This window comes from Magnolia sinica, chromosome 2, assembly GCF_029962835.1.
Source record: "Magnolia sinica isolate HGM2019 chromosome 2, MsV1, whole genome shotgun sequence".
NCBI classification, from domain to species: domain Eukaryota; kingdom Viridiplantae; phylum Streptophyta; class Magnoliopsida; order Magnoliales; family Magnoliaceae; genus Magnolia; species Magnolia sinica.
Window position 1 is genome coordinate 37,318,274 of NC_080574.1, and position 72,089 is coordinate 37,390,362.

Here is a 72,089-nt window from a genome sequence, read left to right on the forward strand (position 1 = left end):
GCGAGTTAGTTTCTGTGATCCTTGGAGGAAAGATCGGATAGGTTTTCTTTCATATTAGGTCGGTCAATGTCTGGAAACCGTGGTGTGGTCGTCCAAGCTTTAGTTAAGGTCGGCCGGTGGATTTCACAATGTAGAAGGACATGCCAGCCGAGCTATAAGAAGGTCGGCATCGTTCACCGACTAAATCGATCAAAAGTGCTTGTGATCTCCAATTCCTATAGCCTTTAACTTCTTCATGAGACTTGACAGCCTCTCAGAATTATCTCTTGGAGAGTCCATTGAAGGTCATGCCGACTTTAGTTACCAATCGACGATCGGCTCTTTCTCTACCATTAGCCCATTAGTCCACGCCAGGTCTCAGTTCGACCTGCCTCTATAGGTCAGTCTATTTTTCCCATAACAATTGTGATTTTGATTTTTTTTTTTTTTTTTAAAAAAAAATTGACAATGTTTGAGAAATTTTGAGATTTTAAAAAGAAACAATTTAAAAAAAAAAAAAACTGAGATTTCATAAAATATAGACATTTAAAAAATTTTGACTCTTTAAAAAAAAAAATTATAAGTTTGGAAAAATTAGATTGTGAAAATAATTGAGATTTTTAAAAGGAAATTGAGATTTTGTATTTTGAAAAAAAAAATGAGAAGTTCAAAAAATTAACATTTTAAAAATTGAGATTTTGAAAAAACAAGTGTCATTTTGAAAAAGAATGTGATTTTGAAAAAGAAAATTGAGAAGTTTTAAATAAAATAAAATAAAATAAATTTAAAAAAAAAGAAAGGAAACATGCACCTATGTCCAATTTGCTTGCATATGCTAGTGCACACAGATTCATGTGCTTGCTTATGAAGACTGATTTCTCGAAGAGTTATTAGATTGAGCTACCTTGATTGTTGTTTTGCATCATATTGTACTTTATCTTTCTTATACATTATTTTATCAATTGCTATATATCTTATTAACACCACGAAGAATCTAAAATGGAGGGAAGCAGCTGCAGCACGAGGTATTCTTTTCATTTATTCATACCATTTCAAATTAGTATAAATTTTTAATGGGGTAAAAAATTGGACCCTGTAAGGTGAGAAGAAATCAATTGTATTTCTGTATATCTCATACGAAGGAGAGAAACCTCTCTTATAGGCATAGTACAACCTATTGCTAGCTATATTTACAAGGAAAAATCTATAATAGGAGATTTACAACTGTACAATCTAATAAGGGAAAATCCTACAATAGGAGATTTACAACTGTACAATCTAATACTCCCCCTCAAGTTGGAGAGTGAGCATTAAAAACTCCCAACTTGGAGCTCAAATGATGGAAAGAATCTTTGCCCAACACTTTGGTGAATATGTGGAGGGCAACTTGATTGTCACAAAATAGCAAAGCGAGTCCGATGTCGATGACATTAAGATTGTGAAGAAGATAAAATAGCCAAGTGAGATCACAAGTTACAGTGACCATAGAGTGATATTCGGCTTCGGCTGACGAATGAGATACAGTAGATTGTTTCTTTAATTTCCAGGATAACGGAGAGTCACCAAGAAAGGTACAGTAGCCTGTTAAGGAACGGTGTGTCATAGGACAACTGGCCCAATCAAAGTCACAATACCTTTTCAAGGTGAAGGAGCTGGAAGAAGACATGAGCAAACCTTGTCCTGGTGTGCCTTTGAGATAGCGAAGGATGCGAAGGGCAGCATCCCAGTGGGGCCGACGTGGTTGACTCATGAACTGGCTAAGTGTCTAAACTAAGTACACAATATTGGGCCTGGTAATGGTGAGATAGATGAGGCCTGCAACTAGACGGCGGTATGGAGTTGGGTTAGAAAGAATATCGTCATTTTCATTGGAGAGCTTGGTGTTGACATCCAATAGTAAATTAGTGGGTCGAGAACCAAGTAAGCCAGCATCAGAGAGAATGCCAAGAGTATATTTTCATTGACTGATGTAAATGCCATGTTTAGAACGGGCCACCTCAATTCCCAAGAAGTATTTGAGTGGGCCTAGGTCTTTAATTTCAAAATGACGATGAAGGAATGTCTTTAAAGAGTTAATGGCAAAAGTATCATTGCCAATAACGATAATGTCGTCAACGCAAACTAGTAGAGCAATGAAGGAGTCACCATGAAGTTTGGTGAAAAGAGAATAGTCAGCTTTGGATTAAGTATAGCCTGCAGAGAGTAAGGCAGTGGAAAACTTGGCAAACCATTGGCGAGAAGCTTGTTCGAGGCTGTAGAGAGATTTGAGAAGACGACAGACCCGAGTCTCCCCTTGCCGGAAAAGCCTAGTGGAAGAGACATGTAAACTTCTTCATCCAAATCACCATGTAAGAAGGCATTGTTGACATCAAGTTGATATAACAGCCATTTACGGATGGCAGCAATCGCGAGTAAGCAGTGGATTGTGACCATCTTGGCAACAGGGGCGAATGTCTCGTTGTAATTAAGACCTTCTTACTGGGTGTATCCTTTAGCAACAAGACATGCTTTGTGCCGTTCAAGAGTGCCATCAGAACGGAATTTAATCTTGTAAACCCATTTACACCTAATCGGAGTTTTACCAGGAGGTAGAGGAGTGAGTGTCCATGTATTGTTTTGTTCAAGGGCCTTGATTTCTTTAGCCATTGCATCACGCCAACATTGATCTTTCACAGCCTGAGAGTAACTAGTAGGTTCGGCAAGAGAAGATATATTGGCGAGAAAATTTTGATGAGGTGGTGAGAAATGAGAATATGAAAGAAATCAAAAAATTAGGAAAGGAAGAACCTTACTTGAAGTGGACGATGCTGGAGAAAAAGGCATGGCAGTATTTAAACACTCAAAGTCACGCAACCAAACTGGTGGATGGCAGGGATGAGTAGTACGACGGATGGACATGGGGGAGGTAAGAGTAGGGGACGGAGGTGGGGATGGTGCAGGAGGGAGAATAGTAGGGGATTCGGTAGAAGGGGTATGTGCAGGGGTGTTAGGTTCATCACTTCTGCAGAAGGAAGGGGGAAAACATGCATGTCAGGAGTGAAAAGATTGGCAAAAGGAAAAATATCTTCATGAAATACAACATCCCTTGATATGAAGGTTTCACGAGAGGAAATATCAAAAACACAGTAACCTTTTTGTGCATACGGGTAGCCCACAAAGATGCACTTACGAGAACGAGGTTGGAATTTATCACGATGTTGAGATAAGGTAGAAGCGTAGCATAAGCAACTAAAAACATGAAGATGAGAGTAGTGCAGAGGTTGAAAAGGCCAAGCTATATGTCCTAGAGGGGGGGTGAATAGGACAGTTAATGAGATATGTAGCTGTACGAATACAATTGCCTCAAAAATCGAGAGGAAGATGTGCAATGAAATCGCAAGGCACGTGCAACCTCAAGGATATGTTGGTGTTTTCTTTTAACGATCTCATTCTGTTGTGGGGTGGCAATCCATGAATGTTGATGGATAATACCAAGTTCCTTAAGGAGTGATTGAAAGTTATGTGAAAAGAATTTCATACCATTGTCCGTACGAATTTGTTTAACCTTCTTATGAAATTGTGTGACAACCATAGCAAAAAAGGAGCGAAGAAGGGAATTGGTGGAAGATTTGTGATGCATGAGATAGGTCCAAGTTGCACGTGAAAAATCATCAAAAATTGTTAAAAAATAACGTGCACCAGAATGAGCAGGGACTGAATAGGGTCCCCAAATGTCAACATGGATTAAATCAAAAAGATCATTTATATTAATAGAACTTAAAGGAAATGGTAAACGAGTTTGTTTGGCTAAAAGACAAACATTACAATGAAATTTTTTAGAAAATAAAATACTAGAAAAAGTATTTGATAGATGGTGAAGACGAGCATGTGAGGGATGTCCTAGAAGTTGATGCCAAAGGGTTGAAGAGGCCAAAGAAGAACGTAAAGCAGTGAAGGCGGCTGGGGCTTGTGGCAAAAAGTGATAAAGGCCTCCTTGCTCTTTACCCAGTCCAATCATCGTCTTCGTAAGTAGGTCCTGAAATATGCAAAAGTTGGGATAAAATGTGACAGAGCAGTTTAAAAAGCGAGTTAATTGGCTAACAGATAAAAGTTGAAACGAAATGAAGGAACAAACAAAACATTTTTAAGAGAGATAAAAGGTGTGAGATGGACAGTGCCCATATGGGAAACTGGTGTAAGTTGGCCGATGGGTAAGGTGACTGAAGAGACTTTGGGAGAGAGGGAAGTGGTGGGAAATAGAGAGGATGAACGAGACATATGAGTGGTTGCCCCGATGTCAATGATCCATGAAGAAGGAGGAGAAGAAATGGTAGAGGAAGAGGAGATACCTGCAAGGTTAGCCGTAGTCTAGATTCAAGATTTGGTGGTACTGATCTGGAGTAAAAGTGGGGGGAAACACGGCATGGTTGGAAGAGCCTGGATTGTTAGGAGCGGATGTTTTGGGGGGTCTTGTTGGAGTAGTGCCATGGAGACAATGACCTGGAGGATAACCATGGAGTGCATGACATCTATCTTTTGTATGACCAACCCATCCGCAATGGGCATAAATGAGGGGAGATCGGCGCCGACCACGCGTGTCCTTAGAAGAGCTTTGTCCAGAGTTGCGAGAGAGGCCCATGGATGGAGCAACTAGTGCTGTTGCATTATTAGATGACTGGATGGGAGTGCAGATCTCATGTTGTTTTTCCTCTTGAAAAGGGAGGGAGTATGCCTTGTTGACAGTAGAGAGAGGATTCATTAAAAGTAACTGACCCTAGATTGTTGAATATCTTTCATTGAGTCCCATGAGAAACTACATAAGACGCTCTTGATTTTGATGAGGAATGATATCCTTAGCAGCGCCACAAGTGCACACGAGGAGAGTAGTAAAAAAAGATAGTTCATCCCAATATGTCTTCAATCCAAAAAAATAGACTACAAGGGAAGTTTGTCCTTGTGTGTGGGAGTAGATGGATCGTTGCAGTTGAAAGAGGCGGGGGCCATTGCTTTGAGAAAATCGGTCTCGCAGATTTGTCCACATGTCATTAGCATATTCCGTGTAGACAAACGAATTGGACAATTCCTTTGTAAGGGCATTGAGGATCTAAGGGAAGACTATATTGTTGCAACGAGTCCAGGATGCAAAGTCAGGAGAGGAGGTGGATGGTTGTGGATAAGATCCATCAATAAAACAGAGGTTGTTCTTGGCACTTAACGCAACAATCATGGCACGACTCCAAGTGGCATAATTGTCACCATTGAGTTGTTGGGAGACAAGTGTAATACCTGGTTGATCAGAATGGTGAAGGTGCAGTGGATTGGAAGAATCATGAATTGCCTGAACATTGGTGGAATTGGATTTGGGGTCAAGTGAAGTAGCCGATGAATGCAAGATCATGGGGTTCCTACCATCTGATCAGTTTAAAACTTCATACGTGGCCTGAGGACCATAAACAAACCGTACATGTCGAATCTCAGCTCCCGGATCCCTGTGGAAGTGGCTCAATAGACACTTTAGCCACTAAAGCCGTGATTTGGGGCCCACTTGCTATCTGGATGTGCCTCAACTTCGCCCTCCACGATTGAAAGGATATGAGAAAAAAGATGAACGGAACAGATCTTGCATATACATCCAAGTAGACCCCACCTTGAGTGGCATGCACATCCAGCGCATGCACACTCGCTGTGCACCGGAAGAACTGGACCGGTCAGCAGGCGCTGACTCGATCCATCTCCTCAACAGAGACAGCGGGCGGACGCTGTTCATCCGGTTTCACGTAGTGGGCCCCATCAATCGCGGTTTTCGATGATCAGAACCGTCCATATGCTCTGAAAGGTGACCAACACCGTTGCCTAGCTTTCCTTTTTGGCCCATGCACACGCACAAAGGCAGAGTACCTGATAAACGTCAGATGGACGGCGGAGTAAGCAAACTTGTGGACCACACCGATTCGCTCCAAAAGATACTTATTTCCGGATAGTTTTTCGTCCTGAACCTAGAGAACGGAATGGATTTCTCAAAATACATCACTGTGGGGTCCACCGACCATCACAGCGCTCAACGCGCAGGCTCTGTTTCGCAACAGAGCCTGCGGTGGATCGTTGTGGGCCACTCTCTGAGGTGATTGGGTCAATCGGGACCGTCTAGTGGATTCCAAAGAGGCTTGGGACCATCACCTAGGTGGAGTTTTTTTTGGAAGCAACATGTAACGGATTTCGATTGCCGAAACTCATGAAGGACGACGGAATACAGTGTCCAGTGGGCCATACAAGAACCTACAAAAATCACTCTCTCCTGACTGGATTTCCACGAGGATTCCAATGGACGGCGGGGATCTCGTTGACAGTCTCGATCGTGGGCCTCATCAAACATCAGCGCAAAGCAAGATGCGCAGTTACGCGAACGTCTGATCGTGTCCCAGCAGCCCACGAACGCAAAAGAGGCAAAGTCCCACCAGGAGTCTGCTGCGAATGGAGAGAAGCAGAGGCGGACAACTGCATAAGAGGGAGAGGCTTTGGGACGTGGAGGGGATCCGATCAAGTGGGAAGTTTGGGAGGAGCCGTGGAGGCCAAGAGAAACGTGAAGGAGACGTGGAAACAGGGAGGGCTGCTGCTGCTGTGCACGGCTGGGAGAGAAAAGCAGAAGGCTGTATGTGGAGTACACCGCTGGTTTCTCTGCTGCTGGAGACAGGGAGCAAGAGGATCGGTTCTTGAGCAGGAGCAAGGAAGAAAGAAAGAGGAGAAAACGTGAAGTTTTTTTTAGTTTTTTTTCCCTTTCGTTTCCTTTCATTTATTTCTTTCCTTCTTGTTCTCTTCTTTCTCGTTTTATTTCCTATTTGCTTTGAATTTAGCCCAATCATGAGTGGCTAAACCTCTTAGCTAGGGCTAAGAGGTGAAGCTTGTAGTGAGATGGGAGACTCTAATTGCTGGGTTAACTATTTAATCGTGAATTGAACTTGATTATGGTTTAATTATTAAGGGAATGTTTGTAGTTTTTAATGGTCTATTGTGACTGAAATTACAATGGGTCTGTGATAGCTTTGAGCATGTTCCTTTTCTCCTTTTCATGTTTATGGGAAGCCCTATTGTTCACCATCGTCTCATGGGCATGGTCGGATGACGGTACTCTGCCTAACTTTCATGGCATGTTGATTGATTGGTAATTAGATTAATTCTGTTGTTTGCTTTGTCTCCTGGGCAAGGTTTGGTGATGGAATCCATTCTAATTCATACACCTTTCATCTCTTGAAAAACCAGATCAAGTAAGTCCAGTTTGATTTCCATGATTCCTGATGCAGGAAAAAGATCTCCCTGATCTCTACGAGTGGATCCTCTGAATCTCTAGTTTTCCTTCCTTTGAATTACTTAAAGTCTTAGATAATTCTTCCACAATTATTCCTTAATTTCTATTTGGTTTAGATCACATCTTAGTCTAGTTCTAGTTCTACTTGGTTTCAGACAACGTACAGGTATCAGTCCCTGTGGATTCGACCTCGGTCTTACCGAGTTTATTACTACATCACAACCCTATACTTGGGGAGTGAACAAGTTTTTGGCGCCGTTGCCGGGGACTGATAGTTACGATTTTCTGAAATTAATTAGTTTTAGAATTAGGATAAGATTAGGATTTTATTAACTTTAGTTTTAGATTTTTATTTCTATTTGATTTTTAGAACTAACTTGTTTCCTGTTTTGTAGGATCCTGACATAAAATCTCTAAATTGGTAATTCTTTCCTAAATTCTCTACTTTTTCTTTTTATAGAATTAGGGTTTAGATTTTAGACACTTTCTAATTCTAGTATCCTCTGTTCTGTAGGAAATAGTTTAATTTTAGAATTTAGGTTATTTAGAAATTGACTTTCTATTTTGGTTCTATTAACTTTCTAATTCTAACACTTTTTGAATCTAATTCTGTTTCTTAATTTATTTTTAGGATTTTTGTTTAGAAACTAACCTTCTTATTTTTTTAGGCCTTTAAGATAGAAATCTCTATTTTGGTACACTCCTTCCCTACTCTCTATTTTTCAATTTTCTTGTAGTAATTTACTTTTTAGTTTAGGCTTTCCTAGTTTACTTTAGAAATTTCCGTTTTTCTTTAAAGAATACTTTCTTTTAGAAATTAATTTACTGTTATTTTTCTTTTAAAGTATCGTTTCTCTCCTTTATAGAATCTAACTTATTTTTGTTTTATTTTGCAGGTCCTTAACTTAGGGGCTTCAATTTGGTAATTCCTTTCCAATTCTCCCTCTCTTTCGTTTTAGATTTTCTTTTTTTTCCTTCTTCAGGATTAGGCTTTGAATTGAGGGCTGCGAGTGTTTCATGCCCAAGTGGGCCCGTGACGACACTCGACGTCTCTTGACTGAAGGAGGAGTGGTTGAGGGGTTGACTATCCATCGCAGAATTAGACACCGCTCGAAATCCCCTGAGTTAACTGAGGTTATGGCTGAAGACCAACCTCCTCTACTTCCACCCAGGGTGGAGGATAACCATGATGAGAATGAGGTGCAACAGGCACCCCGCCTCGTACTTTACGAGATTTTCTACAACCGGCGGGAGTGAGTACGCCTCATGCATGATTTTTCCCGAAAACACGGACAAATGGACATCAAGCCAGAGTTATCCAACTCCTTCCCAAATTCCATGGACTTGAATCGAAAGTCCATATTTACATTGAAAGAGTTCGATGAAATAATAGCTACATTATGTTTTCCTAATGTATCCGAGGATACAGAGTGAAACTCTTTCCTTTTTCCTTAAAAGAGAAAGCTAAGACGTGGTTACATTCATGCGTCCTAGATCCATTGGCACATGGAGCGACATGCAGAGGGAATTCATAAAAAATTCTTCCCACATCATAAAACGATTACCCTCGGAAAGCGATCATGAACTTTGCCCAAAGGAAGATGAAACATTCTTTCAATGTTGGGAAAGGTTCAAAGATTTGGTCGATTCATGCCCACAACACGGATTTGAAACGTGGCGCATTACAAATTTTTCTATGATGGGACATCTTCCATGCGCCAAATGGTCGAGACAATGTGTAATGGAGAGTTCATTAATAAAGATATCGCCGAGGTATGGGACTACCTCGAAAGTTTGGCTGAAAAAACACAATCTTGGGATTATTACCCAAAGTCGAACACCACGTCTAGGCCAACTAAATCAAAGGAGAAAGGTGGATTATATCTCTTGAAAGAAGAGGATGATCTCAAGTGTAAAGTGACTACGCTCATAAGGAAAGTTGAGGCCATGGAAGGAAAGAAGGATAAGGTCAATGAAATTGTTTGCGGCATCTGTGATTGCAACATTCACACAACTGAAAACTGTCCTACAATACCTGCCTTTCGAATGAACAAGCCAACGCCGTAAATAACTATCAAAGACCTTTTACTGGACCTAACTCCAACACATACAATCCTGGCTGGAAAAATCATCCAAACTTTAGTTGGAGGAATGGACAAACGGCGACTCCTCCAGGTTTCTTCAATCAAAATCCAAATCAAGTGAAACCTCAAGAGGAACCGGTTCAAAATCCCATACAAGAGCTGGCACAGGAGATTTTATGCCAAAGATAGATTCTCGTATGACGGTTATAGAAAAGGGGATGCTTCCTGCACAACCTCTCCCCAATCCTAAACCGCAATACGAGAATAATGATCTCAGCTCTTCAAATCAGATGGGACATGCTAAATCAATCAACACTCATATGAGTGGGAAGATCATTGATAAAACTCTTACGGTAAGGCCCGAAAAGCCTAAAGAACCAGAAAACGACAACAATGAAGGATCCAGTGATGCCCCTCAAAAAGTAGAACCGGAACTCTAGAGAAGCCGGTTGCTCCATTCCCCCAACGGTTGGTTTCACCAAAACCTCTCTCTAACTCTCGGGATATCCTAGAGGTGTTGAAACAAGTGAAAGTCAACATTCCTCTACTTGATGTCGTTAAACAGATACCTTCATATGCCAAATTCCTAAAAGACTTATACACGACCAAGCGACGGAAAATTATTCAAAAGAAAATCTTCTTGACTGAGAAAGTGAGTGCCATCCTGAAGCAAGACGTACCGCAGAAATTCAAGGATCCCGGTAGCCCAACCATATCATGTGTAATCGGGAACCATTGAATTGATCACGCACTTCTTGATTTAGGAGCGAGCGTCAATTTGATTCCCTACTCGGTATACAAACAGTTAGGTTTGGGTGAATTAAAACCCACCCTAACCACACTACAACTTGCTGATCGCTCTGTTCGTGTACCAAGAGGGATAATTGAGGATGTGTTGGTCCAAGTTGATAGATTTTACTACCCTGTAGACTTTATCATCCTGGACACTGAACCCATCAATAACATGAGCACTCAGATTCCCGTCATTCTTGGTCGCCCATTCCTTGCCACGTCAAATGCAATTATCAATTGCAGGAATGGTATCATGACGATGTCTTTTGGAAATTTGACATTAGAGTCAAACATCTTTTTCAATAACGGCAGCAACTCAGAGGATGATGACGATTTCCACAACATTAACATGATTGACTCTTTCGTGGAAGATACAACACCTCTGACCTTATCCTCCAACCATCTAGAGACGTGCCTGGCCCACTCCCATGATTTTGATGATGACATGATTAGGGAGACGTGCGCCTTACTTGATACTGCACCGGTACTTGAAGTTAACCGATGGAGGCCACAATTTGAAGAATTACCATAAACTGATGTAGTGCCTCTACCGTCTAACCTCAAGCCGCCGAAGCTTGACCTAAAACCTTTGCCCTCTGATTTGAAATATGCATATTTGGGTCAAGATGAGATATACCCGGTGGTGATCTCTGCCCACCTGGAGAAAGAACATGAGAGTATGCTTATATCTACTCTCATTGAGCATAAAGGAGCCCTGGGATGGACGATAGCGGACCTCAAAGGAATCGATCCCTCGATTTGTACTCACCACATATATCTTGAGGATAATGCAAAAACTGCTCGGCAACCACAACGAAGACTAAATCCAAACATGAAGGAAGTGGTTAAAGCCGAGGTTCTTAAACTACTGGACGTGGGTATTATATACCCTATATCTGATAGTCAATGGGTGAGTCCAACTCAAGTGGTCCCTAAGAAGTCCGAAATACCCTCGTAGCCAATGCTAATAATGAACTCGTGCCAACTAGAGTCACTCTTGGTTGGAGAATGTGCATTGACTACGGGAAGTTGAATACTCACGAGGAAAGACCACTTTCCTTTACCATTCATTGATCGAGATCCTGGAAAGATTAGCTGGTCATTCCTATTACGTTTCCTTGACGGGTATTCGGGCTACAACGAGATAGAGATAGCCCCGAAGACCAGGAAAAGACCACATTTATATGTCCCTCCGGCACCTGTGCCTATCGAAGGATGCCATTCGGACTATGTAATGCCCCTGCCACCTTTTAGCGATGTATGCTTAGTATCTTTTCTGATATGGTAGGGCAATATCTAGAGGTCTTCATGGATGATTTCTCTGTTTACGGTCCATCTTTTAGCAAGTGCTTGAAAAGTCTTAAATGTGCACTGAAAAGATGTGAAGAAAAGAACTTGGTACTTAATTGGGAGAAGTGCCATTTCATGGTTCAGAAGGGAATTGTCCTTGGGCATATCATCTCGTCTAAGGGAATCGAGGTAGATAAGGCAAAAATCGATCTTATCTCTAACCTACCTCCACCCAAGAACATCGGAGATGTGCGATCCTTCTTAGGACACGCAGGATTTTAGAGATTCATAAAGGACTTTAGTCTTCTCTCTCGTCCTTTATGTAATCTTCTTCAAAAGGATGCTCCATACGAATAGACTGAGGAATGCCAGGAAGCTTTCACCAAGCTTAAGGGCACGTTAACCATTGCACATCATGCAGCCACCCGACTGGAACCTTCCTTTTGAGCTTATGTGCGACGCTTCTGATTATGCTCTTGGGGCGGTCTTAGGCCAGAGAAAAGACAAGAAGCCCTACGTCATTCACTACGCAAGTAGGACTCTAATTCCTGCCCAAGTGAACTACTCGACTACGGTAAAGAAACTCTTAGCCGTAGTTTTCGCCTTGTACAAATTTAGGTCCTACCTGATCGGATCAAAGTTCATTATTTATACAGATCATGCGGCACTTAAGTATCTTCTTTCTAAGAATGATTCTAAGCCCCGCTTGATACGATGGATCCTTCTACTCCAAGAATTTGATTTGGAAATTAAAGATAAAAGGGAGTAGAGAGCGTAGTGGTGATCACCTTTCTCGCCTAAATACCTCGAGTCCCTTGAGGCGACTCATATCAATGACATGTTCCATGATGAAACTGTTCTGAGTCTCCCATTTACCTTGGTTTCTGATATTGCTAATTATCTTGCTACGGGTTTCACACACAGTGGACTGCGAAGATAAGAAGAAATTTTTCACCGAGGTGCGCAACTTTTTCGGATGATCCTTATTTATTTAAATATTGCCCGGACCAAATTCTAAGGAGATGTGTACCGGATAATGAACATTAGAGTGTCTCTCCTTCTGTCACTCACAGGGCTGTGGTGGTCACTTTTACTGCTAAAAAGACCACGGCCAAGATCTTGCAGTGTGGCTTTTCTTGGCCCACTATGTTTAGGGACACTCATGAGTTTTGCAAAGCTTGTGAGCGTTGTCGAAATTGGGAGCATTGTCCCGTCGAAATATGATGCCTTTGAATCCCATCCTTATCATGAAGCATTTGATTGTTTGGGGCATCGATTTCATGGGACCATTCCCCAATCGTTTGGAAATTTATATATTTTGCTTGCCGTGGATTACGTCACTAAATGGGTCGAAGCGATTAGTGTCGGAATAATGACCATCGCACGGTCATTAAATTCCTAAAAGAGAACATCCTTTCCCGATTTGGAACACCTCGAGCCATCATTAGTGATGGGGGCTCACACTTTTGTAATAGGCCATTCGAGAGTTTAATGAAGAAATACGGTATCTCTCATAAGGTGAGCACCCCATACCACCCACAGACAAGTGGGCAAGCTGAGATTTCTAATAGGGAGATCAAACACATTTTGGAGAAAACGGTTAACCCTGACCGTAAGGATTGGTCAATTCGATTGACCGATGCCTTATGGGCTTACCGTACTGCTTTTAAAACCCCTATTGGAATGTCTCCCTTTAGACTCGTCTATGGGAAGGCTTGTCACTTGCCTGTGGAGTTGGAACATAAAGCGTACTGGGCGATCAAAAATCTTAATTTCAATCTGGACAACGCTGGCTCGCTACGTAAACTTCAATTGAATGAACTTGAAGAAATCCGGAATGATGCGTATGATAATTCGAGAATTTACAAGGACAAGATGAAAGCATTTCATGACCAACACATTTTGCGAAAATCATTCACGCCTGGTCAGAAGGTCCTTTTGTACAATTCTCGATTACATCTCTTCCCGGGTAAGCTTCGATCTCGTTGGACCGGCCCTTACATTGTTGTTACTGTTTTTCCTCATGGGGCCGTCGAGATAAGAGATCCTGACAATGGCAAGGAGTTTAAAGTAAATGGACATCGTTTAAAGCCATTTGTCGAGAAATTTGATTCAGAGGACATGTCCATGCCTCTGACTGATCCTGTTTACCAGGACTGATCTCCTAGTCTGATGGAGGTATAGGTAGGTTTCCCTGTTTTCTTAGGACTAGGGTAGTTGCTTTATTTGTCTGGCTGAAGACGGTAAACTTAGCGCTCCTGGGAGGCAACCCAGTTCTTCATTTCATGTCGTTTTTATCATTAGTTAGTTCAATGTTTGTGGGTAACATTACTGCAAACCCTCACGAGACTACAACTCGTCCACTAAGGGTAACCTAGGGGTTTAAAGGCTTGTTGCATACGCTAAATGCAATCGAGAGCACCTACGAAAGTGGTATAGATAGGATTTTATTTTGTGTCATTTTTGTTGCCTTTTCTCTCGTGCTGGTGCCCAGGCTGTGATCTCTTGAAAAGTGTCTCTCTATGCATCATCCAGGTACTATCTTCCCATTACTTCTCATTTACTCATTTCGTCCCATGTGCATTGCATGCTTATTTCTTTTACATTGAGGACAATGTAGATTTTAGGTTGGGGGTGGGAGATTAGGCTTCCTAATCAGTATGTTCCTAGTCATGAGCAGAGATTGTGAAAATTTTTAAAAATTTTTCTAGAATTTCATATGAATTCGAAGCGATTTTAACGGCCATCTTGGATTTAGAACTACAAGATGCGTGATGTTGGTACTTTATGACTCTTGGATTCAGTCATCTATCAAATTTCAGGGTTAAGTTTGAATTGTTAATCCATTATTAGAATTTGTAAACATTGATTGAGTCATAAATTCGCAGGACACATCTCGCTTGCATATTAAGGTTTCAGTTCGATATTAAAGGATTAACTTAGTAATCACTAAACATGAAAGGAACCAACTTGGAAAATTGAAAGGATTAGGCGAATGGTCTACACCATAGGTTTGCTCCCTATAGGTGTAGATTTAATTCCCCATGAATGATATGTGAACAAATTGGGTGTACAGTCTTTACCTTAGGTTTGCTCCCTATAGGTAAGGATTTGATTCCCCTTCTTGACATTACTTTCAATGGAAAAGTCAAAAAATTAAAAGAATAAAAAGATAAGGTGTAAGCCAAGTTGGGTTATCGTAATTTCTCTTATTTGTTACCAATGATATTCTTAAATATCAAGGTGAATCTGAATGATTGACAAGTCAAGATTGGACTATACATCCATGGGAATTATTCTAATTAATGGACAAATATTTTGAACCTGATTATGAAGTTTACCGTGAGTTTACCGTGAGCTTGATTTCAAGAAAAAGTAATGCCAACATTCATGAATCTTAGAATTCGAGTATCTGAACTATTTTTCATAAATCTCTTGAGTTTGTAGAAATTATCCTGTAATTCTCAATTTATTTTTCGCATACTTTGCTCGGGACTAGCAAAATGCTGGTTGGGGAGTTGTGTTGAGGGTCAAATATTGCATATCGGACCCATTTAACTGGATTTACAAACATAGTATTGTTTAAATACGATTTAATGGTGTTTGTGATACAGAGTGTATTAAGCAGAGACTGGAAAAGGGTGGTAAATGCATGGATTTGACCAGGAACACCAGGCAAGGAACGGACTCTAGAAGACCAAGAGCGACGGAATTATACACCGGGTCCGCGGAAATCGAGGAATTGAAGCTCAAGTGACCCGAAAATTAGTCAGAATGCAAGATCATAGGGTCCCCACCATCGATCGATTCGAAACTTCATACGTGGCATGAGGACCATAAACAAACCGTACATGTCAAATCTCAGCTCCCGATCCCTGTGGAAGTGGCTCAATAGACACTTTAGCCACTAAAACTGTGATTTGGGGCCCACTTGCTATCTGGATGTGCCTCAACTTCGCCCTCCACGATTGAAAGGATATGAGAAAAAAGATGAACGGAACAGATCTTGCATATACATCCAAGTAGACCCCACCTTGAGTGGCATGCACATCCAGCGCATGCACACTCGCTGTGCACCGGAAGAACTGGACCGGTCAGCAGGCGCTGACTCGATCCATCTCCTCAACAGAGACAGCGGGCGGACGCTGTTCATCCGGTTTCACGCAGTGGGCCCCATCAATCGCGGTTTTCGATGATCAGAACCGTCCATATGCTCTGAAAGGTGACCAACACCGTTGCCTAGCTTTCCTTTTTGGCCCATGCACACGCACAAAGGCAGAGTACCTGATAAACGTCAGATGGACGGCGGAGTAAGCAAACTTGTGGACCACACCGATTCGCTCCAAAAGATACTTATTTCCGGATAGTTTTTCGTCCTGAACCTAGAGAACGGAATGGATTTCTCAAAATACATCACTGTGGGGTCCACCGACCATCACAGCGCTCAACGCGCAGGCTCTGTTTCGCAACAGAGCCTGCGGTGGATCGTTGTGGGCCACTCTCTGAGGTGATTGGGTCAATCGGGACCGTCTAGTGGATTCCAAAGAGGCTTGGGACCATCACCTAGGTGGAGTTTTTTTTTTGGAAGCAACATGTAACGGATTTCGATTGCCGAAACTCATGAAGGACGACGGAATACAGTGTCCAGTGGGCCATACAAGAACCTACAAAAATCACTCTCTCCTGACTGGATTTCCACGAGGATTCCAATGGACGGCGGGGATCTCGTTGACAGTCTCGATCGTGGGCCTCATCAAACATCAGCGCAAAGCAAGATGCGCAGTTACGCGAACGTCTGATCGTGTCCCAGCAGCCCACGAACGCAAAAGAGGCAAAGTCCCACCAGGAGTCTGCTGCGAATGGAGAGAAGCAGAGGCGGACAACTGCATAAGAGGGAGAGGCTTTGGGACGTGGAGGGGATCCGATCAAGTGGGAAGTTTGGGAGGAGCCGTGGAGGCCAAGAGAAACGTGAAGGAGACGTGGAAACAGGGAGGGCTGCTGCTGCTGTGCACGGCTGGGAGAGAAAAGCAGAAGGCTGCATGTGGAGTACACCGCTGGTTTCTCTGCTGCTGGAGACAGGGAGCAAGAGGATCGGTTCTTGAGCAGGAGCAAGGAAGAAAGAAAGAGGAGAAAACGTGAAGTTTTTTTTAGTTTTTTTTCCCTTTCGTTTCCTTTCATTTATTTCTTTCCTTCTTGTTCTCTTCTTTCTCGTTTTATTTCCTATTTGCTTTGAATTTAGCCCAATCATGAGTGGCTAAACCTCTTAGCTAGGGCTAAGAGGTGAAGCTTGTAGTGAGATGGGAGACTCTAATTTTGGGTTAACTATTTAATCGTGAATTGAACTTGATTATGGTTTAATTATTAAGGGAATGTTTGTAGTTTTTAATGGTCTATTGTGACTGAAATTACAATGGGTCTGTGATAGCTTTGAGCATGTTCCTTTTCTCCTTTTCATGTTTATGAAGTCAGGAAGCCCTATTGTTCACCATCGTCTCATGGGCATGGTCGGATGACGGTACTCTGCCTAACTTTCATGGCATGTTGATTGATTGGTAATTAGATTAATTCTGTTGTTTGCTTTGTCTCCTGGGCAAGGTTTGGTGATGGAATCCATTCTAATTCATACACCTTTCATCTCTTGAAAAACCAGATCAAGTAAGTCCAGTTTGATTTCCATGATTCCTGATGCAGGAAAAAGATCTCCCTGATCTCTACGAGTGGATCCTCTGAATCTCTAGTTTTCCTTCCTTTGAATTACTTAAAGTCTTAGATAATTCTTCCACAATTATTCCTTAATTTCTATTTGGTTTAGATCACATCTTAGTCTAGTTCTAGTTCTACTTGGTTTCAGATAACGTACAGGTTTCAGTCCTGTGGATTCGACCTCGGTCTTACCGAGTTTATTACTACATCACAACCCTATACTTGGGAGTGAACATGGATGGTTGTGGATAAGATCCATCAATAAAACAGAGGTTGTTCTTGGCACTTAACGCAACAATCATGGCACGACTCCAAGTGGCATAATTGTCACCATTGAGTTGTTGGGAGACAAGTGTAATACCTAGTTGATCAGAATGGTGAAGGTGCAGTGGATTGGAAGAATCATGAATTGCCTGAACATTGGTGGAATTGGATTTGGGGTCGAGTGAAGTAGCCGATGAAGTAGCCATTTAGGAGTAATTGAAAGAGGGACACCAGATTTCTGCACTTCTACGAAGCACAAAAAAAAAAAAAAAAAAGGCAGAAAATAAGGCAGCCTTCCGTGATGCAAATGAAATAGGTAGACAGCCCCTGTGATGATTGAAGAGGCTGGGATGTGCGTCTCATGGCAGGGGCACAGGTGTTGTCGCACGGCAGCAGTGGGAAGTGCACGGCCTGATGTGTACTGGCAATGGTGTATCAACGGGGTAGTGAAGATGATGGTGGTGGTGGGTGTTGATGGTGGAGACAGTAATCACAACAGTAACAAAGGAGACAGAAACAGAAATAAAGGAGAGTGCTCTCTGATACCATGTAAGGTGAGAAGAAATCAATTGTATTTCTAGATATCTCATACGGAGGAGAGAAGCCTCTCTTATAAGCATAGGACAACCTATTGCTAGCTGTATTTACAAAGAAAAACCTATAATAGGAGATTTACAACTGTACATACAATAGGAAATTTACAACTGTGCAATCTAATAGACCCTGACCTGTTAAAATGATGTGAATCATTTTATAGAAGTTCATCTCACTTGTGATTTGAGTCAGAAAATGTGAGAAATTGAAGCCGCAGGATGCTGGTTTTGTTTTCATCCCAACCCCAAATTGGATCATGTTTAATTGTCTTGAAAGTCCCACCAATCACTATTTGGCATTAGATCCAAGAGCCTAAATTTTTCTAAGTAAGAAATAGGCGCACCTGCATTTTTGCATGTGGGCTACCTCTCACATGAGAAGCCGTAATATTTATTATTGTCTTCAATTCTGTTCCTTACATTCAATTTTCTTTCTTTCAAGGTGGCAAAAATTGATTCAAAAGCCATATGAGAGCGGCGATGAGAGAGGATTGAGATTGATTAACATTCATTTTCTTTCTTTCATACTTCCTTTCTTTTCTTTTGTGAATGGCAACTCAAAAACCGTTTAAATATTTTCTCTTTAAAAATTTTAGTTGTGTTGCTCGCCGTGTTTGGTCTATCAACTATGGAATCACCTATTGAACAGTTTGGATGATGGGTTATTACGCTCTCTGTTGAACTAAATTGCAGTGCACCAGTTAGAATGATCAAATTTTTAATTTTCACTTTTTCATTACTTACAATTTATGTTTTCTCTTCTTTCATTTTTATAAAGGTTGTATCTTTTATATGCCTGTACACACAACGCACTTAGATTGCTAGAAATTATGAGTTTTTTTTCCATTTTTATGTAATTTATCACTCTATTGTTCTAACTCTCATTTGTTCCAAATAGTGGCTTCACTGGAGTATGTACGATATAATTTTCTACCTCAAATCCAGCAATGCTCTTTCAAACTCATGAATATTCTAAGGTATTAATTTTATTTAGTGTGTATTGTTGATGCTTAGATATCTTGCATAGAAAATTTTTGAACTTAGCATGTAATCTCCTATGACCCCTATGTACTCCAATGAAAAAAGGTCTCAGAAAGGATGGAGTAAAAAGTATAGTATCATCATTTTATTCAGAATTTTTTTATTTATCGTGGCCCCACATTTAAATACTCTAGCTTATGAGTGTGATGATCCATATGCATGTGGGCAAACATTGGCAGGAAACATAATCAGGAAGGAGCAATGTTCAGCTCAGAAATCCAAACAGAAGGAGGGTGATCAAATGCAGGAAGAAGCAGCAAATCAGCAAAAACAAGCAGTCCAGATCAATCAGGCAAACCAAAAAGGAAGTCTTCAAGGAAAGCTGTTAACCAATCGGAGCAAGGTTCCAAGAAGAAAACTGCGGATTTTCTACAGTAAAGGTGGCTGGGAGTCCAGATTAAGACGCCTCAAACGTAGGGGCAGTGAACACGAGATGTGTCACGGATGGACAAGATTCGTGTTTGGAATGCCCAGGGAGTCGGAAACCATAGAACAATCAGAACGCTGAAACGCTTGATGAGAACTCGTAACCCCTGGATAGTGGTGATCCTTGAACCTATGATTAGAGATGCAAGTAGAGTGAGAATTGGTCTCTCATTGGGCTTTCACCTCTCCTTCTCGAATGTTGAGGAGGAGGGAAAGATCTGATTCTTCTATAAAAACTATGTTTCATGTTCAATTATAAAGGCAACTAACCAGCTATTATCTGTAAATATGTATTTTCAAAACTTACAGATCTCCATCAACCTAACTTGTATCTACGCCAGCTACTCTAGACTTATCAGGAGGCTTCTCTGGAAGGATCTGGCGGATTTGTCCATCTTGTTGTAAGGACCTTGGGGTGTCTGTGGTGATTTCAATGCTATCACTGAAGCAACAGAAAGACGCAGCAGAGGAATTTTTTATAGCCATAGTGCCAGGGATTTTTGTGAGGCGATAGACAACGCTAGTCTGTTTGATGCAGGTTTCACGGGGCCGCGATTCACATGGTGCAACAACCAATCCGGCACTGCTAGGATTTGGGTCAGGCTAGACAAAATGCTCATCAACTCAGCCTAGGCCTCCTCTTTCCCGACTTTCCAAGTTGAACATCTTTCAAGGACTAACTCGGACCACAACCCTCTTCTTCTTTCCTTTCCTCCTCCTTCGCCGAGCGCTCCCAAGCCGTTTAGATTTCAGAGGATGTGGACGACGGATAACTCCTTCATGTAGGTAGTAAAAGAGGCTTGGAACAGTGTCGATTCGTATCATCCAGTCTTCAACGTCCTAGCCAAGATGAAAAACGTGAAAGCACAGCTTAAAATCTGGAACAAGGAGTATTTTGGTGATATCTTTGAGAAGCTTAAGATAGCATAATCTGAGGTGGCGGAGATTGATCGGCAGCTCCAACAGTCTGACTTACGCCGGGGTGAGTTCACATCCTTACATAACAGATTTCAGGAAGCTTCGAAATAGCTAAACCAGTAGGAGATTAAACATGAGATCTTCTAGCAACAGAAAACCAGGTCAAGCTGGCTAGAAGAGGGGGATCGTAACACAAAGTATTTTCATGCAACGGCCGCTGAGAGACCGAGGAGAGCCAGAATCTCTAACATTCAGCTTCAGTTAGGTGCGGTTGTGACAGAAAACGAGCATATTAAAAGGGAAGCCATCAATTACTTTAAGGAGCTCTTTAAGGGAAGAACAAGTCCGATGAATTCGGAATTACTGGATTTAGTGCCAAAGCTTGTGACACAAGACATGAACGACTTCCTCATTGCTCCACCTTCCATCCAAGAGGTTAAAGCTGCCATCCAAGCCATCCCGTCTAACAGTGCGCCTGGCCCCGATGGTTTCTCAGGAGTGTTCTACTCCGCTTGTTGAGACATCATTGGGTTGGACATCCACAAGGCCATAACATATTTATTCCAGAGGGGTAAGATTCCTCGTGCAGTTAATTCCACGCTTATTTGTTTGATCCCCAAGAGGGAGGTGCCTAGAAAATGGGCTGATTTCAAACCTATAAGTTTATGCAACTGCCTTTACAAAATCTTCTCTAAGATCATTGCAGTCCGTCTCAGTTGTTTCCTCCCTGTCCTAATATCTCCAGAGCAGGGTGCTTTCATCAAAGGAAGAGTTATCTCGAAAAATATTGCACTTTCCCAGGAATTGTTCAGGGAGGTGAATGGAAGACCAGAGGAGGACATGTGGTGTTAAAGCTGGATATGGAAAAAGCGTACGATAAAGTCGACTGGAACTATCTAAGGCAAGTATTGTTGCGCTTCGGTTTATGCGACACATGGTTAAACATCATCAAAAATTGCTGGGCTACCTGTTGGTTCTCCATTCTCATTAATGGGGAAGTGACCAAGTTTTTCAAGTCCTCTTGCGGGTTGAGATAAGGCGACCCGCTATTGCCGAGTCTTTTCATTTTGGGGACGGATGCTCTGAGCCATAGCCTCCATCAGTTGGTGTCAAATGGTAATTGTCTTCCTTTCTCGCTCAGGAGGGCTGCCCGCGGGTGTCTCACCTTCTCTATGCGGATGATACCCTCCTTTTTCTTAACGGAGGAAGGACATCTATGCGAAAGATCATGGCCTTATTGGAGGAGTATCAAACAGCGTCGGGGCAACTTATTAACAAAGACAAAAGCTCCTTCTTCTGCTCGGACAAGATCCTAGCCTCCAGGATTCGTGCTATCAACTCTTTACTAGGAATTGCCAGATCCACAGGCATGTTTTGTTACCTAGGAGTTCCCCTGTCTATTGGTAGGCTGAAATCCTTTGCTTTTCAGCCGTTGGTGGACAAAGTGGGGGGTCGTATAAAGGGTTGGACATCCAGATTTTTGTCACAAGCAGGGAGGATGATCCTTATTAAGCATGTGTTGTGCAGTATTCCCATTCACTCTATGGCAGCCTCTTGTATTCCAAAACAAGTCTTGTCTGATCTTGACAGAAGATTTGCCTCCTTCTTTTGGGGGTGGACCGAGGGTAAAAGCAAGCTGCATTAGAAGAGTTGGAAGACTATTACAATGCCAAAGGAAGAAGGTGGTCTTGGTATCAGGAAGCTTGCTGAAGTGATGCAAGCCTTTCATATTAAAATGGCGTGGGTGTTAAATTTCACAAAGTCTCCAGTCTATGGGCCTCTTTTATGGCAGCTAAATATAATTTAAATCAGGAACCGATGAGGGCTGATCTCATCCGAGGAAGAGCTTCCCCTTTTCTTAAGATGATCCTTAGCAAGTTTTTTTTCCTTGATGAGAAGGTTCAATGGAGTGTTGGCGCAGGTGAATGTAGTTTCTAGAAGGCAAATTGGACAGGCCTTGGCCTCCTTCAGAACTTTCTATTGTCAGATGTTGCAGTCTTCGTCCATCCTCTGAAGGTTAATCAAGTGTTGGGCCCTGAGGGTCCGCTTCCGCCATCGATTGCCCTGTCCATGCTCCCCAATGAGGTGACTGATTTCATCTTCCACCATGGTTTCTGCATCTCAGCTGAGCCCGATTCTCCCCTTTAGCCCTTCACCTCTTCAGGTTCTTTTTCCGTCAAGACTACTTGGGGCGTCAACAGGCTGACCAGCCCCAGAAAGGGCTGGGCAAGGTGAGTTTGGCATGGTTTTCTACCGCCAAAAATATCTCTCTTCCTTTGGAGGTTTCTTCAAAACGTTGTTCCTCTTCAGTTAGCAGTCCAAGCAAGAGGTGTTTCCCTTGCCTTTAAATGTCTGTGCTGTAGAGACGGCACCCAGCAGGGCCCAGCCGAAGAATTTTATTCGCATCTTTTTCTGGACGGCCAGATTACAAAATCTATTTGGAATTTCTTTGGTGTGCAAGTGGGGATCTCCATCATGTAGGCGTTGACGGTGGAATCCAGAATCATGCAATGGAGAAGTGCTTGTGCGAACAGGAGAAACCAGGGAGTGCGACATCTTCACACTCCAGCTTTCATTTTGTGGGAACTATGGCGATCTAGGAATGGGGCTTTTTTCGACGGCAGGTTGATGAACCACAAGTCGGTCATAGCTAAAGTCTCCTGGTGGCTGTCCTGCACCAGGGAGGAGGTTGCCAGGAACAGGTTTGCCCAGCGAATCCTAACTGTAGACGGATTGTTGTCTGATCGAGATACCCGTCCAAAGCAAACGTCGCAAGTGGTCGTCCAATGGCAGAAACCACTTGCAAGTTGGGTAAAAGTCAATGTGGATAGATCCTCTAGAGGAAACCCAAGATTGGTAGGGGGCGGCGGAGTTTGTAGAAATGACAAGGGGGGGTTTATTTTTGGTTTTGCATGTGGTTATGGTTCGATGACGAACATGCCCGCTGAGTTCAAGGCGGTTCGTGATGGAATCCTTTTGTGCTTGGAGAAAGGTTTCTCCCAGATAATAGTGGAGTCAGATTCAGATCTGGTGATTAAGGTTTTCAACGATGGGGTTAACATTGGCTGGGTATGGAAAGGTTGGAGAACCCTTACAAATAGGCTCCGGGGTCTCGCAACAGTGAATTTCATACACATCTTTAGGGAGGGCAACGGCACGGCTGATGCTCTTTCTCGGGTGGGCAGCATGTCCCAATCTCAGTTATATTTCTCCTATTCTGCAGATCTACCTTGGCAGGTGAGGGGCGTCCTTTTCCTCGACAAGGTGGGGCTAGGAGCGATAAGGGAGAGGAAGACTTAGAGTGTGTCCCCTCCTCTGATTTTTTTTGTAATTTTATTTTGGTTTTCCTTTTTCAACCTTTATGATAGGTCTTCCTTAGGTCCTTTTTCCCGAGGAAGATCCGAAGCTCTGTAATTTTGTTCAAAAAAAAAAAAAAACCATTGGCATCGCAAACATTTACCTAAAATTAAATTGTCCAACATGTGGGCCCATTTTACGTGGGCCATGGCCTAAAATTCAGACCAAATGAGTCAAAAAGGCAATTCGCCTTTCTCATTCACATGGGTGAAATTATAATTTCCTTATCATCATAAGGTATTTTATTTATTTTCCATTATACAGATCTTGCACATATATACAGTAAATCTTTTGGCCATTTTCCTTCATCAGTACAAGAATTTGCTTCATCCATTCATAAAAGTTTTCCTTGTATCTTTGACACTAAGCACCTTTTGAAGGGCAGCCCCATTATTCAGCACCTGACGAAGAAAATAGCACATCACTGTCTTTGGCTTTTGCTATCTTGCGCCCACAGATTGCCAATGCTTCAAACACTGCTGGTTTGGCTTCTCGTCCATTTGTGAAAGTTGGAAGTTCAAGTGGATGACAAGAGGTTTGCTTCCAATTTTCTCTCATTTGGGCTTTCAATTTCAAAATTCTCAATACATTTTTGTTTGGCACATTAAGCATTTTTTTAATAGAAAGGTTGGAGCACACCACCTGTTAAGTTGTTATATATCTTGGCACTGCTTTTGATTGTTGGCTTGTGAAATCTGCTTGTGTATGCATTGCTGTTTCGGCTTCCTGAGTAATAAAATCCAATTTTCAAGGTGGTAACTATAAAGGGATGGAGAAGGCCCTGTCTAGTCGACAGGTTTATGAAACCTTCATTTTGTGGTAATGCAGTTTCCGAAGACTCATTTCATCTGACATGCTGTTTTGATAACAATATATGTTTCTTATTTTATTTTATTTTTTCCTGTAGCACTGTTTCGTTGTCTTGCACAAAATGCGTTGTCCTGCACATGTGCCTGGAAACATGTAAAGTGCATGTGGGTAAGAGACCATCCATATAATTCTCCTGATATAGGGGATGGCCTGTCTGACGAGTGGACTCCCTGATTGTTAAGTCACCTTCATGTTGAGCCTACTTTTTGCATGTGTGCTATGTATGCCATATATAAATTGCATGGAGAGGGTGTGTGTTTCTAGCAAGCTTTCACCACCATTTTGAAAATGGTGGTGTCCCACCATACACATGCTTAGTTTATATATGTTAATCTAAACCTTCTAAATTACTGGCTCGTGTGTGGATGGAGCATACACCAAAAAATTACCCTGAATTTTCTCTATAATTTGAATGACTTACAATTTCAAAATATGCTTCATCCAAAATGTGCGCCACAATTCGTATGGTCTAAATAGCCATATATGAATGCCGTATAGAGGAGGATGAGTCGATACTATTTTTCAAAATGGTGGAGGATGAGTCGATACTATGTTTCAAAATGGTGCCGACTCTTCCTTTGGAACACTGGCGGTAACTACCCTAATTTTTGTGACCCACTTGAGACCTTGATCAAAATAAATTTGTATTTAATTTTTTTTCCTTCACTAATAAAATCAAGCACTTAACCCAGTTAGTAAGAGCACTCTTGGTGGGGGATATACTAGTGGATTGATTTCTCACAATGCAGGAATTTATATTTTTTTCAAAATCCATAAATCTTGGTGAAACCTTCTAGAATCAAGGCTTTTCCTCTATTTAAAGGGAAGATCTGCAGGAAATTACTACAGAAAATCCTAAACCCAAAAGAGCAGCCGTAGAAGGAAGAGAAGCCCTACGAACGAGAAGCCTCTATCGGTAAGTTTCATTGAGTTCTTCTTTAATTTTCTATTTTCCTTGCTCAAAAACCCTAGATCTAAACAATGAACGTGGTGGATGAATACTACGCCTGTTGTTTTGATTTACAGAGAAGTTTTAATAATAAGAATCTAATTTTAAGTGAGATATAGTATTTTGATATATCGTTTGTGCGAACTCCCGTCGTCTCAATCTAAGGAAATCTGAACCTATAGATGTTAAGGCCAAATCGTGTTAGAGCCTCGAATCCTAGATTGAATTGACGAATAAATTTCCACAATGATCTGCAAGGTAATACAGTTAATAATATCTTTTGCTGAAAATAATTTTCAACAATCAGTTGATGATGCCAGATATTTGGATCCAAGTGATCCTTTAGTTTGTTCAAATTTGAGTATGAGAACAAAACCATTAGATGGGTTGGACCCAATTCTGTAATCAATTAATCCATCAAAACTAAGGAAAAATAAGAAAAACCCTAAGAAATTTGAAAAACCGAATTGTGTAACTGAATATTTCCGACTTTGGTCAATAAATTGAAGTCAGTGTTCTGTCGATCTAAGGAGGTCAATTTTTATCCAGCGACCAAATTTTAAAATCCATAACCTGATTCGACTAATTAAACCTGAGGTTTGATCAATCGAGGGGATCCTCAAGCGATCTTGATCGATCGAACTCGTTTAATCGTAGACGAACAAAGTAGTTCAGCGAGCAAACTAATTTAATCCGACCATGCTCGATCGATTGACGAGCAAGGTTTGATCAATCAAAGATGGCCAAAAGTGTCCAGAGACTTATAGAGTTAATTCAAAATTTCATCAATCCATGATCGATCGATCGAGGGTCTTCGAGCAGGCTCAATCGATCAATTGCATTAATTGATAGTCCCTGTTGTTTTTCAAATTTCAAGTGTAAAATTTATGTTGGATCATCTTACTTGGATCAAAGATGGACCCCACTTGTTGGAATAATAATATGATTGAATTGGAGTGTGCTCAATCATCTTAATAGGGATTTGAAGCATAATTTTTCAAAGTGCTCGGTTGATTGAATGATTCGACCCTACCTTGAATAGGTAAGTGAATCCCAAAATGTCTCATATCTACATGATTAAGATAGATGATTTAATGGTTGGGATTATTCTGATTGATATGGTTGTCATGTTATATTGATTGTATTATTCTTGCTCTACGATTCACGATTTAAGAGATTTTTAATGTTAATCATGCAAACATGTCAATAATTGATAATATGAAAATCCGTTATTTCTCTTAGAGAGAGATGTATCTATTGACTGTACATGTTGATGCACAGACATTAAGCATGCATTACATGCATCCATTGAGAGGTCATGCACACCTTATGCCTTGAGTTCCTGGGGGATGGTTACACATGGTAGATTCGTTGTTAGAAGCCACGATAGTGGAAGCTTACTCATGGAATAGATGTACAGATTGCCCATACCTACCTAGGTGGATGTTTATAGGGTACAAGTTACTCATGCCTACTTAGGTGGATGTCTGACGGGAATGATTTTGGGTCGTCAGATATCCAACCTAAGCAAGGGAACGATCATCCCACTTGACATGCATATCATGACATCTTTACATCCATTCTCATATTGCAAACCCTTTATTTCAGTTGATTGTGCTACGTATGAACCATGCATGTTGGGTTCACTCACTAGCATTGACATCTAATATTGTCGAGTAAACAACCAAACAGAGAAGGATGATGCAGGACGACCTAATCAGGTGCCAATAGATGAGGACAAGTTAGTGGATGCAACTCAGGACCAATGGTCATACTTGACAGAAGACGAGCTCGTTGCATTAGACGGCTGAAGTGATTTTTTAGATTTATTTTAGAAAGTTTAGTTTTTATACATGTTAATTGTTTGATTTGAATTATGTTTGTATTTATAACATTGATAGACAAAAATCAATTATTTTAGTTGAATAAAGTCCCAAATGGGTAGACTTTGATTGCTTATGGGTGATTTACTCATGAATGTAAATGTTATGAATGGAGTGCTAATGAAAGGAGTGAAAACAGTTGAATATATGAATGTTAATGTGATGATAATCTAAAATACACGTAGTTGTGCCTTTATAACTATACTATGAGTCTATCCGAAATACGGGGCGTGGCATTGGCTGATTATCTTATGGCCGTTCATTTGATGGCTACCATTTGTACAGGTAGGAGCCCCCCATCAGTATTAAGCGTTAAGGTATTCTACATCCTTGGGATCTCCAATTTGAATGATTTGGATGGCTGTATGTGCATGCCACGTGTGGTAGATGCTGATGGTGGTGAAACCAAACCTTAGTTATACATTGTGCTCCAACATGGATGACTATCTTGTGGAATCAATAATTAGACCAGCCGCAGACCCCAATGCAGGAGAAGTTTATTACAGGTACTCAATTAGAACCACGCATCATTTTATCCAATCCCCTACGATAATTTCTGATTTTTTATAGAAAATGTTTTTTAACTTTAAAAATTGCCAGCTTATGTTGGAAAACATTTTTTTGAATTTTGACATTTGATTTTGAATACTGCAATGGATGACTCCATCTTATATGTGACTTATAGGGTAGGATGTTATTTTTCCACCTTATAAATTATTTCCAAGTCATTCTGTATGTATTGGTATTGTGATTGAATAAATGAAGTTTGAAATTGTGTTGATTCGGTGCTCCGCTGATATCTAGGAATAACATGACTAGCTAGTGGTTCCATGATTTGTTGCCCTATCAAACCTGTTGTGTGAAGACTGTTATATGCTTGCTTTCACTTATGAAAAACCAAGTTGTCATCAGAAAGTTGGTGGTTTTTGCCCATGCCAGCAACAGAGCTAGTTTATTGAAATATTTTGTCATCATGGGCATCATCTTCGTTGTCATGTTTCCATGATGAAATTAGGATGTACATGTTAACAACTAAACAAATGAATGCAGGTGGTGCTGGTGGAAAGAAGGGTGGTGGGCATTCAACAACTCCTTACCCTTCAAAATAGGCTGGAAAGACAAAGGTAAAGCTCTTAAATAAAGAGACCGTCATTAACTTTTGTCATTTCCTAAATATTCACAATTGAATTTATTTGTGCACCCAAACGCAGCCTAATGGGTTTAATTATATTGTCGCTTAAAACTTGCTTTTGATCTAGATATTCTTGGTAAACAAAAGGGATCGCCAGAAGCTTGGAGACTATGGCTAGCCGGTGGCTGGTTTCATACACTTTCAACTTTTTTACCAGTTAGAGCTCATCGGGTGAGAGAAGTCATATGATTCTAGTGTAGTTGTTCAGTTATATTGGGATACACTTTCAACTCTGGTACAAGATTTTGCTAGTATTTACTGCTGGTTGTTTACTCTATTTTTGTTAGCATGGAAAGTTTAGAATGTTCTAGCGGACTGCCCAAGTGAACAACTCATGGTCAGTCAAATATGTTTTCTTGCCTTTATATTATAATTTTGACATACATAAATCATCTATATTCTATGATTTTTAATAATCCATGTATTTGAATGGTTGTCTTCATAATACAATTTTGATGTGTATAAATATGATTTCTTGCCTTCATATGCCTGTATTGAATAAGATAACTATCAGGCGCAACAGATTCAAAAAACAACAAATATAATTTATTTATTTTTTTGCAGAAATTTTAGCAACAGATCAAATCTGTTGCTAATTTCTAAAATGAGTCAAAAATTAGCAATGGATTTGAAGTGATGGACTGTATCCGTCTCCAAATTTTAAAACAATGAACAATCCTGATGATTTTTTTTTTGAGTTCAACGACGGATTTTTAAGTTTTGTGATGGATAAGATCCATCATAGTTTTGTGACGGATACCATCCTCATCTTCGCGACAATAAACATCGACGGATCAAGTCCATCGCTAACTGCATTTTACGACTGACCTAATCCATTGTAAATTCATGATTTTGGTGTACTAAAATTAGTATATCATCAATAAACACATTAAAAAATTAATCCAAGTATAGCTGGAATACCCTATTCATCAAATTCATTAACATAGTTAGGGTGTTGGTCAAGCCAAATGACATAACCAGAAACTCAGTACCCTTAGCATGTTCTGAAAGTTGTCTTATAGATGTCTTCTTCCTTGATCCATGGCTAGTGATATCCTGACCTCAAGTCAATCTTAGAAAAGTAGCAAGTTTGATCAATTAAATCATCAATGCACGGAATGGGATATTTATTCTTAATCATCACTTCATTCAACTAACAATGATCTATGCATAGTCACATGCTTCCATCCTTCTTCACAAATAGTATAGGTACTCTCCACGGTGACGTACTTGGTCTAATAAATCACTGAGTCTTCGTTTCTTTTAACTACTTCTTAAGCTCCTATAATTCCACCTATGGCATACGATTAGGTTGCATCAATATAGGCATGGTTCCTGGTACGAGGTCAATGTTGAAATCTACTTCTCTTCAAGGCGGCAATCTAGGTATATCTTAAAAAACCTCTAAATACTCCCTCACTATCATGATTCGCTCTAGCGCTAATTCCTACAATTCTCCATCTTTTAGCATCATAATGTGTTCTACTTCATTATCTTTTTGTCGCTCTCAAATTTTAAAAGGCTCTCCCTAGAATAGAGAAAGTAACAGTCTTGGCATGACAGTCAATCTTAGTATAATAGAAAGTAAGCCGATCGATTTCTGGGATAACATCATATCCCTTCATCACTACTAAGTCTACTGGTATCGAAATACCTTCGATACTAATTTCACAGGATTTGCATATCTCATCTAATGTGACAATTTTTTTCCACGGGTGATTCTACTGAAATTAACTTACTAAGAGCTATTGGTTTAACCCCTAACCATTCAAATACTGTAATTGCAACAAATGATATCGAAGTTCCACAGTCAAATAGTATGGCAACAGGCTTATCAAACATGATAATTGTATTTTTTATGATGTTATTATCAACTTTCAGATCCTAATTAGGGGCGACAGCATAAACCTTGGCTTATGTAGGTTGTGGTCTAAATGATTGTCCTCCTTGAGAATTTGTAGGTTATGATGATTGTTAAGGTCAATTCTGTTGATTCTTTGACGGTCGAGGAGGCACGAAATGCGATGCTTGAGAATATGAGTGCGACGGTCTGGATATCTAGGGCGGCTAAACAGACTGCTGAGTCGGTGCAGGAGATGGTAGTCAAGGGGATGATTGTTGAATCAGTGGCATCTGAACTTGGTTTCTAAGTTTGTTGTTTGGCATCACAATCAAAAGAGGAAAATCCTAAGTATATAGTTTCTAATTTTAAGGATCTACCAATTATATAAGTGTGTATGGAAACATAACCTACAGGTCATCCTAAGTTTGACGAAGGACTCTCGCTTATATCATTCTGTCATGCCCCGCAATTCAGATATAGAGTGTGCACCCTTAGACCCGAGTTACATTCCATCACTCGTACACCAAGTGAGTTCATCTTCTGCCAAATACGGCCATTGATCCTGAGTTTCATCTGCCAACCGAACCTCATTCCCCGGCACTTGGTTTAGATTTCCTATCTCATTCACCTCTGTACGGTTGTCAATTCACAACGTTAGCTAGTCAGGCTAGTAAGTGAACCCATCATGGTTCATACACATAACACACAAGATAGCACAAGCAACATCGTGTGTGTGTGTGCAGGTATAAATATGTGTAAAAATGTTATGGAATACATGTTAAGTGGGATGATTGTCCACTTGCCTGAGTTGGATATCCATCAACCCACATCTACACCTGGCAGGCTTCTACTGTAGGTAAGCATAGGCAAGGCCTACATCTACTCTATGAGTAGGCTTCCACTAGCATGAGCATCTGGTAACGAATCTACCAAGAGATTATCTAGGGAGATCCCCCAAGAAATCAACCACGAGGTGTGCATGCAGTCATATAGAGCATGCCTTTAGGAATTAGTGCAGGAACGCTATGGATGCATATAATGCATGCTCAATGCCACACGCATCGACATGCATAATCAGTATATACATCTCTCAGTACGAGATAAAACAATGAATTTACAATTTCAATGATTTACATGTCCACATACTCAATTCTTGTTAATAATCGTTCAAAGCACAAATCATATAACAATGATCATCTTAATACGATAACACAACAACATATCAATCACAACAGCCATAACAATCATAGTATTTATATCATTTATCTTAATCGTACAAGTATGAGACACGTTGGGATTCAGTACTCACCAAGAAATTCTTGGTAGATCGAAATCTGCCGATCAATTACGCTATGAAATTTAGAATCTGAATCCCTATTAAATAGGTTAACAATTCACGAATTTAATTTAATTATTCCATCCAATGGGGTATAAATTTGGTCGAGCCAAGATGACCCACTATTAATCTATTATGATCTTATTAATTCATTAACTTAGTTTGAAAAATTAAAACAAGGGATTGTCAATCAATGTAATCAATTGATCAAGCAAGCGTCGAAGGCCCTCGATCGATCATCCGATCAAACCACGAATTGAAATAATTCAGATTTTACAACTTTGGACAATGAAAATTTACCATTGAATTTTCTTAATTTATCCTCATCTAGTCTGACCCAGTCACACATGCACGAAGAAATAAGCATTTTAAAGTAATGAAACTAACGTTTATATTCTTATTTGTAGGAAAAAAAAAAATTGGGTAGGGCAAAAAATGACTTGAGCCCCAGCCAGACCCAAAATCATGGGCCAAGCTAGTGGGTTGGTCAGGCTCAGTCAGATCAGGTGGGCTACCCCGCTCATTGCCACCCTTAATTGGTACCATGCGCTTATATATGATTAAGGGGAGGATTTTGCACACTGTATTTGATTTTTAATCCTGACATGTGTAGTACATGGTTTGTTAATCCAGACCGTCAACCTCTGTTGCGTACCGGTACTGTGGATGGAGTATGCCCCGAAAATTTTCACGGTAGGACAATCCTAACCCTTTGGTGGCCTGCAAATAGACGGTTGAGATGAGAAATGAAGCGGCAGTGGCAGTCTTCGTTAAACTGAAAAGGAGCCCTGGAATGTTGTCCAGGATCTTCCAGTCAGGGAGAATTTCTCAGCACACCGTGCACTAACGGTGGCACACAACAGATAAATGGTCTGGATTAGTAAACGATTGGCCCCATCTTTCAGAACTGAAACTCAAATATGCCATGTAAAAGTATAAAACATATGGATGAGGATCCTGGAATTCGAACAGGCCTCGTTGAAAATCTGCTACTTTTGATTCGGCTTTTGCCTGAGTAGCCACATCCAAATGCTCCAGTGGTAGACTCTTGTTCAAGGGTTCGAGTACCCATAGGTGGTGAAATTCCACTACGGCGTGATTGTGTGGGGGTATGTGTCCGTGTGTTAAAAAAAAAAAAAAATCCAAATGCTCTTGCACAAGGTCCTAAGTCGTGGCAACTCATTTTCCATACGGAAGTATCGGTGCACGTCAATCCAGACCGTAGAAATCACAAGCCCCATTTTGGACAGAGCATACACTGAAAATTACACTGATCGGATCCAATTTCTCTTATCCATTTTAGACTGCTGACATGTTCCGGACAGTCCATTTAATAACCAGCACCTGGATGGTTAGCATTATAGGTGTGATTTTCACCCATGATGCGGTCCACAATTCCAATGGCCAGGCCAGCATGAATAGCATGCATTCATGCTTCATGTTCCATGGGTGAGTGACCACAAGTTAGTGCCATGGCAAACGAACATCACTGCCTGGCCTATCCCAGTAACATCTCCCTCCATTCATTTTATGAGCTCTGTTTTATTTATAGGACGAATGGTCTGATGTACTCACTTAGACAGCCATCAGATCAAAAGGCATTGATCATCACATGTTAATCACTTGCTAGGTTGGTGGGCCTCAAATCTGGTCTACGATGGCGGTCCCCACATGTGACAACTGACTGATCAAAATTATAAAGAGTCTTAAATAACCACATAAACTAAAATATTCAGAGTAATGTAAACTCGCCCATCGCTATTTCACTGATTGTCACACATAAGTTGACATCTTAGCCATTGAAATAAACAACATGATTAAGATAGAACCTATGACTTCACTCTGCCATCTGTTACAATATCTTGGATTCAAGGCCTTCTCTTATGTATTTTCTTCAACCTTAAAATAAACAAAAGAAAACAGGGATTGAGACATGTAAATGCACATCACCATATAACAACACAAGTAGAAAACCAGACCCTTTTTTTGCTATTATCATAGCAAACCACACAAGAAGTCCTTAAACAAAAGGTTCATTGACTTGTTCAAGATGCCAAGAAGCATACAAGAAAGTTACACTTCTATTAATAATCTTTCCTCTTATCTTAACATCCCTCCCAAGAGGTTTGGGACAATACATCCCAACTTACTGAAATAGGCATCACGCTAAAAGCCCTTGGATCTGGGTCCATTTTTCAATGATCCAAACTGTTTATATGGAGGAACCACCATGGATGAGGGACACCCAAAAAATATATAAATGAAAGACTTTCATATTTGGAATATTTCAACACTTTTGACCATTTAACTCTTTCTACTTAACCATGTTTAGGGTCATTAATCTGAAGTGTAAAATCTTCAAATCTAAAAGATTTTCGAGGCACCCATCATCAGCTATGTGGCCCATCATATAAACAGTTTGGATCACCAAACATGACCCCAGCCAGCTCCAACAGCTGTAGTCCCAATGTATTATCCTATAACAACAAGTCAGAGAATCATATTGTCATAAACCTCCCCCCACCCCAATTATCAGACCAACACTGAATGTGGGTATATCTTCTCCTTTGAGAAGTCTTGGTAAATGGTAAGGAAAAAGATCCTTTCTCTTGTTGGGGGGTTACAAAAGCTGTATTAACTATGTTCTCTCTAGTTCATTTCCAATGCATTTCTCCTTCATCGAAAACTCTTCCAGTGTTCTTGTTCCTGAGTACTTTGATTCAAGTCTCTTCTCTTCAATTCCATTATTATCCTACATTCAAAGGGGAAGACGGGGAATTTTACCTACAGAGGTAGTTCAAATCTAGCCTTTGGAGCCTTGCAAATCTCACTAGATTCAAGCACTCCAATGTTCAACAATACGTCAGGAAGGGTCTTATACAAAGATACCTTCAAGCTATGGAAGGAACATAATCTGTTGTTGCATCATTCAACACTAGCTTTGTGTTGAATATCCAGCCTCAAACAGGGCCCGGTGGTGAAGGTTTGGCTTTTATTCTGACAGCCAATACAGAGCTCCCTAGCAACAGCAGTGGGCAATGGCTCGGGATAGTCAACCAAGAATCAAACGGATCATTGCTAAATCAAATCATTGCCATCGAATTCAATACGAGGAAGAGCTATGCGGAGGACATTGACGACAGCCATGTGGGCGTGGATGTAAACAGCATAAACTCGTTGACCCAACTTCCTTTAGGAAGATCGGGTGTTAATCTCTCAAGAGGATTGGATGTGCTCAGTAGCATTCGGTATAATGGTGATTCAAGAAACATGGCCATCGATGTTTCCATGGTCAATGACACGAATCATGATCACTCAAGTCCGTTGATTTCATTGCCCATCTATCTATCACAGTATCTCCCAGAAGAAGTTTATGTAGGATTCTCAGGTTCGACAGGTAATCTCACCCAACTAAATTGTATAATTTCATGGAATTTCACTGGCCAAAATATAGAAAGGCGAAATGGTTTTCGACTCATATGGATTCTACTTGTGATTCTATTGTCAATATGCATCTGTTGCGGGTTTACATGCTACCTCTGGTGGAGAAGGATGAGAATCACCAACAGCCAAGGAAGTCAAGCAACCCTTAACCTAGAATCGATGCTTGAGAATTCGACAAGTGGACCACATAAGTTTCAATTCAAGGAGCTCAGATCTGCAACTGCTAATTTTTACCCCAACAACAAGCTTGGGCAAGGTGGGTTCGGGCCTGTCTACAAAGGATTCTTGCAAAAGACCAGCAAGGAGGCTGCCATAAAAAGAGTGTTGAAGGATTCCCGTCAAGGTGAACAAGAATTCATAGCTGAGGTGATGACTATAAGCTGCCTCCGTCACAAAAACCTAGTGAAATTAATTGGATGGTGTTACGAAAGAGGTGAGCTTCTTATGGTTTATGAGATCTTGCCTAGAGGAAGCTTAGACAAGCTCTTATTTTCCAATGTGAACTCGAAACCAGAGGAGGTTATATTGAGTTGGGACAAGAGGTACAAGATAATCTGTGGGGTAGCTTCTGCTTTGAGTTATCTTCATGACGGGTGTGAGAGGAGGGTGTTGCATCGGGACGTGAAAGCTAGCAACGTGATGATAGATTCCGAGTATAATGCTCAGCTGGGAGACTTTGGGCTGGCTCGTATGGTTCAACATGAAGGGAAAACTCACCACTCGACAAATGCGATAGCCGGGACACCCAGTTATATCGCGGCCAAGTGCTTTCACACCTCTAAGGCCAGTGTAGAGACAGATGTTTATGGCTTTGGGGTTTTCTCCATGGAAGTTGTGTGTGGGCAAAGGCCTAGCAGTAATCTTTGGAACCGCAACACACACTTGGTCGATTGGGTGTGGGACTTGTACAGTAGAAGAAGAGTCCTTTTGACTGTGTGGATCCTCAGTTGCAAGGAGGGTTCGATGAGGAGGAAATTGGCCGTGTACTTCAGTTGGGATTGGGTTGTTGCCATCCGAATCCTAACAAGAGGCCCACCATGAGGGTGGCATTACAAGTTCTCAAAGGTGAAGCTCCTACACCAGTTCCACCAAATGAAAAACCTACTTTTATGGGGCCAGTGGTGGATGCTTCTCCTAGGTTCACTCACTGGGCATGGAGGGGGTTTCAGATGGTGGGGGGCATCTAAGCGTATGTACTGATCTTAGTGTTAGATGATATCTAGATTTGTTTGGATCAAATTCTCTTCTTGTACTGTGATTTGATATGAGTATGGGTTGATGTGTGTTATCTTTGTTAAGATTATCATCGTTTCTTAGAACAGGTTAAAACTATAGTGAGGAACACAGATTGAAAATGCTGTGAGCTTTTCTTTTTTTTTTTCTTTTATTGGAAATGCGAAAATGTTTAAAATGTTGTTAGTACCATAATTTGAGCTGTATTATCTTTTTAGTTACTCCAGCAAGAACAATATGATCCTTAAGACTAGGGATGTTTCCTATCAAGGGGCCTTTTAATTGTACAAGTAGGGCTTATTTTCAGTGATCAAGGCAATTGAACTAATGGCACCACCATGGACAAGCAATATCCCAAATAACCAACAAATCAGAAGATCCTGGCCATCCATTCTGGACAATTCTTGACTGAAAATGAATCTGTTGCCGCCTTTTTTTCTGAACCTTCTATTTGCAGGGCACCAGAAGATGGTTTAGGATTGCCCCATCATTGAAATTTTGAGGCATGGACCATTCATGGTGATGCCTATCAGATCAATGGTCTGGACTGAACTATGGGGCTCACTTGAACAAACTGACGACCCACGCATAGAATTCCATGCTACTCATTTGGCAGCAGAATATGTTCCTAGGACCTGTTGTCTTATAAAAGAATGGTTGGCGATTAAATGGTTAGGATCATCCAATCAATGACATTTCTCTGTTGTCGCCGATCCACAATGTGATCCAGAGTATGAAAGTCCAGATCATGGACTGTTATGCCACATTTTCAATATCAACCCAGTGCACTCTCAGGAGTTTCAACACCTGGTTGAGGCTTCCAGTACCCATAGGTGGTGGAATCCCACTACGCGTGAGTGTGTGGTGGTGGGGGGTGTGTGTGTGTGTGTGTTAAAAAAATAATAATAAATAAATAACCCAGTGAACTGAATAAAACATTTTCCAGCTGTGCTCAACAGATTTTTTTTATTTTTTAAATAACTATATAACAAAAATGGAGAATTGCCGTAGAAGGACAACTGCAAGAACTGTGATAGATAACAAGAATCAATCACATAGCAACGAGTTTGGCTCCACAAAATGAAGGAAAATTAAGAATAGCGAGGTGAAAATCCACGTTAGAGAACAGGGAACACGTCACACCATCTATCTAATCATAATGGAGGCTTTCAATCCATGGAATCGATTGTCAACTGCAGTAGCAGCAATTCACCTTTACTATGTGAAATTCCCGTGTTGCTCTTCCATCACTGTATTTATGACCTGATGGCAGGAAATTCGCTGCATTTCAAGATTGCAAATGGTAATCCACAACAAAACCGTGGGTATCTGATGGACTTGCACCAGGTCTGCCAAACATCAGGAAAAAAATAAAAAAATAAAAACTCAGAAACGCAGCTCCTGTAGAAACTTGAAATGCTCATCAGTGTAGTAAGTGTACTCTTCATTACTGACTAGTTTTCTTAAGATAAGGTTTAGGAGCGTTGATATTAACCTTGATTGGCGTATTTTGTTATGGATCCAAACCATCCAATTAGTGGACCACCTCTTGGATGACCCGTAGCCCAAACAATAGCACCAATTTGATGTTCATTATTCCCAATACTCACCCACTTTGGACAGTCAAGAAAAGTTTATAGCAAAGGTCCACAAGAAAAACCATTAAAAAAAAAAAAAAAGGAATCAGGTTACGAACATGAATAAGTTATTATGCAAAATGAGCAAGTTACCTCTTATTTATCGTACAGTAATGAAACTTAAATTTTCCAGCCTTGACATCTTCAATGTACTGCAACCACAGAAGATAAATTCAGTTATGCTAAAACCTTGTTGAAGGACACTTTTCAAACCAAAACATGTCTTATAGTCTCTCACATAAAAGCAGAAAACTGAACTGACCCATGAGATTGCCACCAACAATCCCACAACAAAAATAGACAAGGAATGCTACTCACTGCAGGGGCCAAATTTAGATGCCATCCCAAAACAGAACACTGTAAGATTCAGGCTGTCCACCATACCCAGGCCCAAAAGTCACACCAGTCTACTCATCAGGCGGCCACACATGATGTTGAATGTCGTTTTGCTAGACATCCATTTTTTTCATAAATGAATGTGCTCATCTGATGAGGAGACCATCCTGATTTCAGGAATAGAGCATACTATGGGCAGGGCCCACCTGATGAACAACCTAAATCTGCTAATAAAAGAAGAATGCAATAATATATAATTTGAGACATCACATACCATCTTCAAGGTAACAAAGATTGATGAAAATGCTAGAGAATCAAATGGTATATCATCTAGAGCAAAAAGAGCACACTCCAGAGACTCAGGGCCAGGCGAAAAGTGAGGATTCTTCAATTTTGCTCGAAAAATGATGTAACTCTGTACTGCACGTGACATCCAGAATTACATAAATATCTTTATCAAGTTCCAAATACATTAATAAAGTGATGAGAGAAGTGAGATAAAGTAAGCCAATATTCACATCCTCTCCTTTCGGAGGTTTGCTAAACCCACGTGCATGCAAATGCATGCCCATCAAAATGTGCCCAAGCATGCTAATCAGCGTCTGTGGGGATTATTCATGCTGCGAAAGAAGGTTTGTCATCCCCAGACATGCCTGGTTCTTTGAATGTGTATATACTATATACACACATATAGGATTAAAAATCATCCTCTTAACACCACATGCACCCTTTCTCTACTTCTGGTAATATTATAGATTTATAGTACAAAGTTGTGGTATTTTTTGCCAAAAGTAGAAAAGAAGTGCATGCGAGGTAAATATCAATTACTGATATAAATTTCACTCACTTGGCTGATACGAGGAATATCTAATTGAGCAAATGGTGAAAGAACCTCCACTTCAGCGCATGCTTCCTCCAAGGTTTCCCTAGTTGCTCCTTCTGCTGCTGACTCCCCAATTTCCATGAAACCAGCAGGAAGAGTCCTGTGAAGATATGGCAATCATAATTGCAGTGACTAGAGAAAGGACAGCACTTCCAAGGCTCTTTTAGCATTAAAAATCATGAGTCTATGAGGAATCAAATGCACATCTTGATGATTAAAGCAAAGTTTGAATTGGTACTGAAACAAAAGATTTTATGCAGCTCTTTATGCATACAGGCATGGAGGGCAATTGATTCCAAATCGTTTAGTGAAACATGTTTGCAGTCATGCTTGCCCTTTAGATTTGAGGTACGTTTGGATGCTCAGTTAAACTGAAGCGCAATAAATCAATTTAAGTATAAAGGATATGACCTAAATGAAAGTGGGATCATTTTAATTCGTGATCATGACCAATGAGTAAGTGCAATTCCATGCTCGAGTTGGTGGTTGCTCGGAACAGCAAGGATCCCACTGATACAAGCTTACCAACACAACTCGCATGCCAAGATAGCCAAGCCCCACACTGCACATCAGCACAACTACCGGACTCAAATGTGACAATCAAAGTCATTTGCTCATGTAAGAAACCAAAAGAAAAGGATGAGGGTGATATTTACCAAAGCCCATAGGATGGATGAATCTTCCGCTTGCAAAGTAGAACCTTGTTATCATGTTCAACTAGACAGCCAACAACCTGGAGTTGGTGAAGAAAGAAGGTAATGAGAGAATGTCAGCAACTTTGAGTTTCAAGTGACAGAAAGCTCAAAACTGCCACAATAGAACACAAACTACAAGTAGAACTTTCTCATGTGCAATTATACTCTCTTTTTTTTCTTTTGAGAAAGAAAAATACCACATGCAATATATATATATATATATATATATATATATATATATATATATATATATATATATATATCATAATGGACAGAAATAAACACATACGAAAGTATAGTACGCAATCAATGCCCCCAAAGCTTTTAAGTGGCATTCAATCATACCATTGGTGGCAAGCCATGGTGCAAAAATCGCACCGATCAGATGATCCTAACCAACCAATCAATAGCAGGAAAAATGGACAGTCAAGATTGGGCTGAGAAACGAAATAGGTCCAATCATCATCTTGAAACATTTGTTTCATAGGTCCCATCATAGATTGCTTATTTCAGAGAATCACTTAATTTTGACAATGCTAACAATCCAATCTGTGTTCATAAAAAAGGGGCAGTTGTAAAAAATCGCCCACATTCAACCAGTGTGAGTTTGCACCATGGCTTGCCACCGATTGTACGATCGATTGAACTGTCTGGATCAGTGACTGGTTGTGCCACGAGTCACATAAAAGCTTTGAGGACGTTGCCAACCTCCCCATGAAGGTGGAGACATTAGCATTACACGCACAGGCACACATGTACATGCATACATATCCAGATAGAGACACAGAAGTATGTGAAATGGATACTGCAGTATCAGGTATCAAAAGCTTATAGCAGATTTAACAAACAAATATACAGTGGGCTCTTAGAAATAGATAGTTTAGCATCTAGCATGTAGAATCTGAATAAATACTTTAAAAAGAACAGGTTAACAAATCCCCAGAATCAGATCTTTCCAATTCTAACAATCCTTCAAATACTTAGAGATAATAAGCTAATGCCCTAGCTTCACAGATGAAGTTTTGAACGAACTTATTGCATCAGCCCATTCCCTATGGTGTCCCCTACAGCCTTCCTCATGTTTTAGGGGCCATAATTTGGTGATTGGAGTGAGAGCAGGATTGGGTTCATTTTGTTGCTTTTGGCTTTAAAAATGTTGTAGTATATAAATAGGTCCAAGGGTGATGAGGAGGCGGGCCCCATTGTCATTGGGAATGTTGAAGTATATAAATGGGTTCACATCATGCACCACTTTGCGAATGTGTCAGGGGAGGCGGGCCCTAGTCTCTTTGTGGCTAGGAGAGTATCCGTGTTGAAGACCACATATTGCATATACAAGCATCTGGAAGATCCCACACCAGGAAGATGCATATGGGTTGCTTGAGGGAGTGATTTGGACCGTCAGATTTGATAAACGCGACATCGGACCGTCGGATCGCATGGGGTACATAATCAGGCCATTGATCGTGGGTCATCTTTCATCAAAAGACATCATATATATTTAGGATTGTTTTAGGAGTCATTTTCAGGTTGAGTTGTGTTTTTGGACTATTTATGAGGGGTTTTATATGTTTTTCTTAGAGTAGGGTTATTTTGGTCAAAATACATGAAACAAGGACCATATTGTGATTTTGAAAAGTTTTTGAGACTTTATATAGGGGGGAGCATGTGACCTCTTTCTAATGGTGGAATTTCTTTATTTAAAAATTTTATTTTAAAATAAAATTTAAAAAAAAAAAAAAAAAAACAAAAAGGCTGGAATGAAGATCGGTGCGATACCCTCCTTCAACCACGGGAGTGCAAGGCTTCCAACTATCAACCGTTAATTTTTCCTTCTCCATTCGAGGTATTTTGATGAGTTTCATCTTCTTTTTGTTCCAAACCCGCAATAGCCTTCCAAACCCATTCATTGCTTTCCCCTTGACCTTCCCCATCAACCCCTTTCACTACAGACCAAACCCTAGCCGCCCAAGCCTCACACGTGTGGACCCCGTGGGCTGGTCCATACAGCTCTTCCCCTTTTGTTTTCCTTTTGATTCACCGTCAAAACCTTAACCCTAACCCTAAGTTCCCAAATTCCCCAAACCCTAAAACCCTAATTCCCTTAATTCACTTCAATTCGCTAACACCCAATCATCCAAACCCTAATTCCTTTTAATTACAACCCAAACCCCCAAATTTTCCTCATCCAATTGGAACAATTAAGCCCTAATTTCATTCTTCCCAAAAATTTCCCTAACCCTATAATTACGCTTATCTTGATTTAACAAACCCTAGGTATATTAGGTTTTACTCCTTGAATTAGTCCTAACCATATGCTATTTGGATGTCCCTACATCGATTAAATCCTAGTTTTCCGTATTTAATGATCATGTAGGACGATACTTGACAGCCTAGCCTTGAACTATGTATAAATCCTTCTTAGAATCTTGAGATTTGTGGTGATGTTAGCATGATTTGTGATTTTTATTAATTAATTTAATTTTGTTGATTGATCTCACTCAATATATGGCTTCATACATTGGTCCTGCATCAAAGGATCTTCAATTTAGAGGTAAATTTGATAAACTTCTAGACTTGCCTATGGTTTTAGGCCTTTTCACTAGCACTTCTTGACACTAGGTCACCATCAGCTACACCCAATCCAACGAATTTGTGTTAGTTACATGAATCTCGTTCCACCATTCCATTCTATCAAGGACAAAATCCTCGCTTAAACCATAATTCATCAAATCTTTTCTTACCACCTCCACCACATCCTTTTGGGCCTTCCCCGTGCCCTTTTCTAGAGCCTTCAACTTGAGCCATTTTTTCCAATGCTTTCTTGCATGTAAATATATATTTTTAACCAGGCAGTAAAGTCTTTCCCAGTATCATATGTCAGTAAAGAAGGCCACACTTTTTTAAGTGGCAGAAATATGTCTCTATGTTGTTCATGCAAAAAAAAAAAGGCAAATATAGTAGAAAAATGTCAAAAAATAACATAAGATTAGTGATGCATAATTTTTCATTGGGCCCTTACTCATGCCCCGGTGGTAGACTCACAAGAGTTTCAACACGAGATCATGAGTTCGAGTACCCATTGTGGTGAAATCCCACTTTGGTGTGAGAGCATGTATAAAAATAAATAATAAATAATAATAATAAGTAGTACCAGTACCCAATCTTGAAGTTCATGCACTTCATATTCATATTCCATATGCCAATCAAATCAATGAAATAAGTCTAAAGAAATTGAAGGACAGGAACCACGTGTGCCTGTTGCAGTGTGAAACTCTACCAAGAAGGCATGTTCCTAGATGTTATCAGTGGAAAATATCACACTCGCAGTCGCACCCGACATGAGATTCCGTATCCGTCAAACAACCAAAGACTCTTCAAAATCTTTTATTCGTATTGTTGATCAAAAGAAAAATAGCATAATAAACTCAAAAATTCACTAAATTTTGATTAAAGAAAACAGCGGATGTTTTTCTTTTCAGGAATTAGCGAGCATTGCATTAAATCAAAAGAGGGATATAGCAGTTCCGAACAACATAAAGGGGCAGGAAGCCTCAGCTATCATTCAAGAGCATGAAGGATCATTGGCTCCCAAATCCAAGAGGACAAATGAAATGTTTAGCCAGCTAGATGAGGAGCCAATGTCCGACATAACACCCACAATGACCCATGTAATTAATCCCTTGACCCAATTAAGCACCACCGCATTGTCCAAAATAAATCGTAAAGGGAGACGCATAAACTTAGATTTAGCAATCATAAGCACTTCCATTAGTGCCAAAGCAGACGCTTGAGTGGAAAATAGCCAGAGAAGGGCCCGAGAAAGCTGTCACGTGCCCTTACTTTCCCTGTTCCAAAAACTGCCAACTCTAAATGGCCATTCATCACTCACATCCGTTGGCAATAAGGTAACACTTTTCTTCTTTTTTTCTTCTTTTTTTTTTGTATCACTCACATCCACTGGCAATGACCCAACACTTCTATCCTTGGATGGGTGGTGAAATGCTTCTTCCCACTTGGTGACCAGCGAGGTAGCGTCCAATCTTTAAACTCCTCGTGCTCTAAGGCCCCCTTGTGCTTTAAGGCCTACATAGAGAGGAAAATTTGTGGATTTGGGGGATACTAAATGAGCAAAGGGTCTCCATCAAGGTATTGGATATCCATATCACATTGCCCGATATGAGTGTATCATATACCCATATCAGCACAAGACAATAAGCGATATGGGGGTTATATCAGCCTGATAATAATAAAATAATAATAAATATTTTTTATAATTTTTTTAAAAAAAAAAAAAAACTGTATCAGTACAACTACACCTAAATAGTATCAGCTAGACTAATATAGGTTTAAAAACCCCCAACCGGCCTCCTTTTTCAATTTTGCCCCTCTCTACTCCTTTTAAATTTTTTCATGTCAAAGGTTGTTTGAATCAAATTTCCGACAAGATCTCACCAGATTTGAGAATCAAAACGAGGCTTTTTTAATCAAATCAAATAATTGAAGGGTTAGTACCCGACTTGAGAAAAGTCTCGAAAAAAAAAAAATCATTTATTATTACTAAAATCAAGTCGAAACAACATTATAAACCCAAATCGAATTAATCATGCTTGATTTGTTCTTGATTTGGGTTTTTTTTTCTTTTGCATTTTTTTAAAATTCTTTCCAATTAAATGTTGTAATGATGCATGAGTAGACTTCTAATGCGAAAGATCTACTCATTTCACACATGCATTGACTCAATATTATTATAATTTATTTTTGTATTTTTGGGTTTTTTTTTTGGCATTTCTCAAAAAAAAAAAATCAAAAATAATTTTAACGAAATGAATTTAAAGATAGATCTAGGTAAATCTGTCTTTTTTAATATAGATCTACCATTTAGTGCTACATTTAAGTTATTTTTCTATTTCCAAGCCATTTTTGCCATTTTATGTTTTTTTTTTTTTAATCCAAAATTTCTTTGAGTGAACGATTGTTTATGTTGTTTAAACATAGATCTAAGTTGTTTGAACATTGATCTATATTTTATATGTTTGTATTCTTGCCTTCTTTTTTTTTGCAATTTTTTTCTTTTAAAAATCAAATTCGAGAAATGAATAATTAGTATTTTTTAACATAGATCTACCATACACGAGCTGTAATCTTGTTTTTTATTTTCATTATTGTCCCATTAGTGAAATGAATAATCATTTCACCTTTTTTTTTTTCTTTTTTATCAACTTTTGTGATTTTTTGTCATTTGTTTATTTTTATTAAAGTTGGATGTTATTGTTTTATTAGTCTTATTTTTTTATTGAATGTTAGATATGTTGTGACTTCATGTGTCTCTTTAATTAGTTTCTTGTGTACTGACACATTTTCTCTTTATTTTGGTGCTTTTACAAAGTGGACTATTGAATATTGATTGTGGAGTTTCGTTTGTTGGATAACTTGGGTTGAGTTGTGGACCTTGTGTTGAGCACTTTTCGGTGGAGTGTACTATGGATTGTTGTCTGTTGGAGATTTGGGTTGGTTAACTTGGGCTGGACCATTGTTTATTGGAGATTTGAGTTGTTGCTTGGGCTTGGCAGTTGGTAGTTGATGAATTGACATCGGAAAAATGGTTGGGAACAAAAACAAAGATGTAGGGTAGCAGCATGAGGTAATAATAGAAGGAAGTAGACAAATAACGTGCAAGTACTGCAATAGGAGTGTGAGCAGGGGTGTAACTCGATTAAACAACATTTTGCCCATCAAAGTGGTCAAGTTTATGGGTGTCTATGCTTACTTAAGTAAGCAAGCATATGAAACAAAACTTTGAAGAACTGAAAGGGAAAAAGGCGATGAGGGAGAAGGAAAAAAAGGCCAGCATTGATGCATGTCGAGAAGAGGTGTTTGGTATTCCTAGGCAGGTGTTGATAAGGACATTTGAGTCAGGGAAAGACTTGGATAAGGAGATTACAATAGCGAGGAGGGAAAGTATATGAACTGCTCATAAGGATGAGTAGCAACGCTAGATGTTTAGGACTAGTTCAGTTCACGATTTTGAGGGGGGGGGGGTGTAGCGGAGGATTATTTATGGATTTAGGTCGTTCCTTTAGCACGTGACAGCAAAAGCCATAACCCTCTCGGCCCTATATTCATAATGTCAATGAGTATGAGAGGGAGCCACCAGCAACTCCTAGTGATGACATGGTATTTAGGAAGGCCACTAGCAAGTAAAAAGAAACTTAAGTAAATTTGATGAAAGCATATAGTAGATAATCTTGAAAAGGCAACAATAAAGTTAGGGGGTGTTTGTTTTTCAATTTCCTTATGTAAATGCATGTAAATGGGTAATGATTAATTACCAATGTAATTCCTACACTTTTTCCTATTTTGACAATGATGACTTGCTTTTTGGACGTCAAAACCAAGGGAGGGTGTGAATATCATGTGTGGCCCACTATGATATATGTGGCTTATCTATGTCGTTCATTCATTTTGCGGGCTGATTTTAGGGCATGGGCATAAAATAGAGACTGATCTAAAGCTCAAGTGGACCACACCACATGAAACAATGGGTTGAATACCTACCGTTAAAAACCTTTTGCGATCACAATTTCCCATGGTGTGGGCCACTTGAGCTTCGAATCTGCCTCAATTTTGGGCTCATGCCCTAAAATGTTACAGTAAATGGATGGACGGCATGGATATGTCACCGACATCATAGTAGGGCCCATGAATTTAAGTCGATCCTTTTCAAATGGCTTTTTAAGGAGGAAATACTCTGTTTTTGTCAAACAGAGGTAAAAGCTAATAACTAGCTACTTACACGTATTTACTGAGAAAATGAAAAAACAAACACCCCTTTAGTTTTTGATAATAGCATCCCTCCACATGTTGCTACTTTCCTGTATTTTCAAGTGTTTGTGGATGCAGCGGCAGATGCAGGATCTAGGATTAGAATGCCCAATTCTTATGACATTGGCACAAAATATTCAAATTAAATATACAATCAAGTGTGAGCTTACGTACAATCACTTAGAAAGAAATGGGTGAATAGAGGATGCACAATCATGTGCGATGGTTGGACGCACCCAACCAGATCAAGCATGATAAATTTCATGATTTACTCCCACCTAGGTACAGTGTTCATTAGATCCATTAATGCATCTGATGAAGTGAATACTGCTTATATATATATATATTAACATGATGGATAGAATGATGGGTGAAGTTGGGGATAGTAATGTGGTGCAGATTGTTACTAATAATAAAGCATCGTATAGGGCGGCAGGTAAGTTACTGATGGAGTAGAGGCCTCATCAGTTTTAGATGCCTTCTGCAGCTCACTACATTGATCTCATCCTTGAGGATATTAAGAAGAAGAAGCGTATCGAAGTTGGTTGAAAAGGCAAGGTTGATTACAACAGATATTTACAATCACAATTGGATAATTACCCTCATGAAGACATTCATGTTAGTGCCTCAGTTTTGTCTATGGCGTGAGCTAGGGTGTCTTGAGTCGATTGATCCTCCATGGGAAGACATTGAATATTGAAGACTCGAAGACTTGAAGCATCAAGGCCAAAGACAACAGGTAAAGTATGAGGTGCATTGGTAAACCTAGCCCTAGACCACCTTAAAAACCAAAACAACTTACCTCTAGATGAATCATTCAATAAGTAAACATTTGACTCATCTAAACCGAGCCTTAGACACTTAATGAACATGATAAGTTAGGCTTCTAAAATGTGCAAAGTTGTTATAAAATACAAAGCCCAAGCAACAGTTTTTTAGGGATCCTCAATCCCATCAATAGCCTAACAATGGGTCTCGAGCAAAGCCTTGATCGATCGAAGCTCAAGGCTTGATCAATCGAAGGTAGCCAGAAACGTCTGGCAACTATTTGTCTAATTTCTGGAATTTCTCGATCCCATCAAAGGACCTTCAATCCTATCAAATGGGCGTTCGATCGATCGAAAGCATCGCTCGATCGATTGACAGAGCCGTTTTTCTGCCCTTTTTTTACCATTGGAACTCGATTCCTTTATATAGGGCACTCGGTTCTTGGGTAAGAGGATGGGTTTTTAGTATCATTAGAACTTAGGTGATTCTCCACTCATATCATTTATCCTAAGCCTCTAAACCTATAAGATTCAAGCCATCTTCTTGAGCTTTACTACTCTAATAAGGATTCCAACATCCATTGTGAAGATGATCTTTATCTCCACCATTTTCTGGAGATTAGACACTAAGCCAATAAGTATATCCTTGTCTGTATCCACTAAAAGGCCCATCTAAGTGAATCCCCTTTGGAAATCAATTATCCATTAGTTGTATGAGATTCCACCATCCTCCTACCACCTTGGTCACCTCATCGGGGCATCATATGCAAGGCAGTTGATTGTACGAGAGCATCACCATCAATGATTAAGGGAGCAATTGAAAAGTTGATTAAAGCACGGGAGAGTATCGATCAAGCGTCTCAAGCAAGGTGCTATAAAGGAGCTCAATTCAATAAATAAGGCTATCAATTTTCAAGTCAATTCACACTCTTTTCTTGTGTAGGATTGAGTGTAGAGTTTGTGACCCAAACTCGAATAGGTTCTTATGTAGAACCTAGGCTCTTCTGTAGGGCTAAATTCACTGGACAGGGGTGTGTACGTGTTAGTCTCCATGAGAAACCTCCGACGGGAGTGTATATAGGGCCTTGGATTAGAATCACATTCACCAAACATGAATGTGTACGTGTTACTCTCCATGGGGAGCCTCCGGCAGGAGTGTACATAGGACCTTAGATTAGGACCGCATTCACCGGACACGGGTGCATACATGTTAGTCTCCATGAGGAGCCTTCGGCGAGAGTGTATGTAGGGCCTTGGATTAGAACCGTTAGTGGTTGTTAGTTAGTTGATAGAAAATCAATTAAAATCTCTTATGAGAGTCACCGACACAAGTGGAAATGTGTTCCTCCGACATAAGAGTGTACGTGAATACATGGTGAAAATATTTTATTTTTTTTTTAAAAGATAGATTCTTAGATATCTCAATTTTTCCTATTTTTCTAATAGTTTTCGTTTTTTTTTTTCCTTTAAAAAAGTCTGATATAGGCTAATACGAGGCCAATACTGATTCACAACACCGTATCATATCATTTTTTAGCTGGCCGATATGCTCATCGATACTGATATTCAAAACCATGGTCTTCATCCCACAGCTCAAACTCCATCAAAGTGAATTTGATTAGGCATGCATCTTCATTCAAAGGTCCTCTTTTAAACCCATCTCATCACCAAAAGAAAACACCAAGACACCAACTGATTTTGCAGATCGGGTCCAAAATCATAACAGAATTCTTTTGTTTTTTCTTTGTCACATTTGAAATACCCCTCAATGACATTAAAAATGGTTATTTTTCATATATCCCCTTCCTTTTATTTGTGCAAAACTCCCCCTAAGGTCAAATTTCGCTTGAACATTTAGGCATCTTTTGATGCAAGGAACATCTGGACCAAGCCAATCTCCACCATGAAATAGTCCTTGATCAACCCATTCAACGGTCAGATTTTCAAGGAATTATGTGTAGATCATCATATTTGACCCTAAAGGACCCTAACTGTGATCATGTGAAGAGTGGGCCATCGCTATGGACCCCACATAAGAGTCCTCTGTTCGAGTGATTCCTGTATTAGGCTAGCTTCTTTTGGAGAGATTCTCTCCTACCCTTTTAGTAATTTAGATAGAGTTAAATATTTAAATACTATTTCCATCACTTATATTGTGGCACAGTTTTAGGATATCAAACAATGTCAAGACAAAGTGAAACTAGTCCCATTTGAAAGCCCATTAACTTAGTTTTCCAACGAGCCCAACATCATGCAATTCTAACATTGTATGAGTAAGTTATGGTCAATTTTCTGATGATGTATATGGTTGTGATGAAAATAAGAGATAATTGAGTCATTTTAAATATTTCGTTGAAGTAGATGATTAGGATTAAAGTTAGGATGGAAAATGAAAGGTATAGATTGATTAGGGTTTAAGTTATGCATTGATTGTAATAGGTTTTTTCTTATAAATAAAGAACTCTCTGTGGAGAAGAATAGTCTATTATTTTATGAAATAATGATAATTTGCAACTTTTTTGCGTGAGGGACTGAGATTCTCCTCGCTAAACCGCTTGTGGAGGCCCAATTTTGAGGTTTTTGATTTACCGTTGCGGAGCCGCTCGCGAGGTGCCAAAATCCACCCCAATCAATGTGATTTTTTTATTTTTTTTGTTAGCTTGTTAGTACACCTCACTGTCAGTTGACACTTCACTGTTAGCCACCCCAATCAACATGATTTGCCACCAAGTCACTTACCAAATTGCAGAACCAATTGATCCATCGTCAATTCTTACACATCATCCCTAAAACCCCCACATGTCCTTTCAGTGACACATACGATTGTCATCACCTTTACATTTGAATTTTTAACTTTAGGAAATGACCATTTTGCCCTCCTTTCTAAATAGAAACACCCCTTGGACTACAAATCAATCAACTACTTGGCCACTGAAGTGTGATGGTTCTCAGTGAGTGGTGACGAGAGAGGCCTTGAAAAAGGGGCGAGAGATAGGACATGGCTACCGAAAAGGGGGAGAGAGAGGAGATGAGTTTTTAAATGGATTGACAAAGAGAAGATGGGTTTCAAAGTGGGGCAAGAAAGAGGAGATGAGCAGAAGAAATGGGGCTATAGAGGTTGCTTTAGGTTTTTTTTTTTTTTTTTTGTCATAATAAAACGAGGGCAGAAAAAAAAAACATTTCACATCTTTAACTAACCTTAGTTAATGGACATCGAGTTTTTCTAACAAGAGGGCTTTTTCGTTTAATTTTGCTAGAGATAAGGGTTATTTACAAATCAGATAAGGGAGGAGGTTATTCCTAGTAATGCAAAATGGGGAGGAGGTATATGCAAAAAACTAAAAATAATAAATTCACCAAAAAGCTTTATAAATCCAGAGCTTTCAGGATCTGTTATTTCTGAACAAAACACATTCAATCATCTATGTAATTGTTGGTGTCAGCAGTATACACTGGACATGAGGGTGGATCCCATAATGGAGGAAAATTTATAGTTCTATTCTGACAAAAAATCTTGCAAAATGATCTGTGATTCATTGGTAGTGAACAATTGTTGAATCAATAAGTTCAACAAAGAAACCCAAAACGTGTCTGATACAAGGTTGAATATATCTCCAATTAAATTAAATTAAATAATGGTGATAGCAAAATAATGATGATGAGTTGATAACTGTCTGTAACCTACATTAGGAGTAGATTGTTAGCTGTAGATTCTGCACATCAAGATGGTAATACATAGTATATGTACACAAATATACAACAGATCTAACACGAATGAATCACAATTCACAAGTCAACCTGATAGGGAAGTAAAAAAGGCAATAGAGAAAATAGAAATCAGGCTTTCATTCAGGTTTGTTTCTAAAAATCAAGATCCCAAGCATCAAGGTCTAACCCTTGACACATACGTTACATGTACCGTCAACAATATTGACTTTCCAATACCAACAGAATAAAATGTGTGATAGGATGAATGTACAGCTCGATGACATGTGCATGAAACATACCGAGCCAACATCCACAAACAAGCGGATGCAAATTTAGGGATAGCAGATCATTTGGCAGAAAAGGGATCGTCATGCAGGACAATCCAATCACCCAATAGGAGACCATAGTCCCACTATGGATTGCTTGACGGTTGGGCCATCAGATTACAGATCGCAAACAGATCAGGCCCACCCAAGGGTCTTGATTAAAGATCCAGCTGTTTAGATTGGAAATCCAGACCAGATCAGAAGTCCAAATTTATCTGATGGAAGATTGACTGTCCTGATGTGCATTCTGGACCCATCAACAATCGTGTAGTTAGTTGTTAGAGTTAGTTCAAGCAATTTCTCTTCAGTATTTTTGTCACTTATTGTGTAGCCCATTTTTCAGCTGTCAAATGATGTCAGAATGACACAAGTTTGGTCCCCTTTCAAAGCCTACTGAGTTAGCTTTCACATGAGCCCAAGATTATGCAATTCTAGCACCACTTGGGTGAGTTATGAGTCTTCAACCAATTTACGGAAAACATATGGGGCTGTGATGGGATTCGTGAGTGTTTTGGTCATTTTTAATGTTTTATTGAAATAAATGGTTAGGATTATATTAGTATTTCTTTGATTTTGAGAAAGCATATAAAGATGTAAATACTTTTTTTAAAGAGACAATGATATCCTGAATGAAAAAGAAGTTATTTCTTTGAGGTTCCATGCATATAATGCCCTCCTCTCAGCGCATGTTGCCTTTCCCTAGCAGCATGGTGCACTAGAAACATGTTGGCATGACCCCATCACACCTCATGTGCAGTGATTCCAAACAGTTATCACCTCTTTTATGATCTTTGTGCTTCAAAATTTGGTACATGCAATTTCATTCGTTGCAATTAGTTTTGGTTTCAATTCTAGCTGCATCATATCACCAGCTTAGAAATTTTAACTCTGGCATTGCTTGAGAAACCAAACTATACATGGAACTATCTCCTACCAAAATGACTTGATATCACCGGAATACTTAGATGCATGAAACGATTACCATTCCAAGAAAAAAAAAAAGTCAATAACAGTTGGAATTATGGAATAAAAAAAGACCCCTAGTGGGAGTATAACACGAATCCATCACATACAGGAATGACACAAGAATGGCACTAATGACCCAAAAAATTGTTAAATGAGATGGGATACCAAACAACAGAAAAGTAAAATGAGATGAGACAATATACAACGGAAAAGTAAAATGAAATGAGATAATAAACTACAGAAAAGGAATAGAAGAATTAGAGAGTTATTCAAGAGGCCCTAGGAGATCTGTACGAGCCTCATTTATATGGCTATGTTATGCCTAATAACTAATGAGGGGACTCATTTATATGCAGCATCTGGATAAGCAATTGAAATGCCAACTGAGAAAAACAACCAATTAAAAAATAAATAAATAAATAAAATACCTCTTAACTCCTTTATAAGCCCGAGTTGGACTTATGTAACCCTCACAAGTTTGGTATTCCATCTTCGATATGTTCAAAACTCATCCATATCATTGAGAAAAGTCATCCGTGGATGCATGCATGTAGAATTGTAGAAAAGCATTCAAATGGCAAACAGGTGTTTGAACTGCTGCAATTGTACTGTGAAATGTGACATTACAAAAGTCGAAATATCTCTACTGCATCTAATTGAATTACTAGAAGGAAATCCTAACGATTTAGATTAAAAGAACTTCATAATACCAGAAATTAGCAACTTGATTTGTGTACCATTTTTGGGTTCTCATAGTAGATTCTCTCACAAAGCGTGCAAACAGCTCTCATCTTCTCCTCTCCATCCGGAATGACTTGCTTCGTCGGGCCTCCACAAGATTGACAGAAACTGATTTTAGGCTTTTGTGCCTGGCATCAAGCAACATAATAATTAAAAAGCGATAACCTTAAAGTCCTAATATTGGAAGATCATATCTCTCTTTGATTGCTGGACAGTTTCTCATCAGACATGAACCCTGCTTTATTTTCTCATTGACCATCTATACATGAGTCGCTAATCAATGGTTTAGGATCTTTCAATTTCAGAGATCTTTGAGGCACCTCTGATCCACTCTGCAACCTATCAGTTAAAAGATTTGGATTACTGAATCATGGTCTCACTTGGACAGGATCCTGCACATAACTGCATGTTTGCTGATGCACAGGACCCAATAATTCCTTAGACGGAAATTTCTCAAAAAAAAATAATTCCTTAGATGGAAAATAAAAACCAAATTGAAGTCAAGGGAGGACTTGAAATTTGCATTCTGAACATGGTATGGACTACTTAGTGCAGGTAATAATAAGTATGTATGGTGAGTGCGAAGGAAAGAAAATTGGGGGGTGAAAGAAAATGGCAATAGTTCCAAGCTAATCTGTCTCCGCTAATGACTCGACCCTAATGAACACATAAACCCCATGTCAGCTCTTCATCTTTTAAAAGTAATAATAGCAAAATTGCCAGCATAAGCAATGACTACAATGTCATTATCATTGAGAAATGATCTAGTGCCACCATCGCACTATAAGTTATAGTGCTCCTACACACACTGGGATACCTGGGCAGTCTAGCCAATCGATCCAGACTGTCCATTAGGTTCAGCACATATTCCATGGGCTAAAATATGAAAATGGCACAGATTGGAAAAACATGACCATGGGATGAGAGTAGCTGAAAATTGAGGCTATTGAGATGGATGAATGGGAAGACAAGGAAGAACAAAATAAAAAAAACAATTGCATTCAAGGGAATATAAGAGAATCATAAATAGGTAATAAGATGAGGGAAAGTAGACTCAAATGGTTTGGTCATGTGCAACGGAGACCAAGAACCGCACTCATTAGGAGTCAGCTGGTGAAAGTTGAAAGCTCTGAAAGGGTAAGGGGAAGGCCCAAAAGGATGTGGCTGGACATGGTAAGAAAGGAAGGGGATTGTGTCTTTCCCCCGTTGGACAGACTCGGTCTAGGCAGGGGCTCTGTGGAGCCCACCATGATGTATGGGTTTTATACATGCCGTCCATCCATTTTGCCAGATCATTTTAGGGTATGAGCCCAAAATTGATGCAGATCCAAGGCTCAAGTGGACAACACGATGGGGATTGAACGCACACCATTAAAAAAACTTCTTGGGAGCCGTAGAAGTTTTGATCAAGTTAATATTTGTGTTTTCCCTTCATCCATGTGACCTTATGAACGGGTTGGATGGATAATAACATCATGGTTGGCCCTAGGAAAATTTCAACAGTGGGCATCATTATCACCGCTACCTACTATGGTGTGGTCCACTTGAGCCTTGGATCAGCCTCATTTTTGGGCTCATACCCTAAAATGATCTGGAGAAATGGATGGATGGCGCAGGTAAAACCCATACATCATGGTGGGCCCCAACCCCCAAAGAGCCACTACTTGGACTGAGTCCATCCAGGCAGGGGGCGGGACACAATCCACTTCTAATAAGAAAAGACTTGATGACCTATGATCTGGCCAAAAGTTATGGCCCTCGATAGAGTGGAATGGCAGAGCAGGATTCGTGTAGCCAACCCCAATGAGTTACTCACAAGATATGGTCGGAATTGTTATCCCCGTTCAATGTCTCCTGGTGCTTCCCGGTATTTACATCCAGCCTCCTTGATTCTTGGCACGGGTTCAACTATGGGAAGCAGCGTACTCCACTATGGTGGATGGCCCTCCTTGCTGTCTGGTGGGCTGTTTGGGCTGAATGGAATAACCGATGTTTTAATGACAGAGCCGACCCTGCGGACGCCACTTTCCTTGGGGCGATTCACTGTCTGGTTGAGTGGGCCGCCTATCTTGTTAAACCTCTAGTCTGTAATTTTGAGTTTTTATATGCCTAACTGTTCTGCTATCTCAGCAGATCAGTTTCTTTTGTTCTGTTTTTTGCTCCTTTTATTAATACAACCCTCTGCGTTATCTTTCAAAAAAAAAAAAACCCCAATGAGTTACGATAAGGCTTGGATGATGATGATTGGACTATCCCATCCATCCATAGCTTGGCACCTCTTCCTTTATGGCCATCTGTATACAAACCATAGATGGAACAGTTAGGATTCTCTGACAAGTGTGATTCTTTGGAAGCATAAGCAATCCATGATGAGCCCCGACAAATGGATGGCACGAAATCATTGGTTAGGCCTAATTTTTTGTAAATGACTCTGGCCTTCCATTTAAATAGCCTAAGCCTATCATTCTGATTATTAGAACGTTTCTATCGGAGCGATTTTACATGATAGCCCATGAAATGTGTGCTGGACGTAATGGACGGCCCAGATAAATTTATTAGACTGTCCAAGTGTCCTTATGCAACTAGAAGCACTCTAACAGTGCTCTGAGAGCTCTGGATAATTTCGCATTGCCAATGGGCAATGGTATTGAAAAAACCCAAAAATCCATTTTCAAGTTACAGCATTCCCAAGTCTAATAGCTTGTTTGGTCCATATGGTTCTCAGGCCGATCCCAATCCACAGCAAGGCACACAATTCGGACAGTAAAGATTTACCAATTCATTTCTCATATCTTCCCAACAAAATAACAACAATCCATTTCGATTTCAACCCCATTCCACACAAATCATCAAAGAAGAAGAAATTCATCCCTTTAGAATCAACCCTGAGAAATTCAAGCAGTTAAAGAAGAATAGATTACCGTCGACGGCCAGACAGCTGAAGAAGAAGAAGCAGGAGAATCTGGATCCGGATCTGATTCAGAACGACTTGCAGACATCTGAAACGGTCTGAAATGGTTTGTAGATTGAGATGAAACCAGAGTGGGAAGAAATTCAGTTGGAGCTGCTGCTGCTGCTGCTGCTGTTCTTGGTTTGAAGAAAGGTAGGGGATGGGGATTTTTCTTCCATTTGTAGAAGGGAGAGACCCCAAAAGAGCCAAAGAAATAGAAAGAAGCTCTCAGCATTTTGAGAACGCGAGAGGGGCAGAGAGTCTTTTTACTTACGACGGATGATGCAATTCAAGAGACGGTCGAGCTTCGGCTCTCAACCTGTGGCTGGGATCGAATGGAATGTTTTCTGAAGTACATCTGGACGGATTCACGTACGATTCGTCGGGACTTTAGCCGTTGAACTGTAGTAGGTTTTTTAAATGATCCAAACCGTTTATATGATGGGACTCGACGAGGATAGGAGATAATCAGGAAAGATTTCAGATCGAAATATCTCATTCCTTTGATTGTTACAAGATTACCGAAAAAATGAGTCAAGATATCAAAGGCTTGAAATCTTCCCATCGAAGAGTTAAATTTCTGTATAGCTACCATTCACAGTGAGGCCCATCGTATTAACGGTTTGGATCATTGAGAGATGACCGCAAGTTCAATGTCTAAAGTCCCGACGTATCTAAAGCAATACGGCGAGACATACTCTAGCAAATCTCGATCGAATGAGAGCCCGCAAACTAAGTGCACTTGCGCGAGTACACTTGATTGCGTACTCGCGACCGCAGTTACTTGTGTGTGAGACACGATGTGCAAATCACCGCTGATTAGATACCCTCGGACAAATATCAGGTGGGTTTGCACGTATTGTGGGCCACATGTGTACAAGGTGACTGTTGAAAATAAAAACCGACGGACTACAATCGACATGCTCGCGAGGCAGGCAGGATGTGCGAAAAAGTCCAATATTTATCCCAGATGGTCGAAATGGTGTGGCCCACCTAACGGGCAGTTTGGATATAGCGCATGCATGGTGGTCAGTAGGAGTAAGCCGTGCTTAGTGGTGTAATCATGCAAGTATGGTTTAGAATCAGTCGGGTGCACGAATGGCATGCGAGAAAACGCAGCACATGAGATTCAGATAGCCTGGAGCGGATTGCCTGTGACCCCGGTTAAAGAGAAATCGCTGTGCCCGGGGCTGTGTGGGTCTCACAGAGATGTCCGTGATAAATCCACTCCGTCCATCTGTTTTGACAGATCACAATAGGAAATTATTCTAGAAATCAGCTAGATCCAAAAGTCAGGTAGGCTACGCCAATGAAACAGTGGAAACAGAAACGTCCACCGTTGCAACCTTTCTGGAGCTGACCATGATGTTTATATGCCATCCAAACCGTTCATGGGTTATCACCACTCAGATAAAATGTAGGAATAAGTAACATCTCAATAAAAAAACTTCTGTCATCCCAGGCGTGAGTTTTGGATCTGTTTATTTTTAGAATGATGTCCTATTGTGGTCTTCCAAAACAGATGGACGGAGTGGATTTGTCGCAGAATTTCTGTGGACCCACACAGCCCTAGGCACAGTAATATCTATGTGCGGAGGGTCACAGGCAATCCGCTCCCTCGTATCCGTAGGGCTGTCACGGGCTGGGCCGTGGTTGGCTTGGGCCCAGCCTATACAAAATTCTAATTTTGCCAGGCCCGTGCCCAGCCCATTCCCATTCATGGGAATCGAATGAGTACTGCCCGCACCCATACGAAGCTCCCTGCGGACACCACTTGGTGAGATTTGATTCGAATGCGAGCTCATGTTCGAGATGGGTGCCAGGTAGAGCGGTACATGAACCGAGTTATCTCGGTTAACTAGCTAGATTCGACTCAAAAAAGCTAGACTCGCCCGATTTGAGCTGAGTTAAGTTGATTTTTTGAGCTCAAAAAATTTTAGAGCCGAGTTCAAGTTAGATCGAACTTACTCGACTCAGCTCATAAGTTTACTAAAACTTGACTCAGTTCGAATCGATTCAACTTGGATGGGGTTCACTTAGTATAAATATTTTATATATATTTACATATTTAAATAAATTATATTATATACACACACACACGCACACACACAAAACCTAAACTCAAACTCAACTCATAGGCTCGAACTAGGCTCGAAAGATTGAGCTCAAGCTCCGCTGGAGCTGGCCCAAGCTGCTGAACAAATCGAATTGCCCAGTCAAGCCCGAGGACCAAGTCAAGCCAAGTATTATTTGTCTACCACAACATATGAATGAGTTAATCTCACATAGTCAACACAATTATACAGTTTATTATGTTGGTCCATACTCAATTTATGAAAAATAATAATAATAATAATATTTAGCCCATTAGGTAGTTGAATCATAAAATAAAGTAAATAACTTTTTTATATGAGTTTTCGTTATATTTGGATAATAAAAGAAACATTGGATTTTGAAAAATAATTATTATCCAAGTATTTTAATTAAACTTTCATGCACAATATATGAGATAACCACTATGATAGCTTATGAGATTTTCAGTTACCATCTAATAAGACCCTTACAAATAAAATTCATGAGGAATCCATGTTAGGATCGGTTGGTTTCACCAATTACGTCGGTAAAGTATTACGAATGGGTCACTATTGCCATTTCTCTACACCTAACATGGTGTTGTCCGTATTACCCAGTGAGAAGCCACCACATGTCAATACACTTGTATGAATGGCAGGAGGTAAATGTACTCACACCAAGTAAAGATTACTTGTGCTTATCTCTTATTTGCTCGTAGCCTACCAATTTGGTAAAAGGAGACACACCCAGAGCCGTATGCACGTCTATAACAAAAAAGGCGGACATCATTCACAGAGAAAGTGATGTACACGTGACACGTGTGACTCCTACCATACTAAGGAAGTTTCCAAAGACATGCGGATGCCGAATTCCTTACAATCTAGCTTACGTGGGCATGGCCACCCAGATTAACTCAAAAAGGAAAAAATTCCTAGAAACATCCGATATTATCTTAGAAGTAAAAAGAAATTAGGAGCGAGTAATGAAAAATCATATAGAATTAGAAGTAATTCACCCACGATGGCATAATAAATAAAGGATTCCAAATCCTACTAGGATATGGCCACTGCGTAATGGAAAGATTCGCATGAAAAATCATAAGGCTTATGCACGACCACCACCTATTCAAGTCTATAAAAGCAGCACTCGAAGAAGAGGTCCAAGCCCTTACAACAAACAATCAACATCTACAGCACACACACTGCTTTATCATTTATCCTTCATGGATGCTTATTAGTTTTAGTTTCTTAACTTTAGTCACTTCACTTTTGTTCAATTATGTTGTAGCAAGTCTAGAGCCATTAGTTTAAAATCATTATTGTCCAATGCATTACCTATTACATCTTGCTTATTCTAGGCCATGATAGTCTCATGACCGTCTGGTGGTTAGAGTGACTATTTTGTTAGCACAAGCCGTTATAGGTATTTTATTTTCTCTCTACTTAATTTATTTATTCTCTTTGTTGATTGTACTACTTTTATAATTCAACTAATAAAATCGGCGATCTAGCTTTATTTTTAGTTTTGTTAAATCCTTATTATTTTACTAAGAAACCTAAAACACTATCATCATTGAAAGAAAAGTCTTTGGTTTAAAAGAAAAAAGTTCTCATTCTTCATGACTAACCCTCACCTTTTAAAATCTCACGATCGTTGTAATAATCGGTGGCTAAACAGTCAGGCGCCCAACCTTCACAGGTCTGGTCCTAATCCAGCTAGTTTGGCGCCTGGAGTCACAAGCATTTACATGATTTGAGTTGAATACGACTCCAGCACACCTAGTACTAAATCTAATCACACACGTTTAACTGAATTTGGGCCGTTTATAACACATGCGGCTGCATGTTCAAATTGAATAACAATAACATTTGCATTACTTATCCCCCTGTGTCAGATTCTTTATACTATTTTGTTTAACAATGGAATTACGCATATAGTGCATATGACATGACATTTTAAGTATTTATATAACTCATGGAAAAATGCTCTAAATGACAAAAAAAATATTATAGTGCTTTACCGATAGAATATGGACCATGCATGTGTAGTGCTGTTTAGCAAGAAATTTCTTCACCAAGTAGCCTAAACATTCCACAATAGCCAAAACCATCCAAGAACAATACCTCTTAGAGGCCATCTTGACCATAAATATTTAACTAATATGTCACCAAAAAAAAAAAAAGAAACTAGAAATCAGCTAGTTTAAGATAGGTTCATCGAAATAGGGAAAGAAATGAAAAAGACAACCCCTTCAAATCTCAAGACAACCCCTTATATTCACTCGTGTTGTGGTAAATTTGTTGATTATTGATGATGTATTTGATGATTTGAAAAAAAAAAAAAAAAAACGTACATAGATTGTTTACATAGCACTTTCGAAAGCATATAAATGGATCATAAGGGAAAAAATACGAGTTTTATTGATATATAAACTCAAATTACATCCGAGGTCATGATATACCACAAGCATTTAATTACATCAGGGGAAAAATACATTCAAATTTGACAAACGACATAAAATACATCAATAAGGGGTAAAGTGGGTGCCATTTTATCTTAGATAATAAGAGTGGCACCTGAGACTATTCATGGAACTGCTACTCGGGGTTTATAGGGGCCGCCTTGCGACATGCAAATATTGCGCCCCAAAGACACGACCACTACAAAGTGCACAGTGAAGGATAATCACTCGCGAGTGTTCATGGACCAATATCAGGTGAGCATGTGTTGCAATCTTCCTCATAAGAGAGGTACCATTGGTGATGCTCTTTATCAATGGGACACGGACATCTCATGGCACAAACCATATAGCATGGACTCCAGGATGGTGTAATCAGTTTGAATGGTAAGGACTAGGATAGTATCCAGGGTTCTTCTAAAGTAACACTGGTTGGCATGTCAGAGGTGTAACGTGGCATGCCTGGGCACACCACTCAGATGAAGGGTAAGAACCAAGCCAATAGCCATGGTACAATGTGGTGTGGATTGTTAGATATGCGATTAAAACAACTAAGCGCACAATGGGGTATCATTTTCAAAGGGATGAAGTGTTTGCCTAAGTAAGGCATAGTACAAGACAAGTGGAGCACCAATGGCCTAGGCTAATGAGGTGCACTAGCTTTTTGATGGCCAAGTAGACGCACATTGGGGTCCTAAAGGGATGGCTGGAAGGGTGCATGGCTCCATTACAGGAGCAAAGCTACATTTAGTGTTTGGATACTGACACAAAAGCAATGCTCTGTTTGATACGTGGCTAAGCGTTATGCATAGTGTTGTACATGAATCGAACCGAGTTGAGTTGGCCCAACTTGACTCGACTCGACTCAGCCAACAAGTTACCCCAGCTCGAACTCAGCTCGGCTCGGTCCTCGAGCCTAGCTGGGCAGCTCGACTCAGCTCAGCTCGATCAGTAGCTCGAGTTAGTTCAAGGCGAGTTCGAGCTCGAGCTTTTGAGCCGAGTTCGAGCTTGAGCTTCTGAGCAGAGTTTGAGTTTGTCACTTTGATTTGAGTTCGTGCTTTCCAGCGGAGTTCAAGTTTGAAATATTGAGTTTGAGTTGAGTTTGAAGTCGATTTCAAATTTGAGTTCGAAGTTGAGCATAATACTAAAATATATAAAATACAATTATAATCCATTATAATTGCATCAATTCTAATTACATTGTTCACAAATTACAACTAATAACCTCCATATGAGGAGTGTCTTCTTGTTCTTTGCATATAATTATAAGTTCTTACATCGTTGTTCAATCCATCCGAACTACTATCTAATTTTTTATATAGATATTGGTTCACCTCTTTTGAATCAGAAGGTGGAGAGATGTTTCCTTTGTAATTTTTTATAGTTTGAACTGGATTTTTCAAGCTTTCTTTATGTGAAGATTTGTATGTAGTACCCACCGTCTTATAAAATTCACTAAGACGTGCGATAAACTTGCATTTTTTATTATTCTTCTGTTCAATCATGCTTCAGCATTATATTATCTTGGAGGATATCGTCGATATCTAAAAGCCTCTTCCATACTACGTTTTAAGGCGAGTTGGAGTTGATCTTCTTCCAAAGCTTTTAATCTGGCATCCTCCCCCGCCTCTTCTGTAGAAATTTTATGTGTACCAAAAGGTTTAAATGGAGTAGAAGGTTTATTATTTGAATTTATAAGAGCCTGAAAAAGAATTTAGACATCCTTTGGGGCACTAGGGCATGGTTTTGTATCACCACCTCGACATGCCAAGTGTAACCGAAATCGATTAGTTTTGTTAACAAACTTTGCTCCATACAAACCACACACAATCTTTTTTCTTTCAAACATTAGTAATCCAACTAGGAAACCGTAGTCCCAAGTATTGGTGGATAGGTAAGATGACAACATATCTATACTCAATTTTTAAAAAAAAAAATAGTATGTTGAGAATTTATAAAGATAAATATAAATTATAAATGAATAACTTAATATAAGAGCAAAACATAAGTAATATAACAAACAAAATCAGATAAGCAGTGATGAGTAAAAGTCACATTGCACCACTTTCAACTTAAGTAAGATTGCATCGTATTCAAGTTTCAACAAAATAAATATAATTTATAAACTGGCTTCATGTGGTTGTTGTTGCAGGTACAGTCTCATCTCGACTCTCGATCTCTTCATCTTCCTCATCATGAATATTATAATCTCCCCATATCAGACGCAATCAATCTTGTGTACAAATTAATGCTTCGATTATTTTTTGTGAAAGTAAGCTTCAATGCTTTCTCACCTTACTCCACATGCTAAAAATGGATTCTAATGCCACTATTGAAATTAGTATTGATAATATGTCACATGCCATCACAGATAATGTAGGGTATTTTAATTCACAGACTCTCGTCTTCTATCATTCCCAGACATCAAAGTCCGAGCGCCTTACGAATAGCTCTTTTAGATACAATTATAGCTCTAATTCATTTGTTTGAACTTCGGTTTCTTCTTGTGTTAAGTAAGACATATATTCATTGAGCACATCATTATCACTTATAAAAACATTTGTATCTCTAACTTCTCTAATGCATGTTATAGATAAAGTAGTAACATACAAATTCTACAAATCTTTGAGTGCTTGACGAAATTTGGAGGTATTCGTTGCCGCTCTTTCAATACAATAAATCTTCATAATAAATTTGACTAAGCCTATATTACAACAAGGATCAAGAATAACTACTATGGTCATCAATAAATGGCATTCGTTCCAGTACTTTTCAAACTTCATTTACATACCAATTGTCATCTGTTGTATAAAATCTAGACCCACACTGTCTTTTTTTGTAGGGCGTCCTTAATATTCTAAAGAGACAGAAGAAACAAATTCGCGGTTGAATACTTATTTTCAGAAAAAAAAATTATTGCGGTCATAAAATTTTTTTTAATAAAGTTGTGAACTTGTTTTGCTTTACTCCAATCATTTACGCTCAGCAACCAATAATACGTTCAGTTATGCGCCACATATTTATAAAATGCAAGCTCCAATTCCATTGTCGTATCTAATATTTTATAAGTTGAGTTCCAATGTATACATAAATATAACTTCAACATTTTTTGAGACGGCACATTCAAGTGTTGAATGATGGGCATAACACCTAACTTATATTATTTTTCCATCAAAAAATAAATTTTTAGTTGCCTTGAATTGGTTATGTAGACATAAAGTTACATTGTCATTTGCTGAAGCATTATCTAAAGTTTTTGCAAAAAATTTATTCTCAATATCGCAGTCTTGTAAACAACTGTGAATGCAATTTGAAATAAGCAAACAAGTATGAGTATGAGGAATGTGGCAGAAGTTTAAAATTCTCTTACAGAGTTTCCAATCTTTATAAACGTAGTGTGCGGTGTTGAGACTCAAATATTGCATAATTTTCCCCATTTACATCTTAGTTTTATGAACATGAATCAGCTTAATGTTTTATTTTACTCATGTATGTGTTGCAAGGTGAATTTAAGAGCTTGGATGAAAATTGGTGCTAAAAGCATGAATTTAATGCTCAAGAATCACCAAGGCAAGGGATGGATCTTAGGAGGCTAAGATTGAAGAATTTGCATGCCAAAGATCCAAGAAAACTAAGTGAAGAATGAAGAAAATCAAATATTTGAAGTGAAGAATCCTGAAATCGTCCTGAAAAAATGTATTCTGAAGCTCTAAGATCTATTTTGAAAAACTGCGCAGCAGGGATCTATTTTAAACAAACTGTGTAGTAATAAGTCTATTTTCAAAAACTGCGCATATTTGAGGCGGTTTCTAGAGTTTTTCAACTTTGTACGAAAATTGGAGTTCCCTACTTATAAATAAGGCTTCCCAGGGCATTCCTAAGCATCATTCAAGGCATCCCAAAGTAAAATTTAAAATTTTTAAATAGTTTTTAATTTTATTAGAGTTTTATAAGTTTTTTTTTTTAGATCTTTTATATTTGCATTTATTTCTTTCTTATTTTAATTATGTTTTTCTAAGTTCCTTCTAGCCCAAGCCAGAACGGAAGCACATGGGTTTAATAATTCTTTAAAATTATGATGATTGATTTTTTTAATGATGAGAAGAATAGTGTATACATGTTATCTATTATTTAAGTTTTATTTTTTTATCCTCTTGTGAGATCCATATGTTTTCATCATATGAGATCCACATTGATGGATAAGCTTACCCTAGATCAATCAGATTTCCTAAATAGGAGAGGTTCTTAACTTGTTATATTTTTTTTATTTTTATTATCTCATTGATATTGAATTCTTAAAATCACTACTCGCTCCCAGCGTATATACGCCAAATTCGATCCTGGATCCTACAAGGAGGATTTTTTTCCAAACAGACATTTATCTCGTAATGAGCATAACCACAAGATTACCCAAATCACAAAGGCAACATCATCATCATATATCCACTAATAATCGTTTGAGTACAATACTAAAAGGGAAATACATATATAAAATAAATCAAAGCTCAAGAAGACCACTGCACGCTTCAATGCTGCAACCTAACATCACCTGCACGCATCTATCGTGCATAAGCTTATAGAAAGCTTAGTGGGTGGCGAAAGTATGTGCATAAGGTAAGTGCCAAGTAAGCAATATCGAATAATCGAGTAAGCGAAAATACCGATAAACCCATAATCATACAATATTAGAAACACTAGAAAGATCATAACTCATACGAAATCAGAGTAATGCAAAAACATACCGATAGGCCCATAAATACCATCGCCTTATCTAGGTCTGACGCCGAAATATAATAAAAACAATATCATATACGGATGAAAGCAATGTAGATCAAATATGCAATGCGAGACAACAAACCAAATATCAGATGCCGCCGATGCAATACAATATACAAATCCCGATGAGTCCACGAATACCGTCATTGTATCTAAGTCATATAAATGCATAAACATAGTAACCCGAAATGCCATATGCTGCAGATGTAATGCAATACGTGGTGCGAATGAAATGACCAAGCTGGAGTGAAGTCGGGATGATAGTACGTAGTATTGTAGGCTATGGGGTCCATCACGAGGGACTTCTATCCAAACCAGTCCCATACCTAAATTTGGATAGTTAGACTCAATGTATTAGACTCCTGATCTCAGGTTAGTCGCGCGCCCAAGCGAAATCCTGGCCATGCGAAGGTACACAACAGTTAGTTACGCACCACCAGCCCGAGTAGATAGTGAATGAATGAATGAATAAGTATGCAATCCTTACCCAATAAGTCCACAATCAGTACAGTTCCTCTCTGAAAAATCACCGGGTCTATTACACTCCAAACTAGGTTGCCGCCCCATCGCGCGCAACAAGGTGAGTGGAAGAGACCTCACTATCCGCCTGCCAATATCGGGCCCAGCTCGTCGATAGCGGACCCATTCCTCGAGCTGGTCAAACTCAGCCTAGCATTGCCCCCTCCTCCCGGGCAGGTAAGGCCGCACCCCCTTCCAACCGACCACGACACAGTGGGAGACGCGGCCTAACGGTATACGGCCCTCATGCGCTCATGCATCCACTCGGTCTAGACATTGGAGCAACCTCTGGAACCAAGAGGGTTTAGGGACTTTCACCCAGGGATATCTATAGCACCCCATGTAGAACAGATTTTCGGTGTCCCATCTGGCCATCCACAAAATACCTGTGGAGGCTATGGCCCTGATGTCGCTAGGGCGTACGGTGGTCATGTCACACAAATGCGAGATGCATGAGTCACACAGTCCAATCATGCATCAATCCTGCACATGTCGTGCTCTCATGTGGGGCAACTCCGCCTATCAGGAAGCCCCATGAACAACCTACCCTATAACATATGCAATGGTCAATCACATCTCATAACAAACATGCAGATGATGCGTATGGGCATGTGTCATGATGCTATGCTGTCATATACTCATAATCGGTACCAAGAACTGGCATCGACAATCGATCTCGACAATGTGGACATTTAACCAGCATTACCCTCAAGGAATGACCCACATAAAGCCTAATATATAGTAGACTCATGGCCTCACACAAGGACCTAATATATATCACCATGGGCCTTACTCAAGGGCCACATATACACAACAAATGGGCCCTGCTCATGCGCTTCAAATACATGAAATGTGAGCCCTACACGGGTCACGAATACATCAAATGCGTCATACATCATGGGCCTAATACATATCACAATGGCCTTGCCCATAGGCCATGAATACATCACAATGGACCTTGCCCATGGGCCATGAATACATCACAGTAGGCCTCGACTACGGTTCGCATATACATCATATAGGTCTCGATAATCCGCCACGACAATTGAAATCGGTTAATAATCGAAATCAACAATTCGGTCACGTCAATCAGAATTGGCAATCGGTCAAGATAAACAGCCTCGATCGCTAATTAACAATCGATCAAGATAAACGGCCTCGATCGCTAATCGACAATCGGTCAAGATAAATAGTCTCGATCGCTAATCGGCAATCGGTCAAGATAAACGGCCTCGATCGCTAATCGCAATCGGTCAAGATAAATGGCCTCGATCGCTAATCGAATCGGTCAAGATAAACGGCCTCAATCGCTAATCGCAATCGGTCAAGATAAACGACCTCGATCCTAATCGGAATCGGTCAATGACAATCGAAATCAATCGATAATTAGAATCGGCAATCGGTCCTGACAATCGGAATTGATCGATAATCGAAATCAGTAATTCGATCACGTCAATCAGAATCGGTAAGAATGGGCTTAACAAGGCCTAAGGGAAGATCATAATGAGGACATCTAACCATCATTACCCATCAATATGGACATCTAACCAACATTGCTCCCAAGGAGTGGTCCACATAAAACCAAACACATAGTGGGTCCACGGCCTCGCACAATGGCCTAATATATATCATCATAGGCCTTACCAAAGGTCATGAACATAGCACAGTGGGCCGCATGATATGGGCCGCACTAATGGGCCTCATATACATCAGGCGGGCTGCATCAATGGGCTTAATACTATTGGCTTCAAATACACAACAAGTGCATCTCATGGGTGGGTCACAAATACATCAAGGTGGGCCTCACAGATGGGCCATAAGCACGTCAAGGTGGGCCTCATGGATGGGCCATAAACACATCCAAGGTGGGCCTCATGGATGGGCCATAAACACATCAAGGGTGGGCCTCAACATTCACAATAGGCCTCATTCAATTAGCAATTGGGCTTGATAAAACACTTGCTTCTAGTGGGCCTGAAAATGGATGGACGGCAAGGATAAAACATATATCACGGTGGACTGCAGCCCATGAACAGCGTGCACACAAAACATACCTCAGGTGGGTCTCGTCCCAACTGGACGGTGTCGATAAAATACATACACCACAGTAGGGCCCACTGTCCTATAAATGGTATAGATAAAGCACATACATCATATCGTGGCCTAGCAGATCGGCGGTATTGACATACAATGTATATATCAATGTGGGTGCCACACCACCCTGGATAGATGGATAAAGTGGATATAGAATAAATACATCAAGGTTAGGGTCCACGTCCCCAACTGGATGGACGTTGAGGATACAACACATACCTCATAAGTGGGCCCCACATAGACTTGCTGACTTCGATACACAGCCATACAGCTAGTGTGTGGAGAACCAACCAATCCGCTTCATCTGGTGGGTCCCACGTACATGGCCCACCAGATATAGAATATATATAATGATATTATTACCATTTATTTAACATACATATACAGTGGTCCCCACACGTCCAGCATCTGGACATGGAAATACCAAGTATTCATCATCGTGGTGGCTGATCTGGACAACCTGATGGCATATCAGGTGGGTCCCATGTGATGGACGGTCCTGATATACATCAGATGCGTGGTGCAGATAAGACACTCACGTCAGGGTGGTCTACGCATAATCGTCTAGATGGACGACACTATACATAAATCAAGGTGGGGCCCCACACGTGTGGATGCAAGGCACCCATCAAGGTGGGCCCCATGTCATGTATATGGATGGACGGTCCAGATAAAACTCATACATGGCAGTGGGGCCCATCCCACACGTGCAGCACGTGTGGGTGGGCCTCACACGTCAAAACAAATGGACGTTGTGGATCAGTCCCATTGGACTGCTGACGCCCGTACATCAGTTATATGGCTGGTGTGGTGGTGGACCATGCAATCCACTTCCAAGGTCAGTGGGTCCCACGTAGGTGGGCCATCCCACTTCTCTCTCTTTATATATATAAATATTATTTTATTTAATATGAAGAGCACCAACGTCCAGAGTGTCCAGGGACGCTGGACGGACGTCCTGGATGTGAGACACATCCATGTGGGTCCACGTGGACGGTCCAGATAAAACTCATACATAGCAGTCCTGAAAATGGTCGGACGGTGTTGATTGCACATTTTCAAGGTGGGTCCCGTGTCCAATCCGGCTGGACAATGTGGACTGTCATGCACACAAGTCCTAGGGACAAAGCAGATATTTGAATTTTCCATTCGCCAGGACCTGCTGGATGGTACTAGCAACTGGACCGTCCAGACTTGCTGGCCCACACCCGCTCACGGTGCAGATCATATGGGTGGGGCCACGTAGGTGGGCCATCAGCTAGACCAAGCTAATATTTGTATGTCTCCCTACGCCTAGGCATGTCCAAACGGACAACCAGGTGGGCCCCGCTCACTGGAAGGACGGCATGGATACATCATAGTGGGCCACACATCACCACAAGAAAGAGAGAGAGAGAGAGAGAGAGCGAGAGAAAAACACCCACCGTTAGATCTCTTCTTCATTCTTCCGCCAATGCAGGCTAGAGCTCAAATGGGTGGACTTCAACGGTTGAGATCGGACTTGGATGGTGGAGATGGAAGGTAGGAAGGTGGGCCACACTAGTTTCTCTCCCATGGAAGCCATGGACGGTTACTTGGAGAGAATGAGGGAGAGAGAGAGGTTGGAAGAGAGAGATGGGTGAGTGATGTGGTGGGTGTACTTTGTGTAAGAGAGAGTTTGACTTTGGGGGTTGCTTGGGGATGAGGTTGTACTTTGACATGTGAGGTGATGTGTGATTGATTGATGAGATTGATGGGATTTGATGTGATGTTCTCTTGGATTTTGCAACATCGCGGTGTTTTCCTCGAACTAAACGGGGACCTACATCTTCTAGCCTGGGTATCACCTCGGTGTGCGAGACGTGACATCGGAACCGCGGCGACGGCGCGGTCGCTAGGGTACAAGTCTCGGGTCGAACCGACTCTAAAATACAGGGTACAACTCAGGATCACGCGCCACTGCTATTTACGTGTCGTGGGTCATCAAAATTCGACCGGGAGGACCGCTTACCCTAGATCAATCAGATTTCCTAAATAGGAGAGGTTCTTAACTTGTTATATTTTTTTTATTTTTATTATCTCATTGATATTGAATTCTTAAAATCACTAACGCTTGAGAATATATATCAATGGTGCAAATCCATGATTTTCTAATATTTTATATCACTTATTAAAATATTTAAACTGTTTTATTTTCCGATTAGGCTGACCATAGTGCTCAGATCCTAATTGTGTTATCCAAGTCATCATGATTTTGGAATATTAACCTATGTGTGGAACTTTGAATCTTGGGTGTTATTTTATTCAGTTAAATTACATCCATTCAAAAATTCCAAAATCAAATCATCAGTTTAGTTTTTATACTTAGTTTGTTTTGCATTTGATTTTTTCATTCTCACAATTCATCTCACTGTGGGATCGACCCTGTATTCAGAAGATACTACTTACGAACATCTGCACTTAGAAGCAAATAATCATGCGGTTAATAAAATATATCTCTTTATTTGATTGGACGTCATCTATAAATCAGACGTCAAACTTATTCTGGAGACTGATCCCAAAACTTCTTTTAGTTTCATCTTCTCATTTATGTACATCCTCATGCACTCTCTCTACATAGTGACGTAGGAGACCATCTCTGCTCGAGTGTCGAGGAATTGACAGAAAGACATGAATATTTTGCTTTATATATATTATTCTGAAAGGTTTTTCTTCAGCAATCATTGATCTAGTATACCACTTTTTGAACTTCTCTTTCTCAAACTTATGAGTGAAAATTATTACTCGGGAGTCGTCCCCTTCTGACTTAGTAAATGACGGCAATTGTTGGCCAGGTGGTGGGAGTTTTGGTATCTTAAAACAGTTTTGCTTGTGTCTGTTTAAATGTGTTATTGACCCCCTAAGATTCTTACTGTATGATGACTTGCAATGAATACATTTGATATTCAACATACCATTACCATTACTCTTTCAAAGTCATCTCACACTGCTGATCCTTTATTTCCCCTTACTGCAGTTGAAGACGCGTCTCCCTCCACAATAAAATGAGATGTGGCTGATGCACCCACACTGGTGATATTTGGAGCTTCCTCACTAGTCATATATAAGACAAAGTTTTAACATGTTATAATCTTCACCACACTACTCTATAGAATTGAAGAATGTAATGCTTACATAAACGGTTATACTTACCTAATTTTCTAAATCAATTACATATTCAAAGTTGGATGGATTGTAATACCTTCATTTTTCAATTTAAATGTCAAGCCAAAATTCAAGCAGCATCTCCCATTATCTTTTCAAATATATTCATTTGGTATTTGATTCTCATGTCAAGTATCAATACAAAATGTGGATATTTGACGACAGAAATAAATGCAAAAAATATATCTAGAGAGAAAAATGAGAGATGAACCGGAATAGGCATACATATTCAAATTGAAATAAATAAAGACATTACAATTCATCCAACCATAAATTGTCAAAAAATGGGACAATTTGAGCATTTTCATGTCTCCAAGAACACACCGTACTATGTCTACCAACATAGAAATCCTCAAATGGGTAATTGATTATCTATCATTATTCCTTACAATCTATTTATAAAAAAATCCAACAAAAACGATATCACGAATTACAATATAACATTAACAGATAAAAAATAACTTAACAAATTAACAAATTAAAAATAATTTAATAATTTAACCATCTAACTAATTAACAAATTAGCAATCTAACAAATGAAAGTAGTTCAACAAACTAACAGTTACACCTATCCAATCATCCAACCATCCAACCACCCAACCAAATCATCCATACATGATACAACCATACACCAATCCACCCAACCATCATATACATCCATCCATCAATATAT

General features: G+C 39.9%; 2 protein-coding genes and 1 non-coding gene across 4 annotated transcripts; 1 reads left to right on the top strand and 2 right to left on the bottom strand.

Annotated features, from left to right (window-relative positions):
• Positions 1-8,824: 8,824 nt before the first annotated feature.
• Positions 8,825-8,929, bottom strand: LOC131238325 (small nucleolar RNA R71). Its single transcript, XR_009167726.1, has one exon. It is a non-coding gene; the product is annotated as a small nucleolar RNA R71 (small nucleolar RNA).
• Positions 8,930-33,152: 24,223 nt separating this feature from the next.
• Positions 33,153-36,472, top strand: LOC131236969 (probable L-type lectin-domain containing receptor kinase S.5). Its single transcript, XM_058234553.1, has one exon. The coding sequence runs from the start codon at positions 35,073-35,075 to the stop codon at positions 36,285-36,287; it is 1,215 nt and encodes a 404-aa protein (XP_058090536.1). The 5' UTR covers positions 33,153-35,072; the 3' UTR covers positions 36,288-36,472.
• A 1,017-nt stretch (positions 36,473-37,489) lies between these two features.
• LOC131236970 (nudix hydrolase 23, chloroplastic) lies at positions 37,490-56,600 on the bottom strand. 2 transcript variants are annotated; one of them, XM_058234554.1, is made up of 7 exons: positions 56,285-56,596; positions 53,360-53,491; positions 39,992-40,068; positions 39,300-39,435; positions 38,727-38,867; positions 38,210-38,268; positions 37,490-37,828 (listed from the first exon to the last, which is right to left on the bottom strand). In XM_058234554.1, the coding sequence occupies exons 1-7, from the start codon at positions 56,546-56,548 to the stop codon at positions 37,768-37,770; spliced, it is 870 nt and encodes a 289-aa protein (XP_058090537.1). In that variant the 5' UTR covers positions 56,549-56,596; the 3' UTR covers positions 37,490-37,767. The 2 variants fall into 2 exon arrangements, with proteins under 2 accessions (XP_058090537.1, XP_058090538.1); XM_058234555.1 differs by lacking the exon at positions 38,727-38,867 and having other exon boundaries at positions 56,285-56,600.
• Between the last annotated feature and the right edge of the window lie 15,489 nt (positions 56,601-72,089).

Bases quoted from the DNA above. Each gene is read 5' to 3' on its own strand.
- LOC131236969 (XM_058234553.1), top strand. From the start codon at position 35,073: ATGGCCATCGATGTTTCCATGGTCAATGACACGAATCATGATCACTCA.
- LOC131236970 (XM_058234554.1), bottom strand. From the start codon at position 56,548: ATGCTGAGAGCTTCTTTCTATTTCTTTGGCTCTTTTGGGGTCTCTCCC. The intron at 40,069-53,359 runs GTACACAAATCA...CACCAACTCCAG, and splicing joins ACTATGAGAACCCAAAAATG to GTTGTTGGCTGTCTAGTTGA. The intron at 38,269-38,726 runs GTATGTGATGTC...CTGTGGTTGCAG, and splicing joins TCTTTGTTACCTTGAAGATG to TACATTGAAGATGTCAAGGC.